This window comes from Marmota monax, unplaced genomic scaffold (genome assembly GCF_021218885.2).
Source record: "Marmota monax isolate L192 unplaced genomic scaffold, Marmota_monax_Labrador192_F-V1.1 WCK01_AAM20220418_F8-fsc00020, whole genome shotgun sequence".
Taxonomy (NCBI): Eukaryota; Metazoa; Chordata; class Mammalia; order Rodentia; family Sciuridae; genus Marmota; species Marmota monax.
The window spans coordinates 17,295,189-17,365,728 of NW_026692912.1; the positions used below are offsets into that span (position 1 = coordinate 17,295,189).

The window sequence follows — 70,540 nt, forward strand, 5'->3', positions numbered from 1 at the left end:
CTCCGCGGCCAGGCCCGACTCTTGGGCCAGCTCAGCCACGATGCCACGGGAGCTGAGGGACAGCAGCAGGAATTGTGGTTGGAGGTTGCCCACAGAACCTTGTTTACCGACTCCTCAAAGCCATACTTGCCTGCTTCCTTGTTGGTTTCCTGCCACAACATGATCGATTCTTACAGATACATTTTTCTAGAAGTTGAGTTGTGCCAGGCAAGCCATGCCAAAGCAGCCTCATTTCCATGTGTGGTCTGGGTGGATTGGGGGAGGCTGTAGGCAGAGCGATTCTGGATTTCAGCAAGGCACTTGGAAGAGTACCTAGCCCACCTGGGTCTCCCTAAAACACACACCTGACCTTGTTCTTTCCCTTGCTAGAACCGACAGCTCCATATTGCTTGCAGGATGGACTGGCAACTCCTCAGCTGTACACAAAAGGCCTCAGTGATCCAGCCTCTGCAAAACCTCCCAGTCTCCTCCCCACTCCAGCTATACAGTTCTGAAATTCAGTCCTTGGTTTCTTTCCTCCTCCTCCTCCTCCTCCTCCTCCTCCTCCTCCTCCTCCTCCTCTTCTTCTTCTTCTTCTTCTTCTTCTTCTTCTTCTTTTCTTTTTCTTCTTTTATAGTGCTAGGGAATAAACCCACAGCCTCAAGCACCCTAAGCAAGTACTCTGCCATTCTCCACCCTTTTTGTTTTCATTTTTTATCTTTTCTTTTTTTTTCCCTTCATCTTTATTCTCTCAAATTCTACATAGGCTGTTGCAGCCAACCAAAATGCTTCTCCTGCCTCACTCCTATGGTTAATCTTTACTCAGGTTCAAGACTCAGCTGGACTGCCCCCTCCCCACAGAACTTCCCCTCCTCCTGCCCCACCCACCAGGAAGAAGAGACACCTGGATTGAATGAGTCCCTACCGACAAGTGCTGCAGACAGTAGCTTAGGGCTAGATTTGCCCTGAAATTCAGAATTTTTCAGAGTTTATAAAAGATAAAAAGTTCATAGACCATATTTTATAAAAGAGCTTGAGCAGAACATGAAGCAGTTCCTCACAATAAAACCCATTAATGATTCTCCAGGAAAGGTATGATTAGTCACACGTTGAATGAAGATTATAAATAGTTTCACATCAGGTCAGGTGAGGTTTTGCCTCTGAATGAAAACGTTGGTGTTGCTTTATAAGGAGTTTAGGTTTTAGATTTTTTTTTTCTTTTTGTGCATGTGTATGGTGCTGGAGAATTAAACTCAGGGCCTTGGGCATGTAAGCAAGTGCTACATCCCCAGCCCTAGGGTTCTGAAATCATGGACTTCTATTATTATTATTATTATTATTATTATTATTATTATTTCCATTCTTTGTTCTACTGATGTAATAGTAACAACAATCCTTAGGAATAATACTATAACTTACCATTCATTAGCATTATTCGAAGAATTAGCATAAAAGATCCCATTCTTATGCTACCATAAGGCACAAAGCAGTTCATCAATTTGCCCAAGTAAGTGGGAGAGCTGGAACTTGAGCTTATAGCTTTTCTGATGCCAAAGTCCACACTGGCAATCCCAACACTATTCTGCAGTTCCATGCTATACATCCAAGAATTTAGCTCCTTTGGCTGCAATCATTCTTTATGAATTGAGCTATGAGCTCCCCAACTACAGGATCCATCTCTGTCTGTGAATGAACAAATGAAATTCAAGTGCACAGGGTGGTGAAATGCTGTGTGCATCCCATGTCAGCGGGTGTATTGATAACACTGCATGTCCAGGCACAAACGCTGATTACCAACATGACTGCCTATCGAGGGTCCTGGAGTCAGGTCCTCTGCTCTGAGGGATTCCCCATCTAGGAGAAGAGATATGATTGATCTTCATGCCATGATAACACGAGGTTGAGATAAATGAGAGATTACCTACAGAGTGCTTGGGAACAGGAGGGAGGAAAGTTGATCCCCTGGAGATCATAGAGTGTTTTGTGGCTAAATCCATCAGCCCTTGTTGTAAAACACTATCCCAAAATTTAGCAGCTTAAAATAACAACATTTTAAGCTCATGAGTATGTGCCAGTAGTGTTTTCTGCCCATTTGAGCCTGGTTGGCTGACCTGTGCTAGACTTGCTGATGTGGTCAACTTGCAGATGGGTCAGGCACTGGCTAGTTTAGGATGGTGTTGGCTGGACAAACCAGCAGTTCTCCATATTGATGGCTCCTCCTCTAGCAGGTGACCAGTCTATTCATGTGGCAAGAGGTGGGGGGAGAGAGGAATAGAGACTATGGAAGTATGTAGGCAACTTGAGGCCTGAATTCCCACCTCACAGGTCAGTTGGGAGGACTAACTGAGCTGATGTAGAAAAGGTATGAGGCACACTATAGGACCTCAGTGGGCACAAGGGACATGATGACCCTTGGCAAGATGGTTATTTTTATCTTCTTTTTTGAAGAAAAATAACAAGTTTATTGATTGGAAGAGTCAATATTATAAACATATCAATTTTCTCCAAATTAGTCCGTTGATTAAATGAAATCACAATAAAAATATAATAGTTTAAGTTGTTGATTCTCAAGTGTATGTGGAATTGGAAAGGGCCAAGAAAACTGAGACCCCTTTTCTTTTTTTAAAATCAGGGTAAAATATATATACATACAAAGTACTATCATCATCTTTTTTTTCATTCTGGAGATGAACTTTTGGCCTCAAACACAGCTTGGCTCCACCACTAAGCTATGCCTCCATCCCCTATAACCAGTTATTTTGGTACCAGGGATTGACCCCAGGGGTGCTGAGCCACTTCCCAGCCCTTTATTATTATTATTATTATTATCATTATTATTATTTATTTATTTATTTATTTATTTAGAGACAGGGTCTGGCTGAGTTGCTTAGGGCCTCACTAAGTTTTTGAGACTGGCTTTGAACTTTCGATCCTCTTGCCTCAGCCTCCCAAGCCAGTGGGATTATAGGCGTGCACCATCTCGCCTGGCTCCCCATAACCATTTTAGAATGTGTAGTCTGGTGACACTTAAGTATGTGCACATTGCTGTATAACTAATTTCCACAGCTCTTTCATCTTACAAAACTGAAACTCTATACTGATGAAGTAATAGTTCTCCATTTCTCTCCTCCTCTCAACTCTTACCAGCAACCACAATTCTGCTTTTTGTGTCTCTGAACTTGAGCACTCTGGAAATCTCATGAGTAGAATCATTCAGTCTTTGTCTTTTTGTGGCTGGTTTATTGCACTTAGCTTGAGGCCCTCCAGTTTCACTCATGTTGAAGCATGTGCTAGAATTTCCTTCCGTTTAAGGCTGAATAATATTCTATTGTATGTGTACTTCACATTCTGTTTATTCATTCATCTCTCCACCTATTGGCTGTTGTAAACAGGGATGCCATGAATGTGGGTATACCAATATCTCTCCAAGAGCCTACTTTCAGTTCTTTTGGTTATATACCTCAAAGTGGATCACATGGTAATTCTCCTTTTCATTTTTTGAGGACCACTGTGCATTCCTATCATCAGGGCACAAGAGTTCCAATTTCTCCACATCCCCACTGACACTTTTATTCTCTGTTTTTCGATAGGTGCCATTGTAATGGGTGGGAGGCAATATCTCATTGTGGTTTTGATTTGCAATTCCCTAACGATTAGTGATGTTGAGCATCTTTTCATGTGCTTGCTGACCATTTGTATATCTTCTTTGGAGAAATGTTTATTCAATTTCTTTGCTCAATTTTAAATCAGGTTGGCTTTTTAAAATTTTTTTTTGTTAAACTCTTTATTGAAGTATAACATACAGATGGGAAAATGCACAAATCACAGTGATAAGCCCAATGACTTTCTCATAGTGAGTACATTTATGTGACCAATGCCCACATCAAGATAATCGAACATTACAGAACATTGAAATCCTCACTGTTCCCTACTTCTTCCCCCAAGGCAATCACTTTTCTGGCTTCTAGCATCATTGACTCATTTTGCTTGTTTTTGAATCTTATATAAATGGAAGCATTATGACTGGCTTCTTTCATTCAGCATTGTACTTGTAAGATTTATTATGTTGCTGCTTACAGCAATGATTTCTTATTTTCTCATTGCGATATAATAGTCCATTATATGAATTTAACACAACTTATTTTTTAAGAGAGAGAGAGAGAGAGAATTTTAATATTTATTTTTTAGTTTTCGGTGGACACAACATCTTCGTTTGTATGTGGTGCTGAGGATTGAACCTGGGCCGTACACATGCCAGGCGAGCGTGCTACCACTTGAGCCACATCCCCAGCCCAACACAACTTATTGATCCATTCTTTTTTTTTTTTTGGTTCCAGGAATTGAACCCAGGGGCACTTTACCACTGAGTCACATTCCCAGCCCTTTTTTTTTAATATTTATTTTTTAGTTGTAGGTGGACACAATACCTTTATTTTATTTTTATGTGGTGCTGAGGATTGAACTCAGTGTCTTATGCATGCTAGGTGAGCATTCTACCACTGAGCCACAACCCCAGCCCTCCCCAGCCCTTTTTTATATTTTATTTTGAGATAGGGTCTCACTGAGTTGCTTAAGGCCTCACTAAGTTGTAGAGGCTGGCTTTGAACTCACAATCCTCCTGTTTCAGACTCCCAAGCTGCTGGGATTATAGGCATGTGCCACCAGGCCCAGCTTATTGATCCATTCTACTCTTAATGGATATTTGGATCATTTCTAGTTGGGCAAATAGAAAAAGTGTTGCTATGGACACTTTTAAATTTTATTGTAATAAAATATGCACACTATAAAATATACCACTTTAACATTTAAAATTTTATTTATTTATTTATTTATTTATTCATTTATTGGTACTGGGGATTGAACCCAGGGGTGCTTAACCACTGAGCCACATCCCCAGCCTTTTTTTGTATTTTGTTAGGAGATAGAGTCTCACTGAGTTTCTTAAGGATTCACTAAGTTGCTGAAGCTGGCTTGGAATTCGCAACCCTCTGGCCTCGGTCTCCTGAGCCACTGGGATTACAGGCATGTGCCACTGCTCCTAGCAAATTTTTTAATTTATTTTATTTTTTAAGCTTTATTTTATTCATATATTTTTATGTGGTGCTAAGGACCGAACCCACGGTCTCATAGGTGCGAGGTGAGTGTCCTACCGCTGAGCCACAACCCCAGCCGAATTTTTTTAAATTTTTAAATGAAATATAATATTTATACATATGTATGGAGTCCAGTGTTGTATTTCAATACATGAAGATAACGTGTAATGATCAAATCAGGGTAACTAGCATTTTTATCACCTCAAACATTTACCATTTCTTTGTGTTGGAAACATTACAAATCTTCTCTTTAGCTATTTTGAAATACACAGTGAAATTCTGTGCTATAAAGCGTGGGGACTTACTCTTCCAATCTGAATGTGTTTTAGTACCCATCCTCCATCATCTGTCCTTCCCAACCTTTTAGCCTCTGGTGACTGATTCTGCTCTACTACAAGATCAATTATTTTAGCTTCCACTTATAAGTGAGAACAGGCCCTGTTTGTCTTTTGCACTTGGCTTATTTCACTTAACATAATGTCCTCCAGGCTCCCATCCTCTAACCACTTTTAAGTATATATAGTTCAGTGGCATTAAGTCCCTTTGAACTGCACTACCGTCACCATGACCCATCTCTAGACATATTCATCATCCCAAACCAAACTTGTACCACTTTTCTGTTGGGTGAATACTTAGAAATGGAAAGGCTGTGACAGGAGCGCATTGATCAACCTTTCAAAATAATGCCAAGCATTTTTCTAAAATGTTTATACTAATTTACTCAAGCACAGCAAAATGTAAGTGATTCCTTGTTCCACACCTCACTGAGACACAGTATTGCCAGATTTTTAAATCTCAGCCACCCAGGTGGGTGTGAGGTATATCTCACTGTGGGTGTGACTTCCATCTTCATGTTCCCTAATGATGTTGGGGACCTTTTCATATGCTTATTGGCCACTTGGATTTTTTTATTTTGTCAAGTGCTGGGTGAAGGTTTTGGCACAGTTTTTTATTGCATTGTCTTTTTATTACTGATTGGTTGAATTCTTTGCATATCGGGTATGAGTCCTTGTTGGATAAATGCATTCCCAGAATTCCCTTGATGACTTACTATCTTACTTTCTTCATGAGATCTTCTGATGAGTGAAAATTCTTAATTTAAATGAAGTTGAATTTGTCAACCTTTTTTCTTTATGGTTAAAGTTTTTGTGCCCTATTTAAGAAATCTTTGCTTATTCCAAGTCACATTTTCTTCTAGAAGCTTCAATATTTTCTCTTTTACATTTAAATCTGATTAAAACCTCCTTCCCTGTGAATTTACTAACACCCCTGGGTCCAGCTCCCCTCCTTTTTCTCCCAGATACAAAGCAAAATGGTGCCCATCACCTTTCCTCCCTACACTACCCAGATGATGAAGAGCAAGATCCATCTTCTTCTCAGAACTCGGGTTGATGGGCAAGGTAAGGAGGAAGACATTACTGGTCTGGCAGCCACAAGGCTACACCCACAGCCAACTTCTCCATGGAGGGGCCAAGGTTGTTTTACCTCAGAGATACCCCTTCCCCACTCCAACCTGGATTATCTGAAGCTGTGGTCAGGGCTCCTTATGGGCTATGCAGGGCCTGGGGGAGGTTTTTTTTGCTTTGTTTTTTGTTTTTTGTTTTGCAGGCTCCTTGTTCATGTAAACAATTTGAGTCACACAACCTTAGCAATTCAGCAGCATTCTGGAAGTCCAGTCTCACAAAATTCTGCAAAAGAAATAGCACATTGGCCAGCAAACCTTCTTGGAACTGGAGTCCATCTAGTCCACATAGATACAAATCTTGAAGCTCCTGAGGGCATCTGGTTAGGGAAGAAATAAGGTTCTATGGAGATCAATTTTGAGCTCCCTACACAGCCATCCTGGCCACCAGAAGGGGACTTGGAACATGTTCAGAACCCCCAAAGCATGAGAGTAACTAGCGATCAGGGTCTAAGGGTAAATCTGGGTTCCATTACCAGCGTGTGATCAGGGTTCCTTAGGAAGCCCCTCTGATCAAGCCTCATGCTCCAGTTTCCTAGCCAGTTCCTTTCCCTGCTCTCTTTTCTTTGGACGCTGTGAGGCCTGGAAGTGCCATGGTCTTACTGAACTCGGGTCTCCAGGCTTCCAACTCTTAGCTGTCCTGGAAATCATAGCCCCACTTCCATTTCTCCTCTAGGAAATGGTACATCTGGTCCTTTCCTCCTCGCTCTCCCCTTCACCCCAGTCCCTCACTTTCTCTACCTTACTTCTTTTTCTTTCATTCTCTGTCACTCTTTCTCCTCCCTTCTTTCTCTTCTCCCTTATCTCTCTTGCTTTTCCTCTTCTCCTCCCCCCCCCCGCCCACCAGACACACCCACACACACTCACACACACACACACACACACTCACACACACCCTTTGAGCTCTGCAGCCCCTCAAGTGCTCTCGGCTCAGCCTTTCTCCCAGCCAGGCAGGCGGGCGTGCAGACCATATGTGGTGCCAAGAACAGGCAGGAGCCTGTCGGATGTGGTGTGGCAGCCCGGGAACCATTTGTTTTCACCTGGTCCTCACGCTGCTAGCATGTTGGAGCATCTCCATGCTTTAACCCTCTAGCTGCCAGTTGCACAGTCCTGAGGGAAGAGACAGAAGGGAGAAGTGGAGAATGGAGAATGCTTGGGATTCCCTATTCATCCATCCATCATTCAGCAATGATTGACTGTTCCCTGACCTGCCATCCTCCTCAAGGCCTGGCTGGCCCCAGGGGAGGCAGAGGTAAGGCAGGCACAGCCTGAGGAATAAGCTCATCTTCTGAGGAGGGCAATACACAGCAAGACAGCTCCAATCCAGCCTGATGTGTGTCGTGATGGGGGTGGAAGCAGAGCCGTAAATAGGGCACCTATCCCAGCCTGGGGGTCAGAGGATCTTTGGCCAGGAGATGTTGCCAGAGCTGAGTTGTGAAGGTCAACATGAAGGTCAAGTAGGGACAGACTAGGCCAAGAAGAGGGATAGAACAGTCTAGGCAAAGGGAACAACAGGTGGAAAGATACAGATGCTTAAGAGAGCCTAGCGTAGCCAGGAAATTCTTCAAAATGGCTGTGTCTCTGTGTGTGTGTCTGTGTGCATGTGTGTGTGTATATGTGTATGTGCATGCGCATGTGTGCACACACACACGTAATGGGGATGGAAGATATGGTACGAAATGAGTCTAGAGAGGAAGACAAGAGCCATATCACACTCAGGGCCTCGAATACCTGTATTATATCTTTCCAACAGCCAGTGCCTTATCCTGCCACCGTGAGGAGCCTTAGCTAGAGTGGGGAGTCTGATTTATGTTTCAGGAAGACTCCTGGCTTCAGGGTAGAAAAGGAGTACAAAGGGGTGAAGTGGGTGACAGGGGGACCTCAAGTCATGACTGCCTCTCTCTAGGGCCCCTGCTCACTCCAGCAGGGACAATGTCCCCCTTTCCTTTAGCATCTGCCTCCAATTCAGGCTTCACATGTGAGGGCCAGTCAGATGCTGAGTCCATACGTTCCCTGCCCTATGAAGACCTTCAGGGCTGGTGAGGAGGGGCAGCACCAAGCTGGCTTCCTGGCCCCTCCCTGCAACTTCAGCTACCAGGTGTCCGGGCCTGTCCTGACCAGGGTGGGAAGGTAGGGGTGGACAAGTGGGCCCCAGGAATAGTCTTGCTGTCAGCCATCTGGTGTCCATGTGTCCTGGGAGCAGTTCTGAGGCTCTGGGCAGCCCTCTGCTCAGCTTTTGAGCTGCTGTGTGAGAGTCAGCTTGGTAGGAGAGCCTCAACACCTGGATTCTGACTGACAGCAGGACCAGGGCTCCTGTACTGCACTATCAACTTTTGTCTGTGTGCTTGTACTGCCCCTCTGGACCACTTTCCTCACCTACAAGATGAGATTCTGACATGTACCCAGGAGGCTTGGGAGTTTCATATGATGATTTCAGCATTTAACAAAGTCAGACTCTTGTGAGCCCTGAGTGAACAGGGCTGTGCTGGTCATCTTCGTATTCTCTGATGGGCCTGATTGGAGTCCTTACTGGTTGTGTGACCTTGGGCAAGTTTCCTCCCTTGTTAGATGGGAATCATGCCGGCACGTATCGTGGGGAATTGTGGTTAACTCAGGTAAAGGGCTTGCAACCGTGCATTGGCGTGAGAGTATAAACCCATAGTAGTATTTTCCTACTTGAATATCTCAGAAGAACTCTATTTTTACTCTCATTACTAATGGTACCCTGGGGACCAGGTCCATATAGTACAATAATCCCCCCACTTCCATATAGTACAATAATCTGCTCCCTTTCCTTTCTGCTGCCCACTGATGCCAGTTAGAATCAAGCTAAAGCTCATTGCACCATATTGGGCACTGGGCATTGTGCCTCAGGACACCCCTGGGGTGTCTTAGGCCTCTTACCTTTCCACTGTCCCTGAACTGAGATGCCAGCATGCATTGACCCAAGTCCCAATGTGTCTTGGAAAGAGCCTGAGGACTGAGGACATCTGTGCCCACTTAATGGTCCCATCTCTGCACCTCAAAGCCAGAGATTTCTCCAGCTTTCATTTTCTGCCCTGTTCCTCATGCCCCAGCTCTGGACACCATCATAACCAGTTTTAACTGGTCTGTGCTTGGGCCAACCCCTCTGCCTTTCCCCTTAGCACAGGTATTAGCTATGGGAGTGTGCCTGCTAGCATTTCAGTCTGTTCCACCAAGTCTATTGAGGAATGAGATGAGGATTGTGTTCAGTGAATTGCTCAGCTGAGCCTTATACCTGGTGAGAGCCATGGGTCACTGTGGGCTGGAGTAGGCCATTTATTTATTCAGTCAACAAACATGGAATACCTTCTCTGTGCCAGCGGGGGCTGCTGAGGGAAGCCTGCCGAAATCACGGCTGCTTATCGACAAGCAGACGTGTTACTGGGTTTTCTTAGGTAGGTGATGTCAGCAAACTCTTCTCTGCAAGAAGAGCCAAGAGTGAAGTTATTTCTCCTCTTCCAGAAATTCCATATGATGCTTCCAGGTCTGGCAAAAGCATTCCCTCTGTTTAGAACCACCGAGCAGTAGCTTTCCAAGAGAATTCGAATGTAACATTTTAGTTAATCTGCAAACAACCCCGTGAGGAAGAGAGTATTAGATCCTTCCTACAGGCAAGGAAATGGAGGCCTGTTGACCTACCCAGGCCACCCGCTGAAGGATGACAGAACTGGGACTAGCCCAGCCCTCCCCACGGATGCTGACCTCCCCCCAAACCCTCCTGCCCCTAATCACTGTGATTCTTTTTCTCTTGAGACTCTAGTCCCTGGTGGAAAGAAACTAGTCTTCAAGAAAGAAGATCCCCTAGCTGAGTGGTGTGCACCTGTAGTCCCAGCTACTTGGAGGCTAAAGGTTTGAGGTCAGCCTCAGCAACTTGGCAAGATCCTGTCTCAGAATAAAATTAAAAATTAAAAAAAAAAAACCACTCTCTGACCACTCCTCATTCCAGATAGTTGGATAGCCTCCAAACTGATCCACACAGGGCTGGGGAGGTGGCTCAGTGGTAGAGCACTTGCCTAGCATGTGAAAGGTCCTGGGTTTGATCCTTAACACCACACACATGCAACACACACACACACACACACACCAAAAAAAATCAGCATGCATTTTTCCCCAAAACCTTTTTATTTTTTCTTTTTACCAAGGTAGTGTAGGTCTATTTTTAACAATTCAAACATTATTGGAATGTTTAAAAAATAAAAGTCACAGGTATTGCCCTCCCCCCGCCAAATAACAGCTGTTAACAATATGGGACATATTCTTCCAGTCTTTTCCTATGCAAATATTAATAACACACACACAAACCAGAATACTTGTTAGTATTCAAGCATGCCATACACCTTTTTTAAAAATTTAACACTATATTGAGGACGTCTTTCACTGCGGATTCATATGGCCTGCCTCATTTTTTCTAATAGGTACTCTGTTATAGATGCACTATAGTCCACAGTCTTTCCCTTTACTCCCCTTTGAATGGATATTTGAACTGCTGCTTTTTCCCTCTGGCAAAACAAACAAACAAAAAAAATTGCTAGAAGGATTCCTGACCCTTGTCTTCCACACTGCATACTTCTTTCTTGAAGTGCTTAATATGATTTCCACTGTGGATTTCCATAAATGACCATTCAATGTCTCTCTCCCCTACTAAACTCTGTAATTCTAAGGGAACCCAGGAGATACATCTGTGTGTTCATGAGAATATCTCAGAGCCTGGTTCTGTGCCTGGCATTCACTAGATCTCAATAGATCACTTTTCATGCACGATCAAAGGAACTGAATGGATCTGTCCATACTCATTTTCCTGTCTGGAGGGCATGCTCCTAAAAGGAGAAATGTCATGTCATATTGGAGGTGTTTATTATGGCCTACAAAGTTGCCATCTGAAAACAGTGAACTAATGTAACAGTGAACAAAAGGGCTGATTTCCTCACACTGCAAGAAAGACACTTCGGGAGGACATGAAAGTCCAGAGTTCTATTCCATTTCAGTCCCATGTAATGTGCTAGGAATCCAGGACTCTGCCCTTGAGGACTTGCCACTGAGAGAAGAAGGGAAGATAAAGCTGCTTTGCCCCATCTGGTGAAACAGCCTCTTCACAAGTCCAGCATAGGCAGCCCCTTGGCCTCCCAGCTACCTGGCAACATCAGGTAAAGACGAAGCCTTTGAAGTCTATGTCTTCCCTGCTAGCTCTATCTGGCTGTCATACTCTCTGAAAGGCAGGGCAGGGACAACGCCCAGACTAGTTTATATAGCTGTGATTATACAGGGCCAGGGCTTGTGCTGTGAGCAGAGTTAAGTGAACAAGGAGATGGCCCTGCACATCCTCTCTGCTTTGTCACCTAAAGGACGGCTTCATGGGATTTCTTATGTATGTATGTATGTGGGATGGAAATATTATAGATGCACAAGTATCTCATAGCCTGCTTTGTAAGTGTCTACCTGCAATGAATGGATGTGTGATGGGCACTATTCAGAGTTCCAGCAATGGCCAGCTAAGATCTATATCTAAAGTGCTCCTGAACTTTATATTTTAGAAGGAATTGGCAGATTACAGGAATATAAGCAAATAATTAAGTTAAATAGCATCTCTGGAAAATGCTTTGAGCAGAATAAAACAGATAATGGGATAGAGAGGGCCTTGGGAGTTCCTTTAGATGGAGTTGGCCATCCTGAGAAGGTAGCATTTGAACTGAGTTTAGAATGAGAAGAGGGAGCCAGCCCAGCAATGAACTGGCACTAGAATGGTCCAGGAGGAGGCAGGACAGCTGCACAGGTCCTGATGCAAGAATGAATTTGGTATGCTTGGTGAGCTAAAGGATCAGACCTGGAGAGAGTGACAAGGGCCAGCTGAGGCAGGGCTGTAAGCTTGGGGAAGGGTATAGACTTCCCCACCTCATATTGTCCAATCTGTATGCAAGTTATTGTTGAACCATCACTTAGTCACTCAGTTGGCCAGTTAACACTCCTTTTCTGCAGGGACTGGGGATATAGAGATGAATGAGACACAACTTCCACCTCACAGGGCTCATAGCCTAGTGGCCAAAATCAGTGTAGATGTACATACTTAAAAGCCAAAGCAACAAGCAGAGGGTTGTTCAAGGTGCTGGGAACCAAAGCAGGGAGGTGTTTTGATTTTTTTCCCCCTAAGGGGGAGGATCAGGAAAGATCTTCAAAATGCATGGTGTTTAAGTTGATCTTGAAATGCCAAGCACAGTGCTGGAACATGGAGGTGCTTAGTGTGTATTTGTTAAATAAAGAAAGGGAGAGGAGAAGGAAGAAGGAAGGATGGGAATTTGCAAATGCTAAAGAGACAGGGCATTTCAAGCAGAAGAAGTGGTAAATGCAGAGCTCTGTCCACCTGAAGCAGTGTGAAGGGTTGACTGGGCCTTCCAGGAGTCACAGGAGACTTCCCAGAGGTGACATGTGAGCAGAAGATATCCCACCTCCCATTCTGGAAGTATGAGACACCCATAGTAGATGCACAGTCAATGTTGAATCGATGGGTGTGGTGGTATTGAATGATATTTGCCAATAACTTCAGTCTCTGTGCTTTCCAGGCACAAGCTCAATTATACTTCTCTGCCACCTATAAAGTTAGGTGTGGTCATATGACTTGCCTTTGCCAGTATCATGGAACACACATGATGTGAGTCACCTGTGAGCAGAAATTTTAAGAGCTAGTGAATGATTTTATACCACATCCCTTTTCTCTACCTCAGCATCATAGAAATACAAAGAAGGAGCCTCCTTCAGCTTAGATCCCTGAGGGAGGATGATATAATGTTAAGATCTCCAGCCACCCATCATTGAGTATACAGGAAGAGTCACCATGTTCTGGGATGGTTGTTATTGCAGCAGCATAGGTCCTATGCTGACTTATAGAACAAGTGAGTGAATGGTACCCAGGGAAGATTTCTGAGTTAAGGCAGAAGCATGAGGCCCCTTTAGAAGTCACAGGTGTGGTGAGGCTGTCAAGGAATGAGTCATCCTGAAGCTCATTAAAAATATTTCTTGAGAAAAGAATATTGGGGCATGTTCTTAATTCAACCAGTCACAGGGAGCTGGCGTATCTCTCCAGCACACTGGTTTCTTCCACTGGCTTGAACTTCTCTTCTTTCCCAGGGACAGCACTTGGAGTTTCCTGTTATCACATCTATAGCCTTTGTTCATGCCACTGGGTCATTCATTCAGTCCCAAACATATCTTGCAACCTACTCTGGGCTGGATCTTGAGCTCAAGGCTGGGGAGATCAAGATGAGTAGGATTTGGCACCTGGTCTCAGGAATCTCAGAGCCTAAAGAATAACAGACATGTAAATAAATGCAAACACACCCCAACACACACACACACACACACACACACCCCTGAGCACCCTAAGTAGGAAATATTGAGCTGGCATCTTTGATGTTGAGCTAGGAGCTGAAGAGTAGGCAAAAGTTCATCAAATGAAAAAGACAGGAAGAATATTGCGCATGGCAGGATCAACATGTGCAATGCCACAGGTTCATGGCAGAGAAGGGGAACTCTCAAGTGGGCTGAGTGGCAGGGGTGGGGCTGGTGTTAGACATGGAGAGCTGGTGAAGGGCCTGCAGTGCCACACTGAAGGACTATGTCCTAATGTCCACAAAAAGCCAGCAAAAATGTTTGGGTGGAGGAGGGGTTGGGAGATGAGTTTTGCCTGTGGAAAGTATCAGGTTCCCAGTTTCCAGCTGGATGACTTTAGTTAAATGATGTGACCTCTATGAACCTCAGTTTCTTCATTTTGTAAAATGGGACTGACAATTGAGTACACTTCATAATGCCCTAAAGAGAAATATTCTAAGGAAAGCACTTAGCAAGCCTGGCGCATAGTAAGTCTCAGCAAATGATAGGTATGATCATTAGTCACAAAGTGTGACTTCATAAGGAACAAGAATGATGTGTGTACAGCCCTGGAAAGTAGGGAAGAATGTTACATTTTCCTAGCTATGTTGTAAACTCTTCGGATTCCCAGTGGGTCTTGAATCTTCTCAAAGACCTTCATCTCCCTGGGTGCTGGAGGGTGGACCAGCAAGGTGGATGGAAGGTTTGCTGCAAGCACATCTCCCTGAGCACAGGTCTCAGCTCTGTCTCACTCTGGCCATAAACCTGGGGACCAGGGATGGGCAGCTTTGATGTGCAGCTACAAAGGTCTGGCTGCCCCTGCCTGGATCAGCCAGGTCTCCGTAGGTGACGACACCCCAGCCATTTCCAAGGATGTCTTTAATAAAGGTTAATGGAGATGCCTGATTGTACTCTGAAAAGGCTCAAGAGTCACTTCTGGGATGAGCCTGGTTAATGTGGCCACAAAACAGACAGAACTTTGATCACATCCAAGTCAGGGAAGGATTTTCAGAAAGAGGGACGGTTAAGCTGAGACCTGAGGCACGCATAGTGGTTTTGTCAGTAGGTGGGGCTCAGAGAGGGAGAAGCAGAGGCAAAGGCCTGAGTGACAGCATATAGCTCAGAGAAGCTGGAGGAGGAGGAGCATGGAGGACAGAGAGTGGCAAGGCTGATGAGGAGTCAGGGGTCTAGTCACCTTCCCGAGAAGAAGTGCCCATCTAGATTGTTTTTAATTAGAGCATTATAATTATGCATAGTATTTGGGCTCCTTTTGACAAGATTATACATAGAAGGAATTTGATTTCAATCCCCTGTCCCCTTCTCTTTCCTTCCCTCCTCCATCCCCCTTTTCTCACTCGTCTACTGATCTTCCCTTCATTTCTTATTGGTTTTCAATTGGTACTTTTTACATACACATAAAGGAGTTATTCCTTTTGATACATTTATATATATATATATATATATATATATATATATATATATATATAGCATGATTCTACTCAATTCATTCCATATTTCTTTTCCTTTACTGTCTCTTTCTCATTCTCCTTCTTCTACTCCACTGATCTCCCCTGTATCTTTAGGATATCTGATCCCCCCGCTGCCTTCTCTCCCTTATTTTGCTTTAGCTTCCCCATATCAGAGAAAACATTTGACACTTGATTTTCTGAGTCTGACTTATTTCTCTTAGCATGATCCCACCTAGATGTTTTTAAATATTTTTTAGTTGTAGATGAGCGTAATAACTTTTATTTTATTTATTTATTTTTATGTGGTGCTGAGGATTAAACCCAGGGTCTTGGGAGTGCTAGGCAAGCTCTCTACCACTAAGCTACGACCGCAGCCCCCACGTGGGTTTTTTAATGACTCAGAGTCCCAAATGTCCTTCCTGGCAGGGAAGAGGATTTCTGTAGATTTGATGTCATAGGGATTTCTGTACCCCCAGCCCTCCTGAGTAGTTTACCATTAGAAGACCAGAAAGGAGGAACTCTGAGGCTGGGAGGGAGGCAACCCCTACTCTTAGAAAGCTCCAGAGTGAAACCAGATGTGGTCACATGTGTTGGTAATCCCAGATAGTTGGATGACTGGGACAGGAGGGCTCCAAGTTTGAGGCTAGCCTTGACAATTTAACAAGACTCCCTGTCTCTAAATAAATAAATAAAAGGGCTGAGGATGTAGCTCTTTGGTAGAGTGCCCCTAAGTTCAATCTCCAGTATCATAGAGAAGAATAAGAAAAGGGCAGGGGGGGAGAAGAAAGCAAGCTCCAGAGGGAGGTAGAGTATCCGCTGGGTCCTGGGCTGGAAGCCAGGGCTGGACAAAATGCTTTGCCTCTCTGAGCCAAAGGTTATTTTGTTTGAATGAAAAAAACGTCACATGTAAGTGCCCTGGAAATGCTTACACTTTTATTTTCTCCTGGAAAAAGGAGCTTACTTTGCCCAAAAGGGCCCACTCAGGATGGAATAAAACATTGATTGGACATGCTCAGATTCCACACAACTCCCAGCAGGCGGAGAAGCTGTCCCAGGGACTTTCTAAGATGAAAGGGTGTCCTCGATGAGGATGGCTCCCCACTGGTGCAGGTTCCCTGCCTGCCTCTGGCTGCCTCTCCACTCTGCCCAGAGGTCAAGCGTGCCAAGGGCTTCAGCTCTTCCCACTTCTCCACTCCACCTCTACACCAAGGAGAGTTTAAGGAGCCAGGCGCTGTCACCCCTGGGCTGAGTGTTCCTTGGCACTTGAACACTGAGTGTTCAGTGCCTGGGTTTGAGCTACTTTCTAGCCGTACAGCCTGGGGAAGGCTCAGTTTCCTCACCTGGAAAATGGAATGATTCCACTGTGACTGTTGCAGAGGACCCTATGATGACAAGTGGGCTGTGTTCTGCAAGTGGCCTGAGGCCCCATGAGCACACCGTGAAGATTGTGGACCATTGTTTTTCATTTTTGTTTTGTAGTCTAGGAAGAATTTTTATTAGAATTAGGCAAAAATGTCAGCTTTGGCTTTTTGTGATTAAAATACACATAACATAATATTTATCTTTTAACCACTTTTAAATGTACAGTCCAGTGGCATCCTTCCCTCTCTCACCATGCATCCCACTATTTTTTTTAAATCCTCCCAAATGGAAACTCTGCATCCATTGAACAGAGGCTCCTCATTCCTCCCTCCCTGTGGCCCCTGGTGACCACCACTCTGCTTTCTCCATGAACTTGACTCCTCTCTGTACCCCACATAAGTGGAATCAGAGCATTTGTCTTTTCATGACAAGTTTATTTCACTTAGCATAAAGTCTGCAAGATTAACCCATGTTAGGGCATATGTCAGAATTCCCTTCCTGTTTCCAGGGGAATAATATTTTATTATATGTATAAACCACATTTTGTTTATCCATTCATCTATCAGTGGACACAGTATTCTTCTACCTTTGGCTCTTGAGAATAATCCCAATAGGGACAGGTATGCAAATACCTGTTTGAGTCTCTGCATTCAATTATTTTGTATTTATATCTGAGAATGGAATTATCGAGTCACATTGTAGTTCTATTTAACTTTTGTAAAAGAAGTTTTTTTTTTTTTTTGTACCGGGGATTGAACTCAGAGGCACTCAACCACTGAGCCACATCCCCAGCCCTATTTTGTATTTTATTTAGAGACAGTGTCTCACTGAGTTGCTTAGTGCCTGGCCGATGCTAAAGCTGGCTTTGAACTCGAGATGCTCCTGCCTCAGCCTCCCCAGCTGCTTAGGGGATTACAGGCATGAGCCTGGCTGTACAATAAGTCTTAAAGCCTTCATTTCTTCAGCTTAAAAAGGAGCACCATGGGCAGGTGAGGGGCTCTTCTTTTGCCCCTCCTCCCTCACCCAGACTCTGGCCATTGCCTTCTTGGTCACCCAACCCAAGTCTCCTCTGAATAGCACTGGCCTCCACTGTGGTAGTCCTAGTTGGGTGTGCTCCTGGCCCTTCATGGACACAGGCATCCATTCATCCTTAGTGGGGCAGCTCTTACTTCTAGTTCTTATTTCAGAGAGGAATTTGGAGGCTATTTCCTGCTTCCTGGAAGTCCTAGATGAGGCAGAAGCACTGGCACCTTGGAGTACTACCATCAGGGAGGACACTGCCAGTCCTGGAGATTCCAGCCCACGGGTGTCTTCCCAGCTCCACTGCTCCATCCCCAAGGGTCTGCATCCAGGCAGACTAGTGTCCTGGTTACAAGCATGAGCTTTGAGATCAGATAGATGTGGGCTTGGGTCCTGACGCTGGCAATAACTAGGTGTGTGCTTCAGGAGGACATTCCTTTCCTCTGAGCCTCAGTTTCCTCATTTATGGAAGGGGATAATAACAAACTCTATTAATGGAAGAATCGAGCTACCACATGACATCCTCAAGCCTTTTGCCTGGTACAGAGTCATGGTCACCCAAAGGGTTGACATGACCATGGTCATCACCTGGCCCGGCACAGGACTGAAGGAAATGGAACTCCCATATCCTAGGGTAGAGGCACAGTGAGGTAATTATGAACAGAGTCCTCAGGGTCCCAGGTGAAGACACTCAGGAAGAGATTCCAGGTTGGCCAACCAGCCTTCCCTTCCTCATGGGTCTATTATCATTTGAATTTCCTTTCCTTATTATGTACCCCAGGAAGGAAAATCAGCACATATTTGTAGAATACAATTACACAGGTGTTTTTGGTCTGGTGGTTATTTCCCTTGCTAGTTGTGGAGGATTAAATGGTGATCCATGTCCTGGAACTTGTGAATGAGACCTCATTAGGAATAAGGATCTCTGCATACATAATTGAGGATCTTGAGATGGGATTTCACAGATGGATCCTAAATCCTTATAAGAGACAGATGAGGAGATGATGAAGACACAAAGGAGGAGAAAGCTATGTGAACCTGGAGGCAGACATTGGAGTTGTGCCGCTCCAAAGCAAGGAACACCTGGACTCACCTGAAGGAGAATTCTTCAAGAACCCTCCCTTGGTGCTGGGGATGCTACTCAGTGGTAGAGCATGTGCAAGGCCCTGGATTCCATCCTCAGCATGGGGAGGGGAAAGAAATCACCCTTAAATCTTTTAGAGGGAATGCATCCCTGCTGATACCCTAATATTGGACCCCTGGCCTCCAGAACTGTGATAGAATCAACTTTTGCTGTTTTAAGCCCCCAAGTTCGGGGCAATATGATGTGACAGCCCTAGAAAATGAATATACAGGTGGAGGCCCTCAGCTCCACTCTTCGTCATAAGCCCTCTTAAGGACAGCCAGGCCGGCCTCCCCACTGGCCTCACTGCCTTTAGGCTCACTCCCTCTAGCCCCTCTGCGACACCAGGGCTGCCAGAGTGATGTTACTTAAACGCATGACAGTGTCACATTACTGTTTGAAGCCTCTACCAGTTAGAACTCTTTCCAAGTGACACAAAACCTAACTCAAACTGGCTTAAACAAAAAGGAATTTATTGGCTCATGAAATCAAAAAGGCCAGGGGCTAGGGCTGGCTCCGTCTTGGCTGGATTTGGGGCTCATATGATGTCACTGGAACTCATTTTGCTCCATCGTGCTGCCTTCTGCTGTGTTGGCTTTGGTCTCAGAATCCCCACGGTAGTGAGATAGTGACAGAAGCCCCAGCTCCTGCATCCTGTCAGATTAGAGACCAGCAGAAAGGAGTAAAGACCTTTCCTGGTCCTCCAGCCAAAGCCTGGACTGGCTCCCATTGGGCAGGATTGTCCATCCCTCAACCAATCACTCGACCCTCAACCAATCACTCGACCACAGGAGTGAAATGCACTGATTGGCTTAGGAATGGGTCATGTGCTCCAGTCCCTGGAGACATGGGTGAGTAGCCCCTACCAGAACCATGTGGTCAGAGAGGAAAGAAGGAGAAAAGTGATAAGACACAATCCAAAAAGAAAAGTCCCACCTCCCCAATTCCCTAAGCATAGCAAATACATTGGGAGCAGCAAAATAATAATAATAATAACTACTACTATTATTATTAAATATAATTTAACAATCAGTGTGTTTACCCAAATGTTCTCCAATGGACCCAGATGTAATTTGAATTTCAGCCTCACCTTGATCCCAACTTGCTTGATATCCCCAGGTGTATCCTGCCATTTTTTGCCAATGCACCTTTGCTCATGGTGGTCCACTCTGCCTAGAACATTCTTTTCTTCTCCCCCTCCTCATTATGTCACTTATTTCCAGTTCTCCTTCAGGCCTGGAGATGTAGCATAGTGGTAGAGCACTTGCTTAGCAAATTGATACCCAGGTTCTAATCCCCAGCACTGCAAAACTGCAAAAACAAACAAACAAACAAAAACTTTGCTCAGTGGAAGGTTTTGGTTTTGTCTCCACCCTGGGTCTGAAAGCATCCTCAAGTTCATTATCATGTCCTTTAACCCCTTGGATTGAACTTGACTGTTAATGAGTCTGTTTCCCCTACTGAATTTGGTGCACATCATAAGAGCAGGGGGTTATTTTGGTTTTACTTAACAAACACATAAAGCCTTTTCCAAGGTCCAACCACCATTCTAAGCTCTTTACAAATATTAACTCATAATAAACATGAGGTTTGTATTATTATTAACCCTACTTTAAAGATGGAGAAACAGGGGCTCAAAGATGTCACATCTTTTTTAATTTTTTTTTAATATTTATTTTTTAGTTTTTGGCGGACACAACATCTTTTGTTTTTGTATGTGGTGTTGAGGATCGAACCCGGGCCACACGCATGCCAGGCGAGCACGCTACCACCCGAGCCACATCCCCAGCCCACAAAGATGTCATATCTAATTCAACCACATATTTGCCAAGCCAAACCCAGGCCTAAGCTCAGGGTGGGTATTCGATGGTAGGGCTGGGGCTCAATGGTAGAGTACTTGCCTAGCACGTGCAAGGTCCTGGGTTCCAACCCCAGCACCAAAAAGAAGAAAAACAAAAATGTGTCTTTCAGGTTGTTTCCTGTAGTCTCTGTTCCCAACTCACCAAGAGGTCATATCTTCAGATTTTCCCATTTCCCAAAGTGGCCTGCATTCTGGGCCTTCTGAGTTGGAAGGGGGTGTGCTGAGGTGGCTGCAGCCAGAGCAACCCGAGCTGGCCTCCCTTTGGCTCTGCAGTTGATGACCAGGGTGCCATGACGAAAGGTCCCAATCTAGACCCTTTAAGCCTATGAAATCCTTGTGGATGGAGGATGAGCCAGGGAGACCCCAGGTGGCCTCCCTTATCAACCCTGTGTTCCCAGAGCCCAGTCCAGGGTCCATCCTCATGGTCATTAACCTGCCTGTGCTCCTGAGGAAGCACAGTGGCTTTTAAAAAACATGGTCAGTCCTCACAGGAGGGAGTAGCTCACTAAGAATGACCAGCTTCCACTTCCGTGGCTCTGCAGCATTCGCGCATCTGCCTCTCTCCTTCCTCCATTGCCCTGCCAGGGCTGCCCGCTTTCTCTGTCTCAGAGGCTCTCGCTTGGTCTCACCCCATCTCACCCTCTCTGCCTCAGTTGGCTTCCTTTCCTTGTTCCTGTTCTGGGTCTTTTCTCTGTCTCTTCCTGCTGAACTCTTCTCTACTGTATCCCCTGGGGTGTGTATACCTGTCATGTCCCTTCATGTTCCCTGGATAGCTGTCTGTTTTTCAGTCTATTTCACCCCATCTTTGGTTACCTGGGCTGTCCAGAAATGGGCCTGGGACCTCTTGTTTTCTCAACACCTTGAGAGAAGCCCCAGCAACCCCCGTCCCAAGACTCCTCCCATCCTCTGAGCCTCCCGTTGGCTCTTCTTGATCCAGAGGGCGCCTCTATCCAGCCCAGGGAGCAGGAACCCTCAGAGCCATACAGGCAGGGTTGCTGGCTGCTGCCCCAAGGACCAGGTCTCCATAGTTTCTCTTAATGACTGTGCCTTCAGTGACACATTCATTATTCCTGTTTGGTCGCTTCTAGTCAAAACTGATTAGTTACACTTACCACTGCAAAGATTTAATGATTTTATTGTTTATCTTCAATTTATTTTGATTAACATCTCCGTTCTTTTCATTGCAAGTGCAATTAGGTGCAATCTAACAGCGACTACTTTAATTTTGTTGAAATTAAGATGAATAAGTGACGGCTTATGGTGCTTTGTTTAACAAATAAATCATAGTTAAGAGGAGTGTATTAGTAATAAATGAAAAAAGACAGCTTAATTAAAATGCACAGAGCCAGCCTCTTGATGTACATCCAAAAACCAAATCTGAATTCCAAAAACCAGAGAGAGCTGAGGATTAGGAAGACCCTCGCTGCCTCTCGAAATGGTGATCAGAGAATGATAGACAGTGTGGTTTGGTTTTGAGGATGCTCTGTGGACGACAAGAACAAGGAGCATGTTATGATCCTTTTGAGATGGTCGCACCTTGTTAGCAAAAGCCACCACCAGGGGAACCCAGGTAGAGGCAGATGTGGGAGAACACAGGAGAAGAGGCCTCATTCCCTGAGGAGGATGCTTGTACCATAAATTCACCCTGGGAACCACCGGAAGCAGGGGACAGGTCCCTCCACCACTGAATCTGGGGAGGAGCAGGTTGCCCTGCTGGGGAGCCCCTCTCGAAGCCTAGGACCCCAGGGCAAGTGTCTCAGTGAGATCTCCTCCCCGCTGGGCTGAGAGGGACTTCCCCATCTCTTGATTTGGAAACAAAGTGCAAAAAGTCAGCCCTGGAAAGTTTCCCGTGTGAAGTTTAAAAGCGCCTGTGCTGGAGAGGCTGGCTTTGAAGCAGCTCGCTGGGCCCCTCAGCAGGCTCCTGTGAGTCAGAAGACTGGCCTCGTCTCAGATCCGCAGTGCCTGCCTCCGCAAGGCTGGGAAATGGGAATTGTTTTTAAGTTGAAAAATTACTCATGGAGCTCACTCCTTTGCCACGGCACTTCTTTTGTTCTCAGTCATCTCCTTCCTCTGCCTTCTCCTCCTCTTTTGCTTCCTTCTTCTAGTGAAGAGCAGGCAGACCCGAGTTCAAACCTGAGTTCAGGCTCTTACCGGCTGTGTGACCTCAGGCCAGTGACTTAACCTACTGGACTTCCTCAGAAAAGGGTGGGTAATGGTACCCATGAGAGTTGGTGCTATGAAGGTTGACAGAGTAACTGCACCAGCCTGGCTCAGAGGAGCAGCTCAGGAAACATTCAGACCCTCCCTCTCTCCAGACCCCTCCCAGCTCTTCCTGGCTAGATCTTCTTAGGCAAATCTCCTCTTTGGCTTCCTTCACTCCTACTCACCCTTCAGCCTTCTGCACTTTAACTTCACTTTTCCTTTTCATTCTCTCAATATGTGTTACTGAGTACCTGCCTTGGGCCAGGCAAACCTTAGGGACCACTGTGCTAGGTAAGTGAACTCAGGACGGACCTGACCTGCCCTCAGAGTTTTTAGTCTCATGCCTCAAGTCCCCTGCGGGTGACTCCCTCTTAATGGTCATCATCATCCTATGTGTTCTAAGGTGTCTTCCCCACAAATTGAGTGCTGTGTGACAGCAGGGGTGAGTTGCCAAGGTAGGCAATGCCACTTCAGGGTGGGCAGTTCTGGACCAGAGACGGGGAGAGGGACAAGAGATGGCAACCCCCAAGATGGACCAAAAGAAAATGACATGTCTAGGGATTGAACCTGGCTTCTTCTGTCTAGTTCAGAAAAGGACAAATCAGGCCCCATGTGGTTTAGGGTTAAGAAGAGCTGTTCCTTTGACTGAGACCCAGACTCCTCCACTTGGTCTAGAAGAACCACCCCTTCCAGGTTTGGCCCTGCCTACCTTCCCAGCCTCTCCCATGTCCCCAGCCATACTGGCCTTCCTACTGGTCATGCTCCCCACTTCCTCTACCAGGAACACTCTATCCACCACCCCTTTTAGCAGTCCCTTCTACTTCCTGCTAACTACAGCCTTATGCCCATACATGACTTCAGGTCTCAGCTTTTTTTTTTTTTTTTAAAGAGAGAGAGAGAGAGAGAGAGAGAGAGAGAGAGAGAGAGAGAGAGAGAGAGAGTTTTAATATTTATTTTTTAGTTTTTGGCAGACACAACATCTTTGTTTGTATGTGATGCTGAGGATCGAACCTGGGCCAAACGCATGCCAGGCGAGCACGCTACCGCTTGAGCCACATCCCCAGTCCAGGTCTCAGCTTTGATGACAACACATCTTGAGAAAAGATCTTCCAGGGCTGGGGTGGTGGCTCAGAGGTAGAGTGCTTGCCTGGCACGTGTGAGGCCCTGGGTTCAATTCTCAGCACCACATACAAATAAATAAATTAAATAAAGGTCCATCAATGACTAAAAAAAATTTTTTTTTAAAAAAAAGAGAAAAGATCTTCCAGGGAATAGGGCAGCTTCCCTGGATTGATCTCATCATGGCACTAATCCTTCATGGCACTTGTACAACTGTCATGAAATAATATGTCATTGTAGTTTAGTTTGCCTCCCCAACTACAATGTAAGTTGCATGAAGGCAGACAGCAGACGTGCCTGCCTTGTGAATTGCTCTTTCTTCCTCAATGCCAAGCAAAGAACCTTAATAGAAACTAGACAGAATAAATAACCTTCTACAAGCTGGGCACGTTATGCACACCAAGGATGATCCAAACCACAGTCCTTAAAAGGAAGGTGGTCATTGTTTCCATTTCACAGATGAGGAAACTTAAGCTTAGAATGGTGTGACTCACCCAAGTAGGTGGTCTTGAACTCACCAGTTTGACTCTGAAGCCACACTCCGTCCAGGAGCTTAAAAGCCAATCCTAGTGTGGTGGTGGGAGGAAGAGCAGAATTTCTCCTGCTTGGGTCTAAGGACAGAAGAGAGAGTTGCCCCTCTGCTTACTGTCAGTCAACCAGGAAGGAACCAGCAAGTGACAGGGCCTGAGGTGTTAGATCCAGTTCTGGGGTGTGGCCAACCACAACCTGGGGAGAGGTCAACCACAGACACTTCTCAGGAGGGGCTTTGGGGACCCCAGAAGAAATCACCCTTATTCTCCCTGCAGAGTTGGCCTTTGGTCCTTGCCCTCTGGGCTGAAGACAGGGGTCATGTGGAGGACCCATGGCACCCAGTATGCCCTGGTCGCCAGGCAGCTGCCACATTTGACTGCTGCATTTGAGTAATGTGCAAGCTTCAAGAGGGGGGACCAGAGTCACTGAGCGCCTCCTGAGCCCCCTCCTCCACGCTCCTTACAACCATCCCACCAAGAGCTGCTTATTAGCTCTTCTTAAAGATAAGGAAACTGCAGCCTGGAGGGAAGAAGTGACTCCTTCGAGGTCCCAGAGCAGGGAAATGGCTTATGCTGGCTGTTCAGAATAGGGACAGAGGAAGCGATAGCGAGTCCTCTTGAGCAAAAGGGGGAAAGGGTGGCAAGTGAGGGGAGATAGAAAGAAATGAGAGGAGGGAGAAAATGGTGAGAGCGAGGAGCCCAGGGTAGGAGAATCCGCCCCACAGAGAGAAAGAGAAGCGCAGTGAGGAAGAGCTGAGGATCGGGGAGAGACTGAGGCGGGAGAGGAGACCGAGAGCGCCACAGGGACAGGGGATGGAGAGGCTCCGAGGGAGGCGGGCAGAGCCGGCCGGAGAGCCCCGCGGCCGGAGCCAGTGACAGTCACAGGCGGGGGCGGGGGGCGGCGAAGAGCGCGGAGCGGGCGCGGGACGGCGGCAGGCGGGCGGGGCGGGGAGGCCGAGGGACGCGGCGCGGCGCGGCCGCCTCCTCCCGGCTCCGCCGCCGCCGCCCCCGCCCCGGCCGCCCGCGCCCGCCCGCAGCCTAATGACCGCGGCGCAGCCTGCGCCCCGGCCCGCGCCCACTCGAGGCGGCCGTCAGCTGGCAGCGCAGGGCGAGCAGGGACGGCGCGCCGCAGCCGGGGTGGCAGCTCCCCCGGCTCGGCGGGCCCTGATTGATTTGTCAGCGGAGGCGAGAAAACAGCCCCTCTGATCCGCGCGCCTCTCCGGCTCCCGGGCCGGCCCTGCAGGCTGGAGCGCCCCGCCGGCCCCGGGAGGGAGCTCCCTGTCCCCCGGCCCGGGCCCCGGCGTCCGTCCCCGGCCCCCCACAGCCCGCGCCTCCGCCGGCTCGGCCCGGCCCGCCCGCAGGCCCTGGGGCTGCCAAGTGCCCCGTCGCCCCCCCTGGGCACCGTGCCAGCGCCCCCGGCCCTCACCCTGCCGCTCCCCCCGAGCCCGGCGCCCCCGCCCCCCGCCCCCCGGCCCTGGCCCGGGGCCGCCCGCAGAGCCGGCCACACCCGCTACAGAGGGCTCGGAAAGGTAAGCAGGCGCCTCGCGCGCCCCGGGGCCGCGAGGGCTGCGCGGGGGACGCGGTAGGGCCACCGTGGGCACCCGCGGACCCGCACCGGGGTCTGCTTCTGCCACGGAGCCGGGAACCCGCGAGGGCCCGCCGGGGCCGGGAGGGCTTCGGGCGAGTTGGAATTGTGTAGCGAGGACTGGTGGAAATTGGGTGATAGTTACCAGTCTTCCTGTCCTGGGAGTGGGGGGTTCGCTCTTGGGTTAAGAGATCTTCTGTCCGTATGTTTTATCTTCTAAGGAATTCTCTTCCTCTCTTGCCATCCTCTCTGGCTCTGAAGGCATCATTTTCCTGTCTCTTTTGAGGGGTTACGTCTTTGCTTTGCTTGTCCCTCAAGCAGGGAGACTCTTTGCATTCCTCCCCCCAGTTAGCTATATTCTCTCTCTCCCCCATTTAGAAAGATTTTCTCCCTCTTTCTCACTCCCCAATTTAGAAAGAAATTCTCTCCCCACAATTTACAACCATCTTATTCTGGCTCACTCTCCCATGCTGAAGACTAGACCCACTTCTCTGTTGCCCTTTTACCCCCACTTAATGCTAGGTGTGCAGATTCAATTTGAGTCTTGCACTGGGAAGGGGGACCTGGTGTTTTTCTGGTGCAGGGGCCAGCTGGGGGCACGGGGTCCTCACCCAAAGCAGAGTACCATCAATCCATCTCTGCCTCTGAGAGCACCTGCCCAGTCTCAGCCCAGGTGTGGGGGGCATCTGTTTCCAAGGGGCAAGAAGAGAAGAATTTACCCTGAAACAAAGAATTAAAGCCTACGTAGACTGTCCCAGCCTCTTCCAAGGGAGAAGAATCCCAGTTTCTGGGCTGAGGGGCCATATCTAACCCCCCTCCCCCACCCTTTTAACTTTAAAATAGTTTAATGAACACACAGAGAGAAATCATTTTTTTTCCTGCGTGGTGAGCAGTCTACAAAGAGAAATGGGAAAGGAGGGAGAGAGCTTTAACTCTGATCCCCGCAATTAGTTCCCTGGGATTGGGGGGGGGGACCGGGAGCCTCAGTTCTTCAGATACAAAAGCATTTAGATCGCTTTAGACCGGTTAATCCTGAGTCTGGCTCGGGTCTCTTTTGTTTCCCAACTCCATTGTGGGTTTTGTGTAGTTTCTCTCTGTTCGCGTGATTGACTAGCCAATGGATGGTAATTATCCAAATGTCCCCTCTGTCCTTTGACTGACTTCTCTGTATTATGGGCAACTGTCATGCATTCTGTCATTCCATATCATATTACACATATTATCATATGAAGTCGCCCCTTAAAAGGAGGGAGCTTCAGCCCAGATGCTGCTGCTTTTAGAAGGAAGGGCCCCCGAATAATTTGTTCGTGCGCAGTTAGGAATACAGAACAGGGGACGCCCAAGATGGGAGGTTCTGCAGGTAATTTGTTTTTCTGACTGGGGTGGGGGTGGTCTCTAGGGTTGGGGTTATAAGAACTTCTGTGAGGAGCTTGGCATAGATTTGCCAATTGTATTCTGGTCAGACCCTTGGAGTGGTTCTGAATAGATCTGGGGTACCTTATGGAGAAAGTTGAATTGGTTTTTTGACCTCAGCATATCAGAAAAAAATTGCAGGATTGGTGCCTTTTGGGGGTACAAAATCTTAGTGGCACATGCTCAATGTACCAGTCCTTGGGATCCCAAAATACACCTCTTCTACCTGTGGCCCTTCACAGGATAAGTCCTCTGGACCCTTACCCCAGTTTGCTGCCAAGCAGACTGGGGATGGAAATGCCAGCTGTGTCTATTTCAACAGCCCACCCCCACCCCCAAGCAAGCTAATACTAAAGCTCTGAGAAGGGACAAGCTTTCCGGTGATGCTTTTGCACAGATAAACTTAGTGTCCCTTGGTGCAATTGTGCATGCCATCACTTAAGAGGGAAGCAGGATTTATAACAAGGAGGCTTTGCAGACAGAGACTCTGGGGTCCTCTGAATCTGTGGGCAGGACTAGCCTTTCTTCTGCTAAAATGTGAAAAAAGTGTTTTATTATTGCAATGGATATGAAGTGCCGCCCAGATGTATAGCCTCGCAGTTAATTACCTTGTTCTTCATCAAATATATGAGCAATAAATTCTCTAGGTAGGGAGGTGTGTGTGTGTGTGTGTGTGTGTGTGTGTGTGTGTGTGTAGATAAATGGATGGATAGATGAATTCAGGGGAGAGAGAAACTCACTCTTTTTAAGACCACAGAAAGAGACAGACTGTTTTATGAAAAGCTTGATATACTGCTGCAAGATGCTTTGAATTTTTCAATGATCAAATATACATGATCAAGCTGAGCATGTTAGGGTGTGAGGTGCACTGCCGGTCAATGGCTATTGATCAGGCTGTTAAGTATTTCTGCTCAGTTTTATAACTATAGATAGATCCCAGATGACTTAAAGAATTATGTAGCTAAGAATCTAGCATTCTGTGTTTCTTTGGAGAAGGGGAAATGGCTGATCAGTTACACAACACCCCAACCATTGTTTACCCCATTAGTCTCCCCCCAAAAAAATTCCTTGGAAAATGTGAACTTCATTAGCAGAAGTGTTTAAGAATAAAAATATTCCAGATGTTTTGCTTGGGGTTTGCCCAGAACAATCACTTTACCTGAGTCTAGCCTTGTTGATAGAGAGTTTACTCCTCTCTCTCTCTCTCTCTCTCTCTCTCTCTCTCTCTCTCTCACACACACACACACACACACACAATTTTGCAATCACAAATTTGACCTAGACTGACATGCTGCTGAAGAGATGGAGAGGCAGCATTTATGGGAGTGGGATCTAAGGTTCTTAAAACCCTTCTGGTTAGGAACTGGGTGAACCGGCCACATGGCTTTCCCCAATTAACTAATTTCTCACTAATCTAAAGATCTATTTAGAAAGGTGTGGAGGGGGTGGAAGATGAAGATTTAAAGATAACCTCTAATTGGTCTTGAGAAATTTCGTCCATGACACCTTTTTCTCTTTCATTCTCTCTCTCCTCTTTCCCTACCCCCTTTCCTATCTCTTTCTTTCATTTTGTCTTCTGGAAATTAAAAGTGGACTTGAAAGAAAGGAGTCCTGAGAAACACTTGGGAGGGGGAAGGAGCAAAAGTGAACTTTTAATTTTTACTGTGCTGCATAGCAATCTTATTTTTAATCATCCAACTAGCTATTTTGTGAAAGAATCATATTCAAGAAGATCAGCCTTCACCCTGATTGGGAAAACTTAAGCACACAGAAAATTGATAGTTATGATTTGTTTTCATATATTGAAAATACAAGAATGTAGATTTTTAGATGTTTTTGTCTGCAGAAAAAAAAATTTCAATCTGAGTATTCCTTATTGGAGTGGCTCAGGCAGGCATCCCTATTGATAAATTCCCCTCGAAATGGAACCAAAATTGGCATCCCTCAAAAAAGTTGATCTACCTAGAAATGGATGGATCAGCCCTGATTAGGTGGACATGCCCTTTCACCTCATTGTGTCTGACCTATCACTTAATTAATCTCTCCCAGATGCAGAGCTGTTGACAATGCCAAAGATAAGCAGTATTTTGAACAAAGCAGGAAGCTTTTAAAAGAACAAGCCACCGTTTGAGGCTCTTAAAATGTGTAAATCATCAGCATTTGGATGCACAGACTTTGCTATAACAGCTGAGTCTAAGAGATGGTCCCATCTTTTCTAGAAACTTTCGGTGCCTTTCCTTAACCACTGATGTCTATGTGCATTCATGTTCAGCCTTTTGCCTCTGTGCCTCTGGTTCCCTTTCTTCTGCCTCTCCCTCTTTCCAAATTCAGACTACCCATGGCCAGCTTCCTGAAAATTGTCCTCTGCTTTCTAGTCTTGTCTTTGGCTCTTGAGACCCCCTTTTTAAAATAATATTAGGGTTATCGAGGTGGTCAGTTCGAAAGCTTTGGGTGACAAAATATTGACTGCATTTGCTAGTACCTATGGAGGAGGACATTTGTGTTGGAGGCATCTTGGTGACATACAGGGAATAGTTAATTAATTAAAAGACTTGCTAATTGCTGCTTGAATTACTGTACAGAGCAAATGAAACAGAGAGTTTATAAAAGATGACAATTTGAAGAATGATTTTTTCTTAAAATATTTATATAAACAGGTCCTAGAAAATGTGTTGCCTTTACTCATGCCTCTATCGTCAACTATTCAATTGAGCTTCAATTAATGATAATATATGGCCTGGGATCCTTAGCTGGGCCTGACTGATGGAAGAGCTTTGTTGAATTTGGTGCAGGTGGCACTGTTTAATAAGCACAGGAAAGAGTGAATAATGTAGTGCTTGCAAAGAGAAGTAAATGCAAAATAGATCGCTCTAATTATGGCAGCCCCCAGAAATGAAGACGCAAGCTGAAATGGCCAACTAACTGGGAAATTCCAAATAGAACTGATTGTCCGCTGCCTTTTTACTTTCAAGGGCTGACACGTTAGCTTAGAAGTAAATGTGGATGAGCTCATCTGACTCAACACAAGCACAAATTCAAAACGTGAGTCTGATGACCTATCAGTGTTTGCCTTAACTGTCTAGAATCCTTTACGCAGTTCTAGCATAGGGCTATCTGAACATCTCTACAAAAGATCGGCACAAGCTCATTACAACTAGTCTTCATGTTTTATTGCCAAGTGTCAGGAGATTTTGGTTTTGTTTTGTTTGAATTTCTTTATGCTTGAGAAAATGAGTCTATAGGAAATCAAAGTGTGAATACTTAAGCAAACAGAATTTCCCATATACCTGCAAGGCCTCATAATGATTTTCATTCATGCAGAGATAATCGATGGGACATTAGTTGTTTTAATTAATGGAAGAATAAAAATGGTGAGGGAGGGGGTGCCAAGAGGCTGGGCTTTGGCTAAAGCCTATATGGGAAAACTGTTCTACACCTGAAGAGACAATGCCAACTTCCCAAAGACCAGTAGAGATTTGCTAATCAGATCAGTGGAAAGTTGGGCCAGGCTAGAGGCAGGGTCTTGCAGAAAGCACAGGTGGAGAGATGGTAGCGGTGCCTGACATTTTGCCTTCTCTGCAACCTCCCTATTCCCCTAGGAAAAGTACCAAGTCCTACATCACCTCATTGATTACTTTCAAAGAAGGTGCACTTTGTTCTAGGAGCCTAGTATGCTTTGTGTCAACAGCTGGGAAGGCAAAATTATCTTGGATTATGGAAGGCTAGGGCTGAACGCTGAACGGTTTGCTAGGTATGGGATGATCTGTGTGGCAGTGGCTCCAGCAAGTGGGTACAGACTCTTGTCCACTGACAGGGGACCCAGGGAGGAACCAAGTCCAGTATCTTTAGACCAAACCCCGTTTTTGTCCTTTGGAAATATCTACCAAACCCACCTTTAATCTAGTGAGCACTGGCTGGGCACCCGAGTCCATTAGTGCCAGTGTATGTGAAGCTCATAAAAGGTTTATGAGGAAACTTGTGTTTCATAATGGAGTTTAGGGGTGTCCTGCAACTCAGAAAGGGATAACAGAGATGCCTTTGAAAGAAAAAAAGACTGTGGAAGGAAATTTTTCTAGTATCAAGTGTGTTTGAAGGTATCAAAACTATTAGCTAGTCAATCTCCCTCCCCTACCCCGTCTCCACTTTTTCTTATAAAATCTTCCTGGTTCTCTTTTAAGACAGCGTGGCCTCCTGTGTAAGGAAATTTATTGCTGTTGTTTTTTGTGCTTCAACCTGGAAGACTTGCAGAGCAGAGGCTAGCAAAATGGCCTTTCCAGGACTGGCTATAATTCTGGGCTAGATTAAAAAGAAATTATCTTCCAGGTACAAGGTATAGCTATAGTTATACCAGTTGGGAAAAAAATGACTTCTTGTTGAAATATTTACTTTTTTTTTCTTCCAAGACAGTTTATATCTTTTGTGAAAATTAGGTGTGGGGAGATGTAGTTATCTATTGTGTGTTTTGTTGCAGTTGTTCTTTGAGAATGATCTGATCTGATGGATTTATATTGTTACCAGTGTGATTTGAGCAGGGGCCCAGGTACAAACTTTCTGCACCCTAATTGATAATGGTAAATCCTTTTGCTGAGGTGAACAATCTCTGACCTGGTATTCATATTTCTTTTACCAATTCCCTGTAATAAAATTGAACATTTTGTCACCACTTTGAGAAACACTGCCAAACACCTTAAAACACATGTCACATGCCAGCAACCCCTCATTTCCCTCCTCTGGGGAGCTTCTACATCTGGAATCATAATCACAGATAAAAACCTTGACAAAATTGCATCTGAGCACATTCTCTCTGCAGCCCTTACTTTCTCATAACATTTAATACAATATTAATACCTGCTACCGAAAGACAGGAGGGAGGAAAAGGGCTGCCAACCTCCACGTTTCCTGATGCATCATGTTCAAACCTGAAATTCACACTTCGTGTTTCATTTTAAGTTCAGTGCATTTAACAGGGCCCTAGAGAGAGAGCCCTGGTTAGTTCCCCAACCTGCTCAGCTGACGCCCAGGGAGGCGGTTTCAGAATTGTTCAGATCGCTGCAGGGAGAAGAGGAGGAGGAACTGGGCTACTCTTTGCCAGCAATGGGCCAAGCCATATCTCTATTCTAGTGTCACAGACGCGTGGCTCCCCTTGGAAATAACTAAGACCCCACTGATTTTTGCTATCGATAGTGGTGATCTGCAGATTTTCTGTATGGTGTGACCAAGGCAATGAGTTAGTTTCATAAAGAAAGATAGCCATGCCTGAGCAGATTTACTGCTGACTGACGGCCTCTCACATCAATATAAAACAATTTCCCCTTTGCTGAATGAAGCCCACAAGCCTGTGAAAGGGGGTTCTTGTTGAAAATATGGGATTTCTGCCATGCCTAGAACTAACCGTCACCCCACCTTTTCTTGGAGATGATGCCCACAACCCCACATTCCTACACAGTGGGAAGGAATCACCATCCCTCTGCTATACGAACTGGAGACAGAGGTTAGAGAGAAGGGGAAAGTGCAGGAAGCATACCCCACTGGGGGTATTTCCTGGGGACACAAGTGATACCCTGGAAATGGACTTTCACAGGTCGATAGCTTTGTTCAATCTCTGCCTTCTCCAACCAGAATTAGGGTCAAAGCAGACGAGGTGTGGACCCTTCCTTTTTAAAAATTAAGTCCAGGTTTCTGGAATAAATAACCAGCATCCCTAAAAGAAACCTCAATGTAGAGGGGGAAACACACACGCGCACACACACACACACACACACACACATTTCCCTGAGCAAGACCCACTTTTGTAAGCAAGAAGTGTAATTTGCTGAATGGTGCAAGCAAGCTCCAGGCACAGGAAACGTTATACTTTACTCAGGGAATCAAGGCGGGCAACTAGCCCTGTGACTGCAGCCAACAGCTTCAAGAACACTGTCCTTTCTGCTTCAAGGCGGGGAGGAAACCTTGATTTTGCCTCTTTCTTCTTTGCAGTTATTATTCAGGAGGTTTCCCTGTCCCCAACCCCAGCAACCATCCTCAGAGTTTGAGGTCATCCATTGGCAGTACCCAAAGGGGGGCCCCAGGCAGGAGATTCTGGGGCCAAAGAGGGCGGCTCCCCTGCGTGGAACCCTTCCCTGGTGGCTCCCAAATCCGGCATTTTCTCTGCCTGCTTTTCCCTCGGGGGAGACTCAGGAAGGCTGCAGAAATCTGGGCGCCCGCTCGCTCGCTTGTCAAGAAGCAAACTGTCTTCACATTCTCCAAGAGCAACATCCCTGCCTAGGAAGAGGAAGGAAGAGGCAAAATAAATAAAACCAGTTAATGTTGTAGTTAACTTGCAAATCAAGTAAATCTGTTGGTGCCGTATTTGAGAAATAAACCATCAGAGCGTCACAGCAAACACACACTTCTGAACGTCTTCATTTTGATTTAATGGTATATCAGCGTCAACTATCGCTTCCTCTGCTGGTACACACGGCCTGATGCCGCGGGAGGAGGGTGCCCATGTTTATCACCGAGTGAGATGACTAATTACACCTTGTCAATCACCGGCTATGAAGACATAAAACCAGCGCGCACAATGAAGTAGTTGCCTGCAGCGTCAATTAGTTGGCGATTCCGAGGTTATTGCGTGGCCCTGCTTTGGCCGCCTCTAATAACGGGACAGAGCGCCGGGAACAGCGCGCTGATCAATCACCCTCCTTCCGCGGCTCCCCCGCGCCCTCCCCCTCTCCCCCCGCCCGGCCTGGCCTCACTTTCTCCGGGCGGCTTGCGCTTCCTCCCTTCGCGGCCCCGGCTCCGTGGCGCCGGCAGCCCCGGGAGCCCCGAGAAGTTTGCGCGCGGAAGCTCCGCAGCCGGTAGCCGGGAGACCCGCAGCCTTCGGGGAGCGCCGGGGCTGGTGGCCCCTTTGTTGGAGGAGGCGTGGAGGGAGCGCTTTTGTTCTGAGTTAGTCACGGTGGCCGGCTGGAGGCTGCTACCTCATTATGCGCCGGGTCTGCTTCTCTGCAAGGAAGCAGATGGTGGGGAGGTAGGCAGCGGCAACAGTGGCCAGACCTGAAATCCGTTCACCTGTCACCTCCCACAAAAGGCAGGTTCGGTGGGGCTTAGGGATTCTTTCCCCTTATTAGGGGGAGGGGGCGAGGGCCGCGGTTTCCGGCGCCTGCGAATGTTCCATTTACCTGTCGGTGCCCGTCCTCCCCACCCCCTTCTTTCCCTTGGCTGCGGCTTCTCGCACGGTGTAAATGTCATTCACGCGTCAGGATATGTGTTTACAGCCCGTTCCTCTCCTTATTTAGTCTCTGAGGACAGGGTTCAGCGGTTGCGCGACGTCCCCTTGCCTCTGGGGGAGATTAGCAAAGTTAAGGGCCTCTGAACCCGGGAGCCAAGGTGCCCAGCCGCGGGAGAGGAGCTGGAGCTTCTTACAGCCCCGAGCGCTTCCCAGCCTGTAGAACAGGGATAGAGAAGCACACGCGCCGGGGATCTTGACTGTCCGGGAATCTAGGGTCAGTACAGGGATGGAAGGCAGCTTCTGGTCCGAGAGGTGGCTAGGGAATCTTGTATGTACTGGGGGGAAGTGAAGAGCTGCAAGGTGTGTTTCAGCCCTCGGCAAGAGTTACTATGGACAACCCCTCCAGCTCCTAAGACAGTCCCTGGAGCTCTCAAAAATGTATTGTATCCAGCCAGCACCAAACACAAAAACTCCAGCACCGTTATAATTTTTTTCTCCCCCTTGGGCGACCTCCAGATGAACCCTGGTGACTCCCAGATTAGATTTTTATTCCCCACTTTCTTTGAAAGAAATTGTCCCAGATGCTTCAGTACAACATGTCTGTGTATTCGTGTAGGCGTCCGCGTGCCTGGGCGCGGGCCGTGTGCAGGCGCTGAAGCACGGTCTGTGTGAACTCGCGCGCACGCGCGCCTTTGGATTTATGGTCCTTCCCTCGCGCTGGGGCATCTGTGCACGTGCAGCCTGTACACACATACTTGTAACTTCAAGAGTTTTTGCAAATACGAAAAACGTAGCCTCCTGGGAGCGCACTTAGGGACTTAAGTGGGATTGCCCAAGCAGGCAAGTGTAGTTTTAACTTATAGCCTTCCAGAAGCTCTCTCCTGCTCAGCCCTAGACACTTGTACATGATAAGCACGCATAGACCTTAGCTCTACATTAGTGCTGGCCGTGGTTTTGCCATCAAAAAGAAATTCATGCTGGCTGTTTTTTTTTTTTTTTTTTGTTTTTTTTTTTTTGCCAAAAGAAATGATCATGTACATTTGCACACATGTGCATGTGCTTGGGCATTACAAGTAGTGTGTATTTATGTGTGAAACTTTTGTATGTAGGAAGTATGATTTCAGTGCTGTTTCAACTCTGTGTCCTCAGAGATCCTGGCTTTCCCTTTACTCTTCTGGCAAGCAGGTTGCCTCAGCCTGAAACCCTTAACTCCATTACATGGAGTAAACTCACCTCCAAAACAAATGGACTCAGGGGGATAGGACTCAGTAACGGGCTTGCTTATTCAGTCTTTCTCTACAATCACTTTTTATTTCCTAATTCCCACTTCACCTGGGTGTTACCCTCAATTGCCCAAGAGACTTTAGGTTGAGCCAGAAGTCTAAAGACTGGGACTGGTACTGGGATTTATCCCACAGTCTAGGCTGTTAGTCCTTGGTGAAATGGTGTAGCCAGGTGACTCTGATGTTACCAGGGTGGGTAGCCTGGCATGCCCAAAGGTCAGAGCATGGGTCTGTGGTCTTTAAGAACCTCACTGATGCCAAATGTATCTCAGAGTGAAAGAGGGAATGAATGTTTAAAGAATGTGTGGAGTGCCTACTATGTTCCAGACATTTTATGTCCATAATCTCTTTCCTTCATTACATCTACTTGGAGGGGCCTTCTTGTGTCTCATTGAAAAGGTCAGAAACAAGCTAAGGGAAGTTAAGTCACTTGCCTAAGATTACACTGCATGTAAATGGCAGAGTTTGGATTCGAACTCCTTGCTTCTCTGAGTTCTTAAACCATGCTCGCCCCACTCTTCCAGGCTGGAGAGAGACGGGAAAGAGCAAGAAAGAATTACACGCTTGGCCGTAAATTGGGCCCTAGCTCTCTTGGAGCGAGGATATGCTAGCTGGCCTCCTCCCCGGGAGTCACAGCTCTGTGCTTTTCCGGCCTTTGGGGCTCAGCTGGGTCCCCAGGAGGCCGGAACCGCCGGCCGCCCGCGGCAGGGAGCCCCGGACGAAGGCGGACCTCAGCGGGAAGCGGCCGAAGGCTCTCGCAACTCTGCCTCAGGCCTGACTTCTCCAGCCTCCCCAGACGGTGCCTGAGGCCAAGGGGAGATCGGAGTGAGAACTCCTCGAGCATCCTCTGGCTGCGCCTTCTTAGGATGGAGACAGCGAGGGGAAAGGGTTTAATTTTCCTTCCCGAAGAAATCGCAGGAAACTGTTCGTAGCTTAAAAATTCCAAACCCCGCGCTCTCCCTCCTCCCTTCCTCCCGCCTCCTCCTCCAGCCTCGCCCACCAGCTCCCACCATCTCCTCTCAGCTCTCCTCCTTTCGCCTCACCCCTCCCTCTCGGGTCTCCCGCCTTCCCGGAGCACGCGCTGCCAAGGCCTGGGGCGCCCAGCGGCCAATGGCACGGCAGCAGGACGTGATGTCAGGCGCGGCTGTAGAAAAGGCGCGGAGGCTTGCGCTGGCGCGGACTGCAGAGCCGGGGCTGGGCTCGGCGCGCGCTTGGAGAGCATTGCGCGCGGCTGGGCCCGCGGCCGGCGGCTCCTCCTCCCACTCTGCTCCTCCTCCTTTTTCTCCTCCTCCACCTCCTCCTCCGCCTCCTCCTCCTCCTCTTCCTCCTCCTCCTCTTCAATTCTCCGGGTGGCTCGGCTCGGCTCGCTGGCTTCAGAGAAACCCCTTCTCCAGTCGCCGACTCAGCGCCCAAGAGGGTCGCCTTGGGCAGGGGGCGCCCCCCAGGGAGAGAAGGGGTTCAGGCAGCTTGGCCGCCGCGGGCACCTACCCCTTCCTGGGTGAACCCCGACTGCAGCCGTCGCCGCCCGGGCAGAGTTTGCGCCCCTGTTTTGCGCCCTGGGCGCGGAAGGCGGGCGGGCGATGCCCGCGGCGTGAAAGCGCCCGCGGCGGGCGCCGACCTCTGCCCTCGTCTCCCTCCACCCCCCCTCTCCCCGTGCCCTAGTGACCCTGGCTTTGGCGCCGCCGCCCAGGCGCCCAGCGATGTAGCTGCCCCCACGCCTCGGCGGGAGGCGTCCTGGCCCGCGGGCGCCCGGGGCCCGGAGCCCGGCCTGGGGGCGCAGCCGAGCTCGGGCGGGGCCGGGGCCGCGGTGGCAATGCATAGGGCCCGTTAGCGCCGGGAGCGCCAGGCAGCTGAGGCGGGGGGCAAGCCCTTCCTCTGAGGAGCCGCGCCCCCGGCCCCGCCGGTCCCGCCGCGATGCTGTTCCACAGTTTGTCGGGCCCCGAGGTGCACGGGGTCATCGACGAGATGGACCGCAGGGCCAAGAGTGAGGCTCCCGCCATCAGCTCCGCCATCGACCGCGGCGACACGGAGACGGTAGGCGCGCGGCTGTGGAGTCGGGGCTGAGAGCTGGGACCGGGCCGGGCCCGTCAGCGCCTCTGCTCCCCGAAGTTTGGGGAGAGTCCTTCGTGCCGCACGGGACTGAGCGCTGGGGATCCTCGGACAGGATGCAAGGCCGGTAGCTCCAGGCTCGGGGGAAACCCGGCTGCTGGGGCGGTGGAGGGAAACAAAATCTCCGACCCGGAGGGTGGAGGAGAGTGTTTCTCCTGAAGTGAAGCGGGGTCCCACCCGCGGCCGGGCGGCTCTTTTCTCCCCTACGCCAGGCGCTCCAGCCCCCGGCTCTCCTCCACCACTCCGCTCCGGCGCCGCCGCCCGCGCCTCCCGAGAAGGGCGAACCAGCCGGGAAGAAGCCCTGGGGCTCCAGCCGCTTTGAGTCACTTCTAGTCTCCCAGCAGCTGGGGCTCCCTTCCTAGCGCAGTTTCAGGGGCCGAAGTCTTCTGGGCCAGCACTTTTCGTTGATGGTGTCCTCGCGTCCCTGGCTGGCCCGACTTGCCCGGCCAGGGCTGGGAGTTCAGGATCCGGCCTGGCTCTCGCGGAAGGAGACTACATTTGGATCTCTATACCTGGCTCCGCCGGCCCAGCCCCAAATAGCCAGTTCTTGGCCTCAGACCTCCCCGGGGGCCAGACAACCAAACGCTGCCCAAGAAGCGGGCCCAGAAGTGACCTTTAGAGGACGAGGAGGTGGGGAGCATTAGCGAAGCTTTTCAGCTCCGAGAGCAAGAGCGGCAGCCCAGTGGCTTCCCGGTCTCCGAGACCTTTTCCCCCTCATTAAACATTCCTTACTCCTCGGTTTGGTTAGGGATGAATTTGGTTTGGGCCTGTCCTGCATGCAGAGACTTTGAGGGTCCCCTTGTACCCTACTCACCATCTCCCAAGACTCAAGAGGGTCCGGCTAGTGTGGCAAAGGAGACAGAAGTTAGTTGCCCGACCTGTCCTGGCCTAAACCTTTCATCTGAGGATCCAGAGATCACTGGGGCTGGGGGCCAGGAACTCTGCTGTCTCTCTGAAGTGAAGTCTGTGTGGACCGTGACCTTTAATGGTCACTTTACCCCATTTCTGGGGCCCAGACGGTGGTTTCTTTAAGAAACAGTTTGGGGAAAGCTCTTGGAGGGCTTGACTGAAATATAGTTATGGCTGTCCCAGTCCCTAACCAGCGGGAATATTTCTGGGGAAAGGGCATAGGGTCAGGAAGCAGGAGACATAAGGCTGGAGAATCACCTAGACCAGGAGCCTGGGGCTTGGGCCCTTGGCAGCCTAGAACTGGGCCGTTGGGTCTGACCCTTAGCCACCGGGATTTGGGCCCTTTTGGGTGGAGGAAGCTGCTTCTCTCTCAGGCAGCCCTTTCTATGCGTTCAGGGCCGGCTGGGGCCACGGAGGGAGATGCGGGTACTGGATTTTTGGTGGCGGCGCGGCCACAGGCTGACGCAGGCGCGGCGGTCTCCCGCCTTCCTCCCTTCGCAGACCATGCCGTCCATCAGCAGTGACCGCGCCGCGCTGTGCGCCGGCTGCGGGGGCAAGATCTCTGACCGCTACTACCTGCTGGCGGTGGACAAGCAGTGGCACATGCGCTGCCTCAAGTGCTGTGAGTGCAAACTCAACCTGGAGTCGGAGCTCACCTGTTTCAGCAAGGATGGGAGCATCTACTGCAAAGAAGACTACTACAGGTAGCCCCCCACCAGGATCCGCTGGCCGTTAGGCCCCTCCCTATCTCAGGCACAATCTTGTCCCTCTTTTCTCCCTGTAGTCTCAGTAGAGGTTACTCTTCTCAGGACCCCCTTCTCCAACCCAGTAAGAACCTGGTGACATTTTAAAGTAGCAATTTGGGTGGCTCTTGGGAAGGTTCATGAAGTGTAGAGACTAGAAAAAGTCAGAAACTGCCCTCCCCTCTGAGCTTAGATCACGAATACGTTTGGGTGGGGGTCCTTGCGTTCCTTTCCATGTGAAGTTTCTTGGGCCTACCAGAAGGGATAGAAATAGATACCCTCCAACCCAGACAGCCTAGGCTGGCTGGAACAAAGTTGGAGGGAGAACTTGGGGAGTGAGTGTGCTTCTGGGTCTTTTGGAGAGACGAGAGCTAAGGCTGGCCAGTATTAAAGAGCCATAATTAAGAAGAGGCCCCAAGGTCCCTTCTTCTCCTCTCCGAGCTTAGGGTTAGGGTCTGTTTATATTCTTTCTCTGTGTCTCTGTCTCTCTTTCCCTGTCTCTCCATTTCTTTCAAATTACCAAGGTCTGTAGGATTCCCAGGCGCTGGTCTGGAGGGCAGGGGCAAAGGTTGAGGAAGGAGTAAGTGGGGGAGTTTCTCCTAGCTTGCAAGTGAAGGCTGTCCTAGGGCTTGCTCAGACTCTGGGTAAAATAGAAGCTCTTGTAGGATGAAAATGGTTAAGGGAAACTACTTCAGGGTAGGACTAGGTAGGCCTGGGTCAAAATCTAGTTCCCTCTCCCCCCCATCCTCCAAATGAAGGCTGGATTGTTGTTCTTGAGGAGGGGATTTTCCCCAGCGGCGCAGCGGCGGCATCTGGAGGAGGGATATGGGGTGGGGGGGTTACCCAACCATTTGTCCCCACAGCCCCTCCTTCCATGGTCCCTACAGGCGGTTCTCTGTGCAGCGCTGTGCCCGCTGCCACCTGGGCATCTCGGCCTCGGAGATGGTCATGCGTGCTCGGGACTTGGTTTACCATCTCAACTGCTTCACGTGCACCACGTGTAACAAGATGTTGACCACCGGCGACCACTTCGGTATGAAGGACAGCCTGGTCTACTGCCGCTTGCACTTCGAGGCGCTGCTGCAGGGCGAGTACCCTGCGCACTTCAACCACGCCGACGTGGCGGCGGCAGCGGCTGCAGCAGCCGCCGCCAAGAGTGCGGGGCTGAGCGCCGCAGGGGCCAACCCTTTGGGTCTTCCTTACTACAATGGCGTGGGCACCGTACAGAAGGGGCGACCTAGGAAGCGCAAGAGCCCTGGTCCTGGGGCGGATCTGGCAGCCTACAATGCTGGTGAGTGCAAGGCGTACGGAGCGCCCCCGTCGGGTTGGGGGAAAGTGCGGCGACGACAGCCAGGAGCTGGAGTGAATGAATCATTGTGTCAGGCCTACAGAAGGTACCTTGGCCCTTAGCTTCCCAGGCCCTAAGCACCAGACGTCCTGAGAAGGGATAGTAGCTTCCCTGGGATTCTGCCGGTGGGCCCTGGGCTGGAGAGGTAGGAGAGAGTGCATTAGTACCTTGCCGCCCGAGGTGCAGGACCACGTCTCGAAGAAATTGGTTTTTGGAGGCGGCTTTTTTAGTTGGACTTTCCCCAGCTTTGCTGGGCAGAAAGTGTAGGAATAGAGAAAGCAAGGCGGCGCCGACACCAAACAGGCTCTGGGTTGGCTCGGCCGAGGGCGGGGAGCTGGGGCAGCCGGAAAGCGAGGCAGGGCAGCTAGGGTCCCAAGAGAAAGGGTAGGCGGTGGCCGGGGGCACGAAGCGGGGCCTGGCCTGCGGCCGGATCGCGTGAAACGTCCCGAGTGCGGCAGACTTGGGAACTCAGCTCTGGATCCTTTATTAAGGGCCGCGGGTCCTTGTGTCGGCCTGATCCTTCTGCATGGCCAGGTCTCAGAGGTTTTCCCGGGCTCCTTCCTCCGAGTTCCCGGCGCCTGCTGGGGTGAGGGCGCCGACCCTCGGAAGCTGGCGCCGGGGGATGGGGCCCGAGGCAGGCCTGGCCTCGCGCGGGGGGGTGGAGTGCGGGACTCGTTTCGCATTTCCGGCATCTTTGAACCCTGGGCCTTTCCCGGAGGAGCTCTGCCCCCTCCCGCGTTCTCCCAGCTCTGGACAGCTGCGGATGTTCTGAGACCCGACAAATTGAACCGTCAACATCTGCGCGAAGTCTGCAGGGCCGACAAAGGTTTACGACTCTCCGGGCTTCCGAACTAGAGTTTATTTGCAATTATTTTCTTTCTTTCGTTTGCGACAGAATCGGTTTTGGAGATTTTTTGTTTTCTTCCTCCTTTTTCCCTTAATCTAATACACAAATGTGTGTGTGTAGGGGGGAAACCAAAACCAAAACAAACCCAAGACTGTGTAGCAGGCCGCTGTGGGGAAGGAGTCAAGGTTATTTTGATTGTTAAGAATCTGAACCAGCTAGCAAGAGAATAAGGGGCAAGTGGAGTGAGTCCCTTTTCGCTCCAACGAAATTGCCTGTTAGAGGATCGTGGTGCCGAGCTGGGGGTAGAGGATGCAGCCCCCGATTTGGTAAATGGTGAAGAGGCGGTAGGTTCAGCGGGTTTAAGATTTCTTGAAGTCACTACTAAAGACGCCATTCTTTAGAACTTTCATCCTTCATCTCCCACCATCCGGAAAATAAAGACCAAATCAGTCCAGGCCATGTCTCCTAAAAACAAGCTGCCTCTAGTTATCAAGTGGGGTCAGCTTCCTTGGGAAGTAGCCTCGAGAACTGGGCTCCAGGGCACCTGGTGGGTGGGAAGTGGTTTAATGTTTTTCTGGGCTTGCAGGTTCTGCACCCTGCATGGAATTGTGCAGAAACAGGGTAGAGGTTTAGAGATTTATTTTTGCTTTTCACTGCTCAGTCTTTGCCTTCCCCAGGGAGGCCGCAGGGAGATGCGGCTGGAGGCTGAATTTCAGAGAAGTTGGCACCTTTCTAGAAGAGATCCCTCACTCAGCTTTCACATTTTCTCTTTAGCTCCTCTCTTTTCTTTCTGTTCTCTCAGTCCCCCTTCCCCCTCTGTCTCAGTCTCTGTGTCTGTCAGTCTCTCCGTCCTTGTTTCTCCGTTCCCTTGCGCGGGTCTCTGGCCTTGGCTTGGGCTCCCAGTTCTGAGAGGAACCGCGTTGTGCGCGCGGGCAGTGGCGGTGCGGTGCGGCTAGCTTATTTGGGGATCTCGAGACAAGGTTGGGGATAAAGGGTGACTCCTGGTCCTCTCAGGAAACAGCCAGGCCTCCTGAGGTCTGGTTTCTGCCCCCTTTCATTCTTCCCTGTGCCGGCAGGAGAGAAATGGCCGCAGTCTGGGCCAGGGGCAGCTGGGATTGGAAAGCGGGGACCCTGGAGGGTGCGGCAAGTGTCTGCGTGCGTGTGAGTGCTTGCTTCTGACTGTGAGGACACCAGCTTGTTTGTGTGTGTCCCACATCCAGGGGCCCAGTCACAACGATTCCTTGCAAACCTGTAGTTCTGAGGGACAGTCTCGCCGAGGGCAGTGAGCTGGGGGCCCAGTGGGTAAGGGGCTCCGTGGGTGCGCCCGCCTGGCCCTCGGCTTAGGGACGGGCAGCTGGGGCCGCAGCCGCAGGGTCCGGGAAAGTCCTTCCGGGGCGGGAGCCACGACCGACCGCCCTCCTCCTGCGGCCCCTCAGGTCGGAGCGCTGCCCCTGCCCCTGCCCCGAGGCCGAGGCGGAACTGAAACCTCCCCCAAGCCCGAGCGGGGGCGCCGGGACCAGGCCCGAGCCGGCCAGGGGCCCAGGCCGAGCACTTTGCGCGGGGTTCGCTAGCCACGGCGACGCGAGTCCGGTACGGACCGGCCGGACGCCCGGGCGTCCCCCAGCCCCAGCTTTTTGTGTGTGTGTGTGCCTGGCGGCGTAATTACTGATTTGATTCCAATCCATTATTTAGACAATTGAACCTACAATCTTGTCTTTAGTAAAATGAGGCGAAGTCAGATTTGATTACAGGTTCAGTCCCAGCGACAAGAGCTCGAAACCCGATGGGTTAATAACAGATCACGAGTAAATTATTCATGATTTTACGAGCTCTTTAGCTCCATTGAATCGGCCTAATTGAGAGGAAAAAAAAAAAAAAAAAAGGAGAGCGAAAGCCCGAGTCCTCCCCCTCCCCTCAGCCCCTCGCTCCTCCCCGGATCCGATCTTGGGGCGTCTCAAGCTGGCCCTGGGCATTGGGGACGCCGGCGAGGGGTCAGGGGCTCTGGCCAAGCCTGGCCCCACAGCCGCCTCCCTGGCCACCCTCCCTTCCCCAGCGCAGCCCCTCCCCCACCGCTGGCCGGCCTCGCCTCGCCACCTTGGGCCACTCCTTCCCTCCCCTCGGCTCTTCCCTCGGTGCCCCTTCGCTCACTCCCAGCTAGTAACGGTTTGGCTTCGTACAAGTCCTTCCTTGCAGAACCCGGTCTCTTTGAGTTCTGGGATTGGATTCAGTCATCCCCATCCTGCACCACACATTTCCCCTTATTTCCTGGACTCGCTTTACCCCCTCTGGCTCCATGTCTCTCTCTCTCTCTTTTTCTTTGTAGCTGTCCCTCTTTGGTTCTCCCATCTCCATTGCTTTTCCCTCTCTCTTTCCTCTCTGTCCATCTTCCCTCCGTACCCCCTCTTCTTTTCTCTCTCTCTTTTCTGTCTTTCCACCTCTGTTTTTTTCTCTCTTTACTCTGCTCTTTCTGTCTCCCTCCCTCGCACCATCTTCCCCCACATAGGCCGCACTCAGGGCACATCCCTTGGGCCCACAGGGCGCCGGGTTCCCCACGGAGCTCATTAACAGCAGAGAGGCCCGGGTGGGGGCTGGGCGGTGGGATGGGCCCAGAGATCCCCCCCCCCCCGTGGGGAGGCCTGGCTCACCCCGGTGGAGCTGGGGACTGGGAGAAAGAGAAGGGTTGATCCCCTTAGCAGGTTCATCACACAATTCCCACAGATGGGATTCCGAGTCATGCTCTGATCCCCTTTAAATTCTTCACTTGGTGCCACTGGTGGAAACACAGGACTCTTGGGCGGATGGAGGACCTGGTTGCCTAGGTTCATGTGGAAAGGGACCCTGAGGTGGTGTCCCCTCTAGCAGACAATTCCAACATTAGGGGCAAGACCTTTATTCTGAAAATTCTTTCTGCAAGAGGCTATCCCTCGCTTATATGGGGAGGGGGAGGTCACCAAGGGTGCAAGAGTACTTCTCAGGTAGTGTTGTCTGATGAAACACAGGACCTTCAGTTAAATTTGAATTTTGAGTAAACAGTGGATACATTTTTTTATGTAAGTATACCCCATGCAATATTTGAATTTCAGATAATGAATAATTTTTATAATATGTGTATCCCATGTAACATTTGCATGTTAGGTAAACAACATATACATTTTGAGTACAGATGTGTCATGTGCAATATTTGAACTTTAGATAAATAGCAAATAAAATTCTAGTATAGGTATGTACCATACATTTGGGCCATTTTTTCAGTAAACAAAAATTAATTGGGCAACTTGTACATTTATTTGCTAAATATGGCCCTTCTATTATGGGCATGTAATAAATATTCTAATGGACAGGGCACAAGATATCTTCCCAGATCCCCACTTTAGCAGGACTGAATTTGAACCTCCTAGGAGGCTTTCCTCAAAGCAAGACCCTAAAGGTGGGATGACTTGATATGTGATGAGACAATCTTGAGACAGATCTCCAATGTCCCCATCAGCTGCTAGGTTGCTGAGCAACTTTCCGAGGTTCATGGTTCTACTCAGGCCCCTCACCCTAGTTAGGGTCCCAGCCAAGAGAGTCAAGGTTTATCCTGCCTCCCTTTGTGGTGTGGTGCTAGGAAGCAGGGAGGACAATGTTGAACCTGGGCTGTCATTACCAGAGCAAGTGGTTTCTTTCTTCATCTCTAAAATGGGAACAGTATAGCTACCTCTCTTAACAGTAGTGATGGCACAATGATATATGTAAAGCCAAAGTGCAAGGTAGGTGTCTAACACATGTTAATTTCTTCCTTCATCTTCTTTTCCTTTTCATTAAGATCTCTACCGCTCTCTTTGTGAGACAGCCATGGGTCCCTTAACTTCCCTGAGCCTCATTTGCTCCATTTGTAAAACTAGGAAATAACCACCTCATTGGGCAGTGGTAAAGATTAAACTATAAAATACAATTTCCAATCTTAGGCCCAGTGCCGGAGGCCCAGGGTGGCTTAGTACTTTGGGGTGTGGGAACTGATGAAAGAAAATGAAAGTGAGTCTGTCATTAGTGACTCCTGGGTGCCAGTGCCAGACACTGTAGGGGGAGAATGGTGATAGCCTCTCTCTCTCTCTCTCTCTCTCTCTCTCTCTCTCTCTCTCTCTCTCTTTCCTTGAAGAGTACCAGGGAAACGGGAGAGAGTGGGCCCATGGTCTGCACTCTGTACTGCTGCATCCACAGACAAGTGACTTTCCTTTCTGAGTCTCACTTTCAACATCTGTAAAAGTGAAAAATAATACCTATGGCTTATAGGACTGTTTTAAGGATCCAATGGAAAGGCATGTGTAGAGCTCTTTAGCACATCATCTGGAGTCCAATAAGCCATCAACAAGTGGTAGCTGTTGTTGTTGCTGCTGCTGCTGCTGCTGCTGCTGCTGCTGCTGCAGCTATTCCTGTAACACGATGGCTCAGAATGGTTTTGGATTCTCCCAGAGTTGGGAATGGAATCTTGCATTTCTTAGCTCAGTGATCCTGGACAGGTTACGCTCCCAAAGCTTCATTTCTCCATCCATAAAATAGGGTTCATATCCTCATCTCAGCGTGGTGCGTGCACACAGGGCGGATCCGAGGATAGAAACATTTGGCAACGGTTCGGGAGGGTGTGGACTTGGCATTGGCCATGTGAGCAGGGTCATGAAATTCACCTGCCACCTCTGCGTCCCTTCCCCAGCGCTGAGCTGCAATGAGAACGACGCAGAGCACCTGGACCGCGACCAGCCATACCCGAGCAGTCAGAAGACAAAGCGCATGCGCACCTCCTTCAAGCACCACCAGCTTCGGACCATGAAGTCTTACTTTGCCATTAACCACAACCCCGACGCCAAGGACTTGAAGCAGCTCGCGCAAAAGACTGGCCTCACCAAGCGGGTCCTCCAGGTCAGCCTGGGTGGGGTCGAGGGCGTCTGCAGCCGCCACAGCCTTGGGTGGAAACTCACGGGGGCCATGGACCTTGAGCCTTCCACACTTCTGTCGTCTTCTTTCTCTTTCTTCATCTCTTCAGTCTGACTCCAAATTTAAATCTTTCCCCCCCTAACTTTACCGCCTTCTATTTTCACCTCTCCATTCTGTGTGTGTGGTCCTCTGTCCTGTCTCCATACTTGGTCTCTTTTCTTTCTTGTAAACAATTTGTAGTTTTTTTTTTTTTTTTTTAATCAAGCAACACTCAGATATGCTCACCTTATAAAAGGCTCTCGTTTTAAATCAATCCGGAGCCTCCTTTGTCCCAAGGAGATAGCTCCTAGCTTGCTCCCACCAGCCGTTCCTCTCTTTTCTTTTTGCCTCTGTCTCATTCACCTCTTCTTCTTTTTTCTTCTGGCATCTCTCTTGGCTTATCTCCTGCCCTTTTTGGCTGTCTCCCAGACTCTCCCAAAAGATCTGGTGTTGTCCTGGTGTGTGGGCAGATCCCCTGGGTGACTGGGAGGCCTGCCTGGTGGGGTCTGCTAGGGGATTGGATAAATGGCTGGGTGCCCGACTGAGCCCAATTGCACGTGTATGTGAGGGCACTTTCTTGATAGACAGGATCTAGAATTTTCACCAAAGATGTTAAGAACACTAGTCTGGGGGCGGGTCCTCTCCGGTTCCTGGACAACCCAAACTTGTGACACAGCTTTGGCTTCACCAATTCTCAATTCTTCTGCTTCTCAGCTCACTCATTTCATGGTCCTGAACCGGTTGCTTAACTTTTCTGAGCCTCAGTTTCCTCATATGCATGATGGATTCAAGAAATCATGCTAAGGGGTTATTGGAGGAGCCGAGGAGATCATGTGGGTGTCCACAGCAATGCCTGACACTGTCGTTCAGTGGATGGTAGCTAATAATCTCATTAAGTAGATTAATTAACTGATATTAATTAACTTGTAAGAATGATCCTTCTGGTTGCTAGACTGGTTTCCCATCTAGAAGGAAGGAGAATACCCCCTTTTCTAGCAAGTTTAACCAATTTATTCTTCAGGAAATGCGTTTCTAGTGCTAGCTATGTAAGAGGCATGTAAGCTGACCCCTGTCACAGAAAAGGATAGGCACTGGAATTCCAGTTCTGGCCAGTCTGACCCATCTTCCAACCCCTGGTCTTGGGCTTAGGGCTGGGAGGTGACGTTGAGGGAGTGACAGTGCCTGATAAATCTGCAGGGTTGCAACCCTAAGAAAGTTCCTGTGAGTCTGTCAGCAAAACAAAACTTTTGTGGGAAGATGGCCTTCCGTGGTGGGTTGGGACTCTGAGCCCGGAGTCCAGAAGCTGGGGTCCTGTTCTCCGGAGGATTGGGGGCGGCTGGACTGGTGGGCTTGGATGAGGTAGCGAGAGAGAGGCAAGGGCCAGCCAATGGGAGGTTGATGCGCCTCTCTGGGCCCGCCCTTCGCGCTGGGTGCGGGGGTTGTTTTTGCTTTTAGTTCCATTGCCTGGGCTCTTCAGCAGGTGGCGGGCACTGCTTCGCCGGTACGGTCTTGGGTCCCCACCTCGTGCGTTTCCTTTGGACTTTACCTTCTTGGGGTTAGGTCAGAGACCCTCGTTGGCGCCCCTGACCTTCAGCCCTGGTCGAGTTTGGACTGAAGACCCGGGGCTGCCGCCTTTTCTCAGGTTAGTAGGCTGCTACTTGTCTCCCTCATCCAGATGTCTTGTGAAGGGTTTGGCGGGGTGGGATGGAGGTGGGAGGGACTTGGACTTAGGCAGAGCTGGATTCAGGAAGATATGAACTCAGTTCACTGGCTGTGTGTCTTGAATAAATGAGTTACCCTCTCTGAGCCATAACTATCTCATCTGTAAAAAGAGCACCCAACCTCTGTCCAGCTATCTAGACCTAAGTGAAATAGTCAGTACCCATAGTTGAGTGAGGAACCAGTTTATGCTGGTCTTGGGGAGGCAAGAGACTTGATTCCCTTGGCCTATAAGCAAATTAGATTTTTAGCATAGTTATCTCTTATTCTTTCATCTGACTAAACATCTATTGGCTCTGGGAATGAACTGCTTCTGGCTCTGAAGAAATTCACCTATTAAGCATAGAGAGACTCACATAAATCAGTTTTCTCTTATTGTGATTGGTTGTGTGAGGTGGGGTAGATCTTGGGGGAGGGCAGAGGAGAGACCAACCACCTACATGTCAAGAATCATGCTCCCCCTTTCCCCTCTGTAGAGATGAGAACATTGAGGCCAGAAGGAATTCTATTTGCCCAGTCATACTTTGCTAGTAAGTAGCTGAGCTGGAGCCAGGCTTGTCTGACCAATGGTCATAGTTCTTTCTCCTCTGAGTAGTGAACTGATATCATCATAGCCTGTGTGTTCCAGGGAAGGGGCATAGCCATAACCCTGCCCTCCCCTCTTTCTCAACCTTCAAGTCTCCTGCACACATCCTCAGTGCTCCCTAGCAGCATAACTGCTTGGGGTTATGCATCAGTTTGCAAAGCATCTTTCTCCCCATGCACCTGCCTCACCTTAATGTTTTCCTGCCTCTTTTACAGCTGAGAAGCTTAAGACCTAGCAGGGGGAAGTGACTTGCTCTAGGTTGCAGGAACCAGGCATTGGCAGGGTGGGGCTTATTCCAGTGTCCTGATTGCTGCTGGGACATCTGGGGGATCTGGGACAGGAGCTCTTTGGGGTGAGGCACCTGGCAGCCAGGCTTTGGAAAGCAAAGGACTGGTTCAAATCCTCTCTGATTACCAGCAACATAATTTGGGTGCTTCCGTTTTTCTTCTCTGAACCTGATTCCTTATTTGTGAAATTAGTTTCTACCTTGAGGAGTCTGACAGTGAGTAGAGAAGACCCCGGTGTGGTGCCAGCTGGAACACACTAGGTGTTCTTTCACAGGGTGGGGGTGGTTCTAGGCTATTACTGGATCTAATGCATGAGCACCATCAGGATGATAGACCATGTCTTGGTGGGAAAGAAGGAACAGGTGGCAAAGATCTCACTGCATAAAGAGTGCTCAAATTTGTCATCAGCAGCATGACAGCCACAACCCTTACTCTCCAACAGTGGGTAAGGTGACAGGGAGACAGAATGGCCCCTGGACAGAGTTCTGTTATGAAGTTAAACCTTGCAAATGTGTCTAGGTTGTTCCTCAGCACACAGATGCCAGTAAGATGTCTTTGGCTTGGGGGAGGGGTGATGAGCTAATTGATTTGGGTGGGTAGGATCTCTTTGGGGATTCCTGGTGTGGCTTTGAAAAGAAATATATTTTTACCAAGGATAGTTCTTTATGCTGGGCATGGTGGTGCATACCTGTAATTCTAGCTACTAGGGAGGCTGAGACAGAAGGATCGCAAGTTCAAAGCCAACCTCAGAAACTTAGGAAACTGTCTCCAACAAAACAAAACAAACTTGTTTAGTATTCTGCGTTTCAATCCCCAGAATAACAAAACAAAACAAAATCATTCTTCAGGAGCTGGGGGTGTAGCTCATGGTAGAGCATGTATTTAGTACTTGTGAGGTACTCCTAACACCAGAAAGTTGATATATATACATAAATAAATAAAACTCTTCAGATGACTGGTTCGTCATCATTAACCTGTGAGAGAACTCGGGAGCTGAGAATACTTAGTTCTCTCTTCACTCACGTGTATCACACAGATAGACTTTCCTGCCACGTGCTTGGCACTGAGACACTGAGAATTCAGCAGTAACAAGTGAACAGTCCCTGTTGTAATCTACAACTAGATGGGATGTGTAGCAAGGCGTATAAATAATTGAAATGGTGACCAGACTAAACTCTTTAGTTTGGAATATCTTATACTAAAAGCATCTTTTAAATTATTCCAGAATCAAATAAGTCTGAGAAATGCTAAAAATTGACTGTGTCTTTCTTTTGGAGCATGTTAGCATCAACACAGACATTGAGAAATCTTGAAAAGACTCAATTTTGATACTAGAACCCAAGGGTGCTTTACCACTGAGCTACAGCCCTAGGTTTTTTTTTTTTTTTTATATTTTAAAGCAAGGTCTATCTAAGTTGCTGAGGGTTCTGCTAATTTGCTGAGGCTGGCATTGAACTTGTGATTCTCCTACCTCGACCTCCTGAGTTGCTGGGGATATAGGCATATGCCATTGCACCTGACAAGACTTGATTTTGTCTAATCTAATATTTCCCAAAATTTATATGGCCACAGAACTCTTTTTATTTTGTATTATTTATTGGGGCTGGGATTGAATATTTAACTCTTGGGGGAAAAAATTGAAGAAGTCCTAGAAAAAAAAAAGTGTGTGTTGCAATGAGAGCATGTAACAGAGGGACCTGAGCCAGTGACGGCAATAGGGAAGGCTTCCTTGAGGAGGAGGTGAGATTTCAACTATGGCCAGTTACTTCATCTCTTTGAGCCTCAGTTTTCCCACCTGTAAAATGGTCATTGTCCTTCCTGTCAAATATGCAGGACAGCAATGAGTGGCAGATGCAGTCATGGCCGGCTGGCATGAGTAGAGAGGGCTGTGAGTTTAAGAAGATGGGTGGGTGGAGCAGAGTGGATCATCTCCTTGTTCCTTGCAGCTATCCCGGAAGCCACAGAAATCATGTGGCATGGTCCAATCTTCTTTCTGTTCAAGTGGGGAACCTGAGGCAGAACCAGGGGCAAGGGACCAGCCAACTTTCATGTTGCTAGTCACTGGCTGAACCAGGACTGGAAGCTACATCCCATGCTCTTTCCACTGCCCATTGCTGCTTTTCAGAAGTTCATTCATTTACTTGCAGGCTTACTCAGGGATATGAGGCAGAAAGGATAGGTACTTTTTATGGCAAACAGTCTTGGATTCCAAGCTCAGCTTGGCCTCGGTGTGGCCTTTGACTTTACCTCTGAACCTCTCTGGACTTTAAATCTTTAAATTGGGATTCATAACAGACAGAACACCCTACTTGGTTTATCAGAGGGGTAAGCTGTGATGTGTACAGGGACACGGTGCCTGACGCAGAGTAAAAGGCACACAAGTTAGCACTACTATTCACTCAACCCATAGTGCTGATTCTTAATCTTTATCACTCTCTGCCATCGTCATGAAGACGATGTGGATAGATAAAAAACATGTAGGAAGTAGCCAATAATAATGAGAAGTCATTAAAACAACCTCTTGGGAAGGGACTTTTTTGATGTGTCACTGGGGATTGAACCAAGGGGCCCTCTGTCACTGAGCCACACCCCCAGCCCCCTCCCCACTTTTTTTTTTTTTTTTTTTTACTTATTTTGAGATAGGTCTGGCTAAGTTCCTGAGGCTGGCCTTAAACTTGCCATTCTCCTATCTCAGCCTCTCAAGTTGCTGAGATTACAGGCATACGTTGCCACACCAAGCTGGGAGGGGATTATTTGAAATATCTAGGAGAGAAAGCTAGCCAAGCTCTGCTTAAGGAGGGAAAAAAAGCCCCACACGAAACCCCAGGGTAACCTGACTTTTAGTTGAGTTTCTGGATTTTCTTCTACCAGATTTCCAGTGCCTCGGATCCTGTAAAGCAGAGCAGGCAGTTGTGGAAGATGGTGGCGTTGTTTACAGATGCATTGTTACAGGCAATGCCTGAGAAATAGCCAACAGCTGGCAGCTAACTGGTTCCAGACCTTCCCAAGGCCTTAGAGCCCCTGAAGGATGAGCTACGTACCATCCTGGCCCCCAGGTCACCTGCTCCTACTCACAGATCACTTGTACACAGGCCATGAAGATGGCCAGGGTGGTACCAAGACTGCAGCCTTTCTTGGAAAGCCACTGGGGGCCTTCTATGTTTGTTTTTTCTATCAGCTAGTCCCTGGGTCAGACAGATATAGTTCCTGAAGATTGTACAGCCTGCCAGGGAAGGACCTCTCCACCCGCGAAAGAGCACATAGGGTGATTCTAGAAGCAATAGGCTGGTTGGCAAGCCCCTGGGAGGGGCGATGAGCTTCCTTTGGGCAGAGAGCCAGAGAAAAGTTGCTTTTCCCTGGGAAGATCCAGCCTACGGGACAGGAGCTGACTTTCCTCACTTCACAGGGTCCACATTTCTCTCTTTGAGACTTGTGGCTGTGCTTCTAAATTCAGCCCAAATTGTGTCAGAGGACCAGAAAGGGAGGCTTGAGGCCACAGGCCCCTGCAACAGGGGTGGTCCCAAAGGAAACTGGGAGCTAGGAGTCAGCCCAGCCCATCCCTGCCTGAGACACTGGGAAGACAGACTGATGCAGACACATCTGGAAATACGTAACTGGACCCCTAGAGTCTGTAGAATTCCCCAAAGCCCTTTGTTTTATGGGGAGGCTCCTGGCAGGGTTTTCCTGGCAGGGAAGTTCGGGGGCCCTGCCTTCTAGGCTCCTTTTCTTTGGGAGGCATAACCCTCGCCTCCCAGCAGCCTGGATTTCCTGGGCTTCTCCCAAAGCACTGTACTGTCCTCAGGGTATAGTGTGTGTGTGTGTGTGTGTGTGTGTGCACTCGTTCAAATGGTTGAGGGGTCTATGTAGGTGTCTGTGTACATCTCCACGAGTGTGCAAAGGAACGTGTGTGAAGGTGTGCGGATGGACGTGCCCTTGGAGATATGAAAGTCAACCCATGCTCTGTCTCTCCGCTGTTCACATTCACACCACGCTCAGTTCTCACTCTGCACCCTTCCCTACCTCCCTCATACACGGATCCCGGATGTGGCAGGATGGGAGAGGGAATCTCCACCTTACAGTCTCCATGGTCTTGCTGTAATCCAACAACCATTTCTACTCTGCCCCAGGGACCCAGGATACCTGGTGGCTTCTCCACCTGAGGGTAGGGAATAGAATAGGTGCCTCTTTTTTTCTTTTTAATGACTTCTCATTATTACTGGCTACTTCCTACATGTTTTTTATCTCATTCCCAGACTGACTGACCACGAGTCACTTAAAACATTATGCCCATAAGAACCCATGGGATCTATTGTCTGTTTAAAAGAGGCTGCCAAAAAGAAAAGAAAAATTGATTTGTTTGATGTGTCCAATAGAAATGCAACATAAACCACATATTTAAAGTTGCTAGCAGTTACACTGAAGAAGTAAAAAGAAAGTGATAAAATTGATTTAATACTATATGTTGTCTAACTCATTGTGTTCAAAATATTATCATTTTGACATGAAATCAATAAATTATTACTGAGATATTCCACCTTTTTTTCTTTCTTTTTTTTTTATTCTAAATCTTCCTATCTGTTGTGTTTTCACGTACAAATGGGCCACATTTGATGGTTCAAGGTCTCAATTATCAGTATTGTGGCCAGCAGCTCAGTCCTGGAACCTTCTAACAGACACAGAAACCAGTAAAAGCCCATGGAGAAAATGAAATTTATTCTTTTATCAAGGACAAAATATTCCCTCCCTTCCCAAAAGGGAGATTGGGATCGCACAGAAGCGGGAGAGCTGAGCCAGGCGGGCCCCTGGGCCCAGCTCCGGCCGCCTTCCCCTAACCAGCCCTTCCCTGTCCCCCACGCAGGTCTGGTTTCAGAACGCCCGGGCCAAGTTCAGGCGCAACCTCTTACGGCAGGAAAACACGGGTGTGGACAAGAGCGCCGACGCGGCGCTGCAGACCGGGACGCCGTCGGGGCCGGCCTCGGAGCTGTCCAACGCGTCGCTCAGCCCGTCCAGCACGCCCACCACCCTCACAGACTTGACTAGCCCCACCCTGCCGACTGTGACGTCCGTCTTAACTTCTGTGCCTGGCAACCTGGAGGGCCACGAGCCTCACAGCCCCTCACAAACGACTCTTACCAACCTTTTCTAATGACTCGAGGCCCCCCAAGCCCCACGATTTCTTTAAAAAAGAAATTATCTTTAGTTGAATTCCAAGTGTATTTTAAAATAGAGGCTTTGAGCAACTAACTAACCACATTTTAGGATCTCGCCTGGAAACAGAGGAAAAAAAAAAAAAAGATTGCGTTGGCTGAAGCAGTGGTGTGCACTGAGGAATTACTTGGAAGATCTATCCGCAACACAACATTTGTGTCCCTGTACAGTTTTGTGGACTGAGCGAGGAAAAACAACAAATAATTTAAGTTGGCTAGAGCTTCTGTATTTTCAAAGACTGCCACGTGCCTTAGGAATACTGTTTTATCTCCATACTTTGAATGACTTGTTCATTTTTCTCTCCCTCTTTTTCTCTCTGTATATTTATGACCAGAGCAAACATGTAAAAAACAAAAAGCAAAAAAAAAAAAAACAACAAAAAAAAGTTTGTTACTTTGAATAGTCCTAAAAAGAAAAAAAAAAAAAGGAAAAAAATCAAATCCCCTCCAACGGTCGCTTTGTTGTTTTAGAATTTTAAGGTGGAAGTCTGTTCGAATATCAGAATTTGTAAAATCTAACCAGTAATAAAACCACTTATCGAAACTATTTGGTACTGCTGCCATTGAGTGGGTGACATTCACAGGACTGAAGAGTTTTACTGAAGCCCAAAGATAAATTCTAGGTCTTATTTATCCAATATTCTTGGTCTCCCTTTCTCTGCCAGGTTTTGGACTGGTTGTCACCATCCGGAGACATCCTGTTCCCACTCTCAAGGAATTCAGAGCAGTGACAGAGATCAGAGATAATATCGACACGTTGTGAGAGGTGCTCAGGTGGAAGATGTGTCAACAAAGTGCCATTCATTTGTTTGCTTGTTCTTTCCAATATTCGATGAGCACATGCATGCTTTCCCTGCGGAGGTCAGAGGCCCTCCCCTGGCTCCTGGCTGGGCTGGAAGGTGTGTCAGGCGGTTACAGAGGCCTTCTGAAAAATGTGCCTGAGCAGCGACTGCCATCTCCAAGGCCAGCCTAGGCCCCACTTTTCCTAATGTCACAAATTCTAAAATTTCCCAAGAGAGCAAAAGCAAATGGATTTGGTTCCTTTACTAAGGCTTCCAGGGAACCTCTGAAACCCAAAGAGAAGACTGACCCACAGAGGATGGCAGTTCAGAGCCAGGCAGGGGAGCCCGCAGTTTCCGTGGTTGAGCAGTGTGAGCTGAGGGAAGTCGTTCCACCTTTTGGGCCTCAGTTTCCTCAGCTTGAAGATGAAGATGGTGGCCCTTAATGGCAGTTGTAATGAGGGCAAAGTAGGGTATATTACAGGGCCTAGCCAAGGGGGTGGCATATGGTAATGGCTCTGTGCATTTTATTGAATGACAGGTAATAGGATGTAAGGACTTTGCAGGTGGAGAGCAGGCAGGTGTGCATCCAGGCCTTGCTGGCACTGCTGGATGCCTTAGGCAGGTGGGTGGGGGGTCAAGACATCTTCCACCCCTCGTTTCCTACTCTGAGCTCTTCTGCAGAGTACTCATGGGATGCCAGCAGTTACCCACCATCTTACCTCAGTGGTCCACAAAATCCAGAGGAAAATTCATGGCCACCTTGAGGGAGAAAGGGACAGGCAAGATGGAACAGGAGGACAATCCAGCCCAGGACTGGGGTCTCTCTCTCCCTCCGCCCTCTGCCATCATGGTTTGGACAGGGAAGAAGGGAATGGGGTGTGGATGGGCTAAGGATGTTAAAAGCCTAGACTGAACCTTTTTTTGAAAAACAACATTTTTAAAGCCTGCGCGCGCACACACACACACACACACACACACACACACTGGTGAATTTATATAGTGACATGCACACATCCAAAATACACAGGCTGGTTAATGTTTTCCAAAGTAATGCATGCATGAAACTATCATCCAAATCAAGATATAGGACATTATAGCACTTGGAAGTTTCCCTTGGTCCCCTTCCCTGTCAATATTTTCCGAGATATCTCCTAGACTAACTTCTTATATTAGAGATTGGTTTTATTTAGTTTTGATCAATATATTTTTGCTGAATGGATTCAGGAGACTTACCAAGATGAGCTAACTTGCCTGGAGTCCCATGGCTAGCTGCCGAGATCCCTGATCTCAACCTCCAGCAGAAGATTACATCCATGGTCATACATTCAAGCAAAGGGGTTAAAAACTTCAACTTCTCTACCTGTCCAATGGGGTAGTGGGATCCTATCTCCTTCATGACCACAAGAAGATGTAAGCAGATGGCCTGGCCAATGGATGGCCCCATGGACACACAGTGACTTCAGTACCCCCAAGGAGTCATTCATGTGTCCCAGACACACACATGTGGGCTTTCTCAAGGCACCCATAGAGAGAGAGACCACAGGCTAAGGTGCTCACATACAGACAGCACCTCACAAAGACACACAGACCAGATGCTGCCAACAGACGTAAACAGGCTCAGACGCTCACAAATAGACCCAGACACACACCCAGACCACCCCACATGGGGAGACCTGCGCACAAACCCAGACGTGCAGCCTGCAAACGTTGCAGGCACCCAGACGCCCCCGCATAGCCTGGCTGTGCCCCTTGCTCAGGCCCAGACAGAGCTGAGCCTGATCACTATCTCGTCTGTCAGCACTGCCACCCAGATGGAGAGGGCCCGGAATGATGCCCGGGGGTCCCCCGCCCCCTACATGCTTAGAAGGCAGGCCTGTTGTTGGGCCAGAGATGGGGACACCTCAGGGGAGGTGCTCCTCTCCCCAGATCCAGAGACAGACACATAGAGACTCCAAAAGATGGAGACGGGGGGGGGGGGCAGGGGCCGCAGGAGAAAAAGAAAGAGAACCTGGGAGACCCAGAAAGAAAGACAGTGACAGAGATACAGAGGCAGAGACGAGATGAAGGGATAGAGAGACAGAGAATAGACAGAGAGGGGGAGGGACAACGAGGCAGAGAGCCAGATTGAGAAGGGAAGCCTCAGAGATCCTGGGACGTGCTCAGAGGCTGAGAAAGGTCCAGCCAAGGGATGGAGCAGGAGGGGTGGAGTCCCCCAAGAACGGTGAGGAGACCCAGAGAGGGAAAAGGTGTAAGGGGACCAGGAAAGAGATTGGAAAGGCAGGCTGTCCACCCTGGTGGCATGCAGGGAGATGCTGCCCTCACCACTGTCCTCTGCAGCTCTAGGGACCCAGCGGAGCCACCTGCACATGACTGTGAGCTCTGTGGACCTGGGGATCCTCCTGTTCTCTGGACCCACGGCCAGGCTGAGCATTAGGCAGTCAGCAGGGGCTGGGTCTTGAACAGGGCCCTCCCTCACCATGCCAGGAGTCCCTTTTGCTGGAGTGGGGGGATCTAGAGCAGCTGGAAGAGATCTTACCCAGTCTTCTCCACCCTGACTGGTTTGGATGAGGTACTTAGCCACTCTGATCTCAGTATCTTTTTAAATTTAATTTAATTTTTTTTTAGTGGTAGATGGACACATATCTTTATTTATTTTTATGTGGTGCTGAGGATTGAACCCAGTGCCTCATGCATGTGAGGCATGCGCTCTACCACTGAGCCACAACCCCAGCCCTGAACCTCAGTATCTTAACCTGTAAAACGGGGCCAAAGGGCATTGCTAAGATTCCATGAGCCAATATGTACCTGCTTTATTTGTGGTTGGACTAAACCCCAGGCAAGCCACAAGGGAGGTTTGAGCAGTTGTCTGGAGAAAGTGAGAGACTCGAAGGAGATATCTGGGGGACTCATGAATGAACAAAAGGCGGCTGGGTGGAGAGAGGCAGTCAGGGGAAGAGGAAGGAGGCAGCAGGCAGGAGGTGCTAGAGGCTCGGGAGCCGAGCGTGACTGCGGGGCTGGGGTGCCCCTGCGGAGGCGGGTGTTCAGCTCATGGGGGCACTAACTGGGGCATCTTGGGGAGCTTTCTCCAACCAGTTGGGGTGGGGAGAGAGGGAGCAGGAGACCTCTTAGAGGCTGTGGCAGCCACGCAGGGGAGGTGGTGAGGCCTGGGGTGGTCTAGCAGGACTCCCCTGCTCTTTCCTGGGCCTCTGGCCCAGGACACTGCTGAGCAGCCCTGCTCCACCCCTGCGTGCATGCTGGAGTCCTGGCCTGTGTGTCCTGCTGGCAAGAATGGACCTTCTAGACTGCATCTGCCAGCTGAGCCCTGAGAGGGCCTGTCTGTGCTCTGCAGGCCCTGGGAATGCCAACAGGCCCTGCAGACCGTTTCTATCAGCTCCCATCCACCTTCCCTCTCCTTGGCCCAATGCTGGGTCCTGGGGACTGGGGACGTGGAGATGATGTGGCCAATAGCATCTGCCTCTTGAGCTCTCTGGGAGAGAGATGCAGTAATAGCCCATCACTGTCCAGCATGAGAGAGGCCGGGGGTTCTGGGCGCCCCTGGGAAGACAGTCGGCTCAGCATGGGGTAAGTCTTGGTGATACTCCACAACTTGCAGTGCCTTTTTAAATTTGTGGTCTCCTTGGGTCCTTCCCAGGCCTGGGAGGTGGGGTTTATCACTTCCATTCAGAGAAGGAAGCCAGGGAGAAGCCACCTGCCTGGTGCCACACAGCTTGGGGGCCACCAAGGTATTTTCATGATGATTCAGTTCAATGTGGCTTGCATGGATTCGTCCCCTGTTGGGCCAGGCACTGTGACTAGGGGCACCTCATCAGTGCAGACCCATTCTGGGGTCCTGCAGAGCAGACCAGGTGTGAGGCAGTGGGGGCTGGGCACTTGAGAAGTGGGGACCTGGAAGATGCGGGTGGTGTTGGGGGACTTGAGTTAGGAGATCAGGCAATTGACCCGCAGTGCTCAGACGGCAGCAGGACTGCGGGGAGGGCAGAGGCACATGCTCGGGGTGTGACATTTTTCACCAGCACCCACGAGCTGGGAGGAGCCAGGGAGATCCTCCCCAGGGCTGCTCATGACAACATCAGTGGCTTCCCGGCTCCCCTCTCCTTCACTGGCTGGGGAGGAGCCCGACCTGGTGGATCTTATAAACACTTTTATTGTGGAAAAGTTTAGCATATATGAAGTGAACCAAACCATAATGAGCTCCAGGTACTCGCTGGCCAGTTTCCATGTTGTCAACATCCACTCACTCCTGTCAGTGTCTGTCCCTCTAGCCACTCCCCACCCAGCCTCAGTGATGACCGTGACAATATGTGCACTTAAAATGTTCCTCTGGGATTCTGATACAAAGCCCTGGTGGGGACTCCCTCCAGCCCCTTTATTTTACAGAGACCTGTGTAAACTCAAAGAGGGGAAGGGACATACCAGGCATCCCACCGAGCAACAGCAGAGCTGGGGGCATCTGGCCAAAGACACTTATTGAGCGCCAGGTCCTGTGCTGGGCATTGGGGGTACCAGGGAATATGGTGGTCTGTATCTTCATGGAGTGCAGCATCTAGCAAGGGAGACTGATGTCAGACAGCCTCCATGTAACTACTGAACAATGTCTGGATGATGTCATGAGGCATATGCAGGACCACGACACAGACAGGGGAGGGAAAGGACAGCCTTCTGAAGAGGGTATAATTCAAAGGGAGTGGGAATTAATTCTGCAAGTGGGAGGGAGGTGAGATTAAAATAGTATCAGCATGTGCAAAGGCCCTGAGGCCCAGAAGATCCAAGTCACTAAAGGGTAGCCAGTGTGGCTGCAGCTCTCGAGCAAGGGACAGCACTGTGGGAAGTGCACTGGAACAACTGGAGCATGCCTGGGTCTTAATTCCAAGAGTACCGGAAGCTAGGGATTATGAGCCTGGGCAAGAGGACAAAGGTGGATATGAGGGGGCTTTAAAGTCAGTCAAGCTATGGGACATCGGACTGGGTGGAGGCAGAGGGGACAGACTAGCTATGGAAGGAGGGAGGGTCAGACATGGGCAGGACAGCTGGAAGATGCTGAGACACTTCATGGCAAAAGGAAAGGCGTCAAGAAGAGGGGGAGGGACACTGTCAAGAGGATTTGGGGTTTGAAATAGTTGAGTTTTCTATGCCCTTGTGACATCAAAGTGGCTCCCAGGTAGATGGGGGAGGCGGGTAAGGGACCTGGGGACACCTCTGCATCGTTTCTCTTCTTTGAGTCACCAACCTTCCTGAGCAAGCTGGGCCTTACTCTGGCATTCGAGGCCCAGTCACCAGTTGGTCCCTGTTCATGTCTCTGGTGCAGGACTTGGGACATGCCCATCTCTGGGCTTAAAGTCAGCCGGGTGCATGAACCCCTCAATGCTTTGCACGCTGGGGGGATTCTGCCTGGGGGGTCCTGCCCTTCCTTTTGTATTCATGAACTCCTCCCATGCCCTTGCTCCCTGAAGCCCTCCTCCTTCCTGCAGCATCTGCCCCTCAACTCAGGGCTGAGGTCGCTCATCTCACCCACCTTCCCTGCTCCAAGGGGGCAGCCTGGGGCCAGCCTGTGCCTGCCTGCATCAGAGGCCAACACAGTGCTGGGCACAGAGTTCCTAGTAACATCTTTAGTAAGAGAGCATGTTGAGGGAGACTCTGGGGAACGTGTTTTAATAGTATTTTACCCCCCTTCCTTCTGCTGCAAGCCCCTGACCCACTGTCTCTGTCTTTGTCTTTCAATTTCACCCAGCACAGTGCCTGTCACATGGCAGGTCTCTCAAAAAATATTTCCTAAGTCCCGGAGAGGATAAATATTAGCATGGGCTTTCGCTATGGTTGAGAATGTAGTCCTGAGAGCTTTGGCACTAGACTCTGTCTTGCCACTTACTGCTGTGGACTCCTGGGCAAATTACTTAACCTCTCTGAGCTTCTAGTGTTTGTGATGTGTAAAACCGGGTAATAATAGCTACTTCATGGAGTTTTGTGGGCTTTGAATGGTTTAACTCAAGCATTGAGTGCCTGGCACATAGAAGGGCTCTGTTCCTGGGAGCTGTTGCTATTTATTCATCTTTCAATTGGGCCACCTTTATGAGGCTTTGCTTCATGAAAAGAGGAGAGGGAGGGGCCCGCTCGGGGATGGCCTCGGTGGTTCTCAGAGCCTGGGCCAGGGTAGGCTTTGGGGAGGTTCCGGGCAGAGGGGGCGGCTGCGGGCCTGGAGCCGTTGGAGGAGGCCGGGCCCTGGGGACTGGGGAGGGGGCGGAAGCCGCAGCCGAGCTCGGATCCGGCAGTGCGCGGAGCGGAGACATCCTGCGGGGGCGCCCGCCGCCGGACCTAGGCAAGCTGGGGGCAGCAGGCCGTGCCTCGCGGGCATTGGAGGGGCCACCGGGTCGGAGCCGCTGAGCCCCCGCTGGCCGGGCGGAGGGCGCCCCCTGGCGGTGCACCGTGGCATTGCCCCGGGCCTCCCACTCGGCTCTCCTCTCAGTCTGGGGTCTGCATTGAAATTTCTTGGGGGACATCAGAGACAGAGGGGATCTATTCCGGGCTCGGGACACTATCCTCAGCAAAATCGGGAGTGATGAATTTGGGTGCCTGGTGTGTCAGCTACTGCGTTAGGACGAGTGGAAAGGCCGTGACAGGAAGAAAGGGCACCCACGGCCACCGCACAGGGACTGGCGCCCAGGAGGTCCGCCAGTGCCTTCCTTTCTTCTAGGCTCATTCTTCGGGCCTCTGGCCTCTGCTGGGCTCAAGCCTGAGGGCTGCCCAAGAGCTGCAGGCCCAGGCTACCAACCTGGGCACTCCCTCCGTCCCCCAGTGGCCTCCCCAAGGATTGGAGTCTGGGGGAGCGCGTCGTGGTGGCCCGTGGTCGTTATAGGTGGTGAGTGTCAGTCATTGGTGTGTAAGTGTGTTTGTGTTGGTGTGTTTGTGTGTGTGTCCATATTCAGGGGTGTGTGTACCAATATGTCTATGACTGGGAGCCTGTGACTGTGATCAAGGGTGTGTGTGTGTGCATGTGTGTGCACGTGTGTGTGTGTTTAGGGCATAGTGTCCATGTGTGACAGAGGGCAACAGTTTGTGTTATCTGTTCACACAACACGAGAGTTCAGGCATGCATGTGTCTTAGGGGAGACCTGCTCATGTGGTACAGGTTGGTGTGTGTATGTGTGTTGAGGCCAAGGGGTGATTTGGGCCTGTCCAAAGAAACAGTGACAACACTAATCACCTTTCTTTTTAAATTTATTTTAAATTGTTTGGTACTGGGGATTGACCCACACACACTGAACTGGGGATTGAACCAAGCAACATCCCCATTTATTTAGTTATTTATTCATTCATTCATTCATTTATTTTTGAGACAGGGTCTAAGTTGCTGAGGCTGGCCTCAAACTTGAGCAGTGAATCCAAACTTGAAGTCCTCTTGTCTCAGTCTCCTGAGCTGCTGGGTTTGCAGGTGCAGGCCACCCACGTCGCTCAGCTCTCTAAATCATCTTTTCACCCAACAGAGGGCTGGCTGAGCCCCTGTCTTGTCCCTTAGTCTAGTCCCCTTAGGACCAATATTTTCCCTCCTCTCCCTTCCCTGTCCCCTAGCTGCACCCGAGTCCAGCACTCTGCTTCATTTGGGAGATGAGAAAACAAGATCTAAATCCAAGAGGTACCGGCCCAAGGACACTTGGCCAGAAAGCACAGAGCTAGGGACTGGCATGACTCCCAACTCCAGCCAGAATTCTTTCCTCTCCCAGGAGGGCTCTGGGTGCTCTTTGCCCAGCCTGGGGCGGGGGTGGGACAGGTTTCTGGGCTGGGCCAAGCTGTTCGGGGAGCAGGACACAAAAGGCCCAGTGTTTGCCCCTGCCTCACCCTCCTGGCCCTGCCCTGCTCCAGGAGCCGAGGGGGTGTCCAGCGCCAGACTAGTCAAAAAGAGGCATGTGACACGCTCAACCAGGGGCCTGGTCCCAGCAGTGGACCGCACCTGCCTGCCCTGGCCCATGGGCTGACTTGCTGGGTGGGACAAGGAAGCTCTGCCTGAATTTGGGACTCCTGGTGCCAGCTCATACTTGGCACCTGCCCAGGCCCAAAGCGCTTCAGCTTGCCTACTGAGAAGGGATTGATGAGTAATTAAGATCATGATGATATCAACACAACGTATTAACAGAAGCATAATAATGGCTACTGTTGGCTAAAGCCTGACTATGTGCGGTTACTACTCTCTTTATTCCTGTTCTGGTAAGGCAGTGAATCCAAATGGTTAGGGCCTTGGGCTGCAGTGCAGCCAGACCACCAGGATTATTTCCTGGCAAGACTTTCCAGCTGTATGACCTTGGACAAGTTGCTTAACATCTCTCCACCTCAATAACACCAGCTGTAGAATGACAGATGACTTATACAGAAAACAGTGAAAGCTCACCCTGCCTGACAGTGAGAAAGTGTGCATCAAGGACCAACTCTTATTTTTGTGATCTCCTTGATAAAGAGAGGCTCTCCCTTTACAGATGAGGCAATTAAGACCAAGCCTTTTTTTAAATATTTTTTTTAGTTGTTGATGGACCTTTTAATTTATTTATATGCAGTGCAGAGAATTGAACCCAGAACCTCACACATGGTAGGCAAGTGTTCTACCACAGAGCTACAATCCAGCCCCAAGACTGAGCCATCTTTTTTATAGATCACAAAACTAGAGAATGTCCATGCTGGGTCCTGACCCCAGGCCTGATACCTAAGCCTGTGTATCAGGACAGATTTGTCCACAGGTGATAGGATTAACCCTCTGATAGTCCAGAAAAACCTTCAACATGAATCAGCTTGACTCTGACAAGAGCCTTAAGAAAGATATCTAGCAGCGTCTCCTCTAGATAAACAGGGAAATTGTGGCCCAGCGATGGTTCTATGCCCAAGGTTATATAGCAAGTAAGTGGCAGAGCCAACATTTGATTTTTTTCTACTAATAAAATGAATCATTTTATGTAATTTTGGTTTTGGGGTGTACCTACTGTGTCAGGCTGATGCTAACACCGTACCCACATGATCCTTTGTAATTTGGATCACTTTGTCACAGTGATTCCAATTCCCTGGGTTTCTTCACTGATCCTTGCTCTGGCTACACATCTACCTCCACCCTTCCAGGCTGGGACTCTTAGAGAACAGGCCCCCACAAGTAATTTACCTCTGGGTATCCAGGGCCAGCACCAGGTCTGGCATGTGGTGGGTGCGCAGTGTGGCCAGGAAGACCTGGTTTTGCAAGAGAGGGTAGCTACCAAGAGAAGTGGATGATGGGAACTCCCGAGGAAACATAACTGGACACCTGATTCAAGATGGAAGTTTTGGGAGAAGCACCCTGAAGAACAGATGTCTGTGCTGAGAAGGAAAGGGCAAGTGAGAATGATATATGTGTACATATATAATCTACATGGATCGTGACACGGCCCGGTGTGCCAGACATCGCACTGGCTATGATTCAGGGTTTTATATTTATTTCTTTTAGTCCTCATACGGTCTCCTGAATTCTCAAAACTTGAATTGGGTGCAAGTGTTAGTCCCCTTTTATAGAAGAAGAGCTTTGGGCATAAGTTCTAGAGGTTATGCAACTGGCTGAGCTTGGATCCGCACGCTGGTCATCCAGGCACTGATGGCGGGAGATCCGCGGTCAGTTGTCCCATTTCCTCCTCCAGCAGCTCCGAAGGTCTGCCCTGGCTCCTCTTCAGTGCTCAAATCAGGAATCTCCACGGGGAGAGTGCCCCCTAATTTCCTCTTGGCAGATGTCGGGTGCGCGGTTCTTTCCTGGTTCCCATACCTCCATCACCCCCGCCGCCCCGAGCAGGGCCGGGCATGCAGCAGCCACTCACCGAGCGGTGCTGATGGATGCCTGGGTCGGGCCCTCCTGCGCTCTGGGCCGGGCCGGGCGGGGCGAGGCAGGGCCGCGGGAGGGGGCTCGGGAGCAGCCTTCGCGCCTGCCTCCTGCAGCTGGGCCCACCTGCAGGGTGGCCTGGGTGGGGGGGGGGACGGGTGGGACTCTGGGTGGCCCCCTGAGAGCCGATCTTCCCGCACAGGGGACCCCCAGAGTCAGCCGGAGCCCGGGAGCCGTCGGGACGGAGCGTCTCCGGGGTGAGCCAGCGTCTGGGGCCCGCGGCTCCCTCGGAGCAGGCCAGGAAACGCCTGGTGGTGCATTTGTTTTTCCATCAACAAGCGGCTTACGTAAACTCCTCGCCCGACTTCGAGGCTGCCAGCGCGGGGGAGGCGGCTTATCTGATGGGGGCTGCGCCAGGCCGGGGTTCCCTGCGTGTCCCGGCACAGGCCCCGCGGAGGGAGCCCGGGTGGGTGGGGGGCGGGGGCTTGGCGCCCGGGCTCTGTCGCCCCCCGCGGTGCGGAACCGCCAGGCTGGGACCTCCTCTCCCAAGACTGGTCTGCAGCTCCGACCTCGACCTCGGGTTCCCAGTGCCGGGTCCCGTGCGTGCCCGCCAGGCAAAGGCGCACAGGCGAAGGGAAGGGGCCTGCAGAGAGAGGCCGGGGTGGCCCAGTCCCCAGAGTCCCTTGGTTCCTAAACTCAGTCTTGTGCTGGTCCAGTGGAGCTCAGAGCGCAGTGTGCTTGAGCTAAAGATGGCTCACCAGCCTCAGCTGGGGTGGGGTCCAGGAACCAGCAATCGGAAAAACAACAACGGAAGCCGCTTGGTAAGTTTGAAAACTTTAAAATCACAGAAAAGGTCCAATAGTAAAATAAACTCCCATACACCCTTTCTAGACTCACCAGTTTGTTGATCTTTTACCACTTTTACACTCCCGGAAAAGGTTCTTGAAGTGGGCAATGTTATTATTATTCCCATTTTACAGACAGGGGAAGTAGGTTTAGGGAACTAACTTGTCCAAGAAGGTGTTAGGGCTGACATTTAAACTCCGATCTAAGAGGAAAACTTTTTTACTTCTTTTTTCTTTCTATGCAAATTTATTTCTCAGTTAAACATACTGTCTCTCTTTCTCGTTTACAAATAGTATATGTGGGGGCTGGGGATGTGGCTCAAGCGGTAGCACGCTCGCCTGGCATGCGTGCGGCCCGGGTTCGATCCTCAGCACCACATACAAACAAAGATGTTGTGTCCACTGAAAACTAAAAAAAAAATAAAATAAATATTAAAAAAAAATGTGCTGCTCTATCCTATATTTAAAAAAAAAAAATAGTATATGTGGTATGAAGCTCAAGTTTCCCCACCCGGGCATCCTTACTACGGAAGTTCCTTGTGTATCTTTCCAGAGACATTCTATGCCTGTGAAAGCAGGTCCATACGGTAGTTTTTACACGAATGGTTTTGTATTGTACACATTGTTCTGCACTTTGCTTCCACTCCCTCTGTTCCTTAACTACGTATCACAGAGATTTTTCCACGTTGGAAATACAAAAGCTCACCATTCTTTTAAACCAGTGTGTAGTATTCCACTGAACAGATGTTCTGGAATTGATTTCTCTAGTCCCTTGCAGATGTGAAATTAGGCTTTTCCTGTCTATTGCTATCATAAGCAAAGCTGAGATGAATATACACATTCATTCATCCATTTGCTCACGTGCAAGTGCAATTAAATGGTAAATTCCTAGAAATGAAAACTCTGGGTTAAAGGGTATGTGGATTTTTAATTTACTCAGATATTGCCAAATCATTCCTCAGGGAGGTTATACCAATTTGCCCTCCCACTTGTGATGACTGAGAATGCCTGTTTCCCACACCCTTGCCAACACAGCATGTTATCAAACTTTTTGATCTTTGTCAATCTGTTAGATATAAAATGGTATCTCGTAGCTGTAATTTCATTTCTCCTGCTACAAGGGAGGTTGACCATGTTTTCATATGACTAAGAATCATTTACATTTCCTTTCCTGGGAACTGTTTGTTTATATCCTTTGCCTATCTTTTAATTAGGTTGTTTTTTTTTTCTTCCTAATATGTAGGAGCTCTTAAAATAACAAGGATATCAGCCCTTTGTCGATAACATATGTCTATAATATATGTCTTTTGACTTTGTTTATGTTATTAATTTTTGTGCAGAATTAAAAATAATTTCATGTGGCTAAACTTATCCATCTTTTACAGATTCAACTTTTTAAATTTTATACTTTAAAAGGCCTTCTTTACTGTCAGGATACTTTTTTTTTTTTTTTTTTTTTTTTTTAGTTTTTAGTTTTCGGCAGACACAACATCTTTGTTTGTATGTGGTGCTGAGGATCGAACCCAGGCCAAATGAATGCCAGGCGAGTGCACTACCACTTGAGCCACATCCCCAGCCCCACTGTCAGGATACTTTTAAAAAATATATTTTTATTAGTTGTTGATGGACCTTTATTTTATTTATTATATGCAGTGCTGAGAATCAAACCCACATGCAAGGCAAGTGCTCTACCAATGACCCACAATCCCAGCCCAGTCAGAATACTTTTGAAAATACTCTCAGGTTTTCTTTTCTTTCTTTTTTTGGTACTGGTGATTCAACCCAGGGGTGCCTAACCACTGAGCAACATCCCCAGCCCTTTTTACTTTTTATTTTGAGGCAGGGTCTCCTTAAGTTGCTTAGGGTCTCCTCAGTTGCTGAGGCTGGCTTGGAACTTGCAATCCTCCTGCCTCAGCCTCTGGAGTCTGTGGGATTACAGGTGTGCACCACTGCACCCAGCTACTCTCAGGTTTTCTTCATTCCAGAATTTGTTTTGGTATAAGATGTGAGGTAGGCATCAGCTGTTTCTCAATGGGACTCTGTCTAGTTGTCCCAGCACTGTTTCTTGAACAGTGCATCTTTTTGTTATTGATTAGCAATGTCACTTTTGTCATTCCTGTGGGTATTTGGTTAATCTATCAGTTTTCCAGGGCCATCCCAACGAATATACTCATTCCCCCAAATCCTCGGGAGACATGTTTCAAGACCCTCACTGATGCCTGAAACCACAGATTGTATTAAACCGGGTATATAACATGTATCATGTTTTTTCCTGTACATGCCAACCTATGATAGGGTTCAATTTAGAAATTAGGCACAGTAAGAGATTAATAAAAACTAATAATAAAATTGAACAAGCACAACAATATACTATAATAAAAGCTGTTGACAAGTTATGAGTTTTTATTTCTGAATTTTCCATTTAATATTTCAGACCTCAGTTGACCATGGGTAACTGAAATCATGGAAAGCAAACCTCAGATAAAGGGGAACCACCGTCCAACAAATTGGGTAACTTAAAGCAAGAGAAACTCTCAAAGTCCTGAAGGCTAGAAGTCTGAAATCACGTGTCAGCAGGGACAGGCTCCTCTGGTGATAAACCATTGCATGCATCTCTCCTAGCTCCTGGGGGTGTCTCAGTCCTCGACATTTCTTAGTTAGTGACAGTTTACTGTTGATCTGTGCTTCTGCCTTTTTCCTCTCTTGCTTATGTCTGTGTCCAAATCACACTCATAAAGACACAAACCACTGGGATAGGGCCAATCTGGTATGACTTGATCTTATTTTTATCTGCAAAGACTGTTTCCAGCTAAGACCACAGTACCCCGGGAAGACCTTGAACAGATCTTCTTGGAGTGAATGCACAATTCGAACACCAAAAGTACACTTTCTCATATGCTATTCTGTTCTATTGATCTATCTGCCTAAAATGCACCAGGCACTTAAAATATTATAGATTTACACTGTGTTCTAATTTCTAATAAGACTAGTTCCCTCTTGTTCCTTTTTTTTTACTTGAACTTTCTTGTTTATATTGCCATATGGATTTTAGAATTAGCTTATTATTTTAAAAAACTGTTGATATTTTTCTTAACACACACACGCACACAAACACAGACTAGGAGAAAATTAACGTATTTATGATGTTGAGACATCCTTTCCAAAACCACTTTCCAAGCTGAGGTCTTCTTTTGTGCCCTTCAGCAATTTATTAAATTGCATTTCCAATAAATCTTATACATTTCATTTCTACTGATGTGATTTCTAAATTTTTAATTTTTTTTGCTAGGGTAAATAAGAGAAATTTCATTCTAACTGGCTGTTTATATTAATGAATATTATTAAATTTTGGCATATTAATTTTTTACCCACTTTACTGAGTTCTTATTTATAGTGGCTTTTTAGTTGATTCTATAAAAGAGGTCAGTTTTCCTCTTCCCTTTTGATTTTAATTCTTCTTATTTCTTTTTTGTATCCAATTAAGTGGGCTGGTACTTCCAGAACAATGCTAAATAATAGTGTAAAAACAGAATGCTCTTTTATTCTTTTTCACAGTAGAAGTGCCTGTAGTATTTCCCCTTTAAGCACGGGGCTGGCCGTGGGTTGAAATAAATACATTCTTCTGTGTTTAAACATCTTGCCATTTTATTACAAAGAAAGTTCTTTTAACACTGTCTCCTCGGGCCTTCTCCATCTACATCCCAGACCTGGCGAGGACATGAATGGATCGTGCTCATGCTCCCTACCCCTGGCCCATGCTGGTCCCTCTTCATGGAACACCCTCTTCCTGGCTTCTTTCAGGAAAGGCCCAAGAACTGTCATCTCCTCTGGGAACCTTCCCGGGCAGTCATTCCTGGAGAGGACAGAGACAAACTGAAGGCCCAGTCGCTATTTGGTGGCAGAAGGACTCTCTGAATGGCTTAGGAGGTGTGAGTGGACAGAGCCGATGTTTCCAGTCATGTGGCCGATGGTTCTCTGGGAAGCCTAGCAGCTCCTCCCAACAACCCTCCTGGGAAACAGGCCCCAGGAAAGAGGGACAATGATATTATTGAAATGTGCCATAACTCATTTATTCACTCTCTTGTTAGTGGGCCTTTGGGTTGTTTTCAGTTTTAGGAACAAGACTTTGGTGACCGTGTGGGCCAGGTCTTTTGGTGGCCAGATGCACTCATGCCTTAACATATATCTAGGAGTAGAATTGCTGGGTTGTAGGGCAGGTGTATTTTTAGCAAAGGTGTACTTATCACCTTTGTTATAAAAGAAATTTGGAAAAACTGAC

General features: G+C 48.8%; 1 protein-coding gene, 1 long non-coding RNA gene and 1 other non-coding gene across 4 annotated transcripts; 1 reads left to right on the forward strand and 2 right to left on the reverse strand.

The window, feature by feature from the left end:
• Positions 1-19,993: 19,993 nt before the first annotated feature.
• Positions 19,994-26,523, reverse strand: LOC131424442 (uncharacterized). The gene is made up of 3 exons (XR_009227441.1): positions 26,334-26,523; positions 24,592-24,799; positions 19,994-20,202 (listed from the first exon to the last, which is right to left on the reverse strand). It is a non-coding gene; the product is annotated as an uncharacterized LOC131424442 (long non-coding RNA).
• Positions 26,063-55,344, forward strand: Lhx2 (LIM homeobox 2). 2 transcript variants are annotated; one of them, XM_058581728.1, is made up of 5 exons: positions 26,063-26,132; positions 39,614-39,816; positions 40,743-41,146; positions 46,741-46,946; positions 54,451-55,344. In XM_058581728.1, exons 2-5 carry the CDS (start codon positions 39,617-39,619, stop codon positions 54,736-54,738), a joined length of 1,098 nt encoding a protein of 365 aa, XP_058437711.1. In that variant the 5' UTR covers positions 26,063-26,132; positions 39,614-39,616; the 3' UTR covers positions 54,739-55,344. The 2 variants fall into 2 exon arrangements, with proteins under 2 accessions (XP_058437711.1, XP_046307833.1); XM_046451877.2 differs by lacking the exon at positions 26,063-26,132 and adding an exon at positions 37,906-38,128.
• A 2,894-nt stretch (positions 55,345-58,238) lies between these two features.
• Trnav-cac (transfer RNA valine (anticodon CAC)) lies at positions 58,239-58,311 on the reverse strand. The gene has a single exon. It is a non-coding gene; the product is annotated as a tRNA-Val (tRNA).
• Between the last annotated feature and the right edge of the window lie 12,229 nt (positions 58,312-70,540).

What these genes read in the sequence shown, in the direction of transcription:
- Lhx2 (XM_046451877.2), top strand. Translation starts at nt 38,009, where the DNA reads ATGCTGTTCCACAGTTTGTCGGGCCCCGAGGTGCACGGGGTCATCGAC. An exon ending in TCTGGCAGCCTACAATGCTG is followed by an intron (nt 41,147 to 46,740) that starts GTGAGTGCAAGG and finishes TCCCTTCCCCAG; the next exon opens with CGCTGAGCTGCAATGAGAAC. An exon ending in TCACCAAGCGGGTCCTCCAG is followed by an intron (nt 46,947 to 54,450) that starts GTCAGCCTGGGT and finishes TCCCCCACGCAG; the next exon opens with GTCTGGTTTCAGAACGCCCG.